This window comes from Dreissena polymorpha, chromosome 6 (genome assembly GCF_020536995.1).
Source record: "Dreissena polymorpha isolate Duluth1 chromosome 6, UMN_Dpol_1.0, whole genome shotgun sequence".
Lineage (NCBI taxonomy): Eukaryota > Metazoa > Mollusca > Bivalvia > Myida > Dreissenidae > Dreissena > Dreissena polymorpha.
In genome coordinates this window covers 39,072,849-39,144,937 of record NC_068360.1, presented here as the reverse complement: position 1 = coordinate 39,144,937, position 72,089 = coordinate 39,072,849, and the positions used below count along the sequence as shown (strand labels likewise).

General features: G+C 34.9%; 2 protein-coding genes and 1 non-coding gene across 7 annotated transcripts in view; 1 reads left to right on the top strand and 2 right to left on the bottom strand.

Moving 5' to 3' along the window:
- Positions 1-25,970, bottom strand: part of LOC127833353 (dehydrogenase/reductase SDR family member 12-like) — a 28,899-nt gene extending 2,929 nt beyond the window's left edge. Inside the window, exons 1-9 of one of the 5 annotated variants that reach the window (XR_008027379.1) lie at positions 25,913-25,970; positions 25,206-25,339; positions 23,793-23,875; positions 22,422-22,517; positions 21,958-22,039; positions 17,303-17,364; positions 15,587-15,785; positions 11,591-11,728; positions 10,781-10,986 (exon numbers count right to left, since the gene is read on the bottom strand). Coding sequence is in view for 4 of the 5 variants with exons in the window: in XM_052358549.1 (XP_052214509.1) it covers positions 10,874-10,986; positions 11,591-11,728; positions 15,587-15,785; positions 17,303-17,364; positions 21,958-22,039; positions 22,422-22,517; positions 23,793-23,875; positions 25,206-25,339; positions 25,913-25,968 (963 nt within the window). In the remaining variant the exon portion in view is untranslated. Of the gene's footprint in view, positions 1-10,756; positions 10,987-11,590; positions 11,729-15,586; positions 15,786-17,302; positions 17,365-21,957; positions 22,040-22,421; positions 22,518-23,792; positions 23,876-25,205; positions 25,340-25,912 lie in introns of those variants that run through there. The other 4 variants (XM_052358549.1, XM_052358551.1, XM_052358548.1 and 1 more) reach the window with 4 other exon arrangements.
- Positions 25,971-48,786: 22,816 nt separating this feature from the next.
- On the bottom strand, positions 48,787-48,860 carry Trnat-ugu (transfer RNA threonine (anticodon UGU)). The gene has a single exon. It is a non-coding gene; the product is annotated as a tRNA-Thr (tRNA).
- A 6,001-nt stretch (positions 48,861-54,861) lies between these two features.
- LOC127833351 (heat shock 70 kDa protein 12A-like) lies at positions 54,862-71,210 on the top strand. Its single transcript, XM_052358544.1, has 10 exons — positions 54,862-55,003; positions 56,099-56,247; positions 57,221-57,300; positions 57,692-57,830; positions 58,021-58,171; positions 58,318-58,452; positions 65,167-65,378; positions 66,106-66,402; positions 70,343-70,551; positions 70,651-71,210. Exons 2-10 carry the CDS (start codon positions 56,233-56,235, stop codon positions 71,078-71,080), a joined length of 1,668 nt encoding a protein of 555 aa, XP_052214504.1. The 5' UTR covers positions 54,862-55,003; positions 56,099-56,232; the 3' UTR covers positions 71,081-71,210.
- The last annotated feature ends 879 nt before the right edge of the window (positions 71,211-72,089 follow it).

The window sequence follows — 72,089 nt, the reverse complement described above, 5'->3', positions numbered from 1 at the left end:
AAGCATTTTGCGATGTCGCGTCTGTTTTAAAGGGACTTGTGTACAGATTCAAGAAATAAAAGAACAGTGTAGCGAAATAACACAGATTGCGTAGACTCATTTCATTTATGAGCAATCATTATATTGAATAATTAACTTTACTAAGCGTTACACATGCAAACCAATTTATCGATTCGAAGTGTTTCTGTTGAATACGTATAATTTTGTGGCTATGGGTGCGTTGCTGATTCAAAGTATAAAATAACAGCTGTATTATAATAGCTACAATGTTGGATGTCCGGTTGTTACCAGTGGTTGGTACACGCGCCTCTTACATTTGCGATTTGAGTATAATCCTCTAACCGGCAGCATGGGATTTTGTTCGGTGTCACAATACCGAATTGGCTGGGTTCTTCGGGTCACTCTGGTCACTCTGGTTCAGCGTGAATAAACAGGATCATTACATTTCAGCCTTGCTCTGTGAAAATGGGGTTTAATGCATGTGCGTAAAGTGTCATCCCAGATTAGCCTGTGCTACCCGCATAGGCTAATTAGGGAAGACACTTTCCGCTAGAACTAGATTTTTTGCTAAGAAGAGCCTTTTTTAAAACGAAAAAATATAATAAAAGCGGAAAATGTCGTAAAATGTCGTTGCTGATTAGCCTGTGCAGACTACACAGACTAATCGGGGACAACTCTTTACGCACATGCATCAAATCCCCTTTTCACAGAGCACGAGCTTTATTTTTTTTGGTAAAAAAACAACAACACAATACTAGTAATAAGTGAAAAAAGTGCGTTTAGCCTAAAATCTGACCCTTTTTAAATCTGACGCTTTTAAGGGTAAGATCTATAAACAAATATATATTTTTATATATCGTAAAACTAGCATGTGCAATGTACACGAGCGGGCTCACCGGTGTATATAAGATGACATCGAACAATGTTTAAGTTTTGTTTAAAATACCGTAATTTGAGCTATTTATTATTATGTAGAGTGTATACATTACATCAATTAAATAAAAATGTAACCTCGAGATTGTCAGTTGCACATTTGTATCTTCTTGATTGTGAAGTATGACAGTTTTTTATTGACCGAATTGTTATGTTATATAAGTAGCTACATTATAACATTCCATAAGCTATTTTTCACATTCCAATGAAAGATGAAACCATAGCAATGAGTCGTTATTAACTGTAGATGGTGCTGTATTTTGAGACGAGTCTTAATATCATAATTTGGTAATCGAAACTTCACTATAAAAGAAAGAAGAATACATTAGAGTTCTAATTTATGGCGATTTATGTTCAGCATTTGCGATGTTGCGTGTGACATGAACGTTCAATCCGCATAGTGTAAAGTCATTTATATTGGTCGTCATGCAATTTCGTAGCTTAAATGAGTCGCGTTCTGAGAAAACTGGGCTTAATGCATTCCGTACAGGCTAATCAGGGACGATACTTTCCACTTTTATGACATTTTTTCGTTTAAACGAAGTCTCTTGTTAGCAAAAAATCCAATTAAAACGGAAAGTGTCGTCCCTGATTAGCCTTTGCGGACTGCACAGGCTAATCTGGAACGACACCTTACACACATGCATTATGCCCAGTTTTCTCAGAACGAGACTTTAATAGGCTTTATCGTGGACACGCAAACTCGCGGATTTCTAATTTTGAAAAAAGAGGTATTTTTTTCTGTGTTTCTGTTAAATTCTGTAAAACCACAATGTCTTACGAAAAACGATGATTTTACAAAATCTCGTAGTTCTCTGATTGCTCCACTTGTATGTGGCCTGTATGTGGATTCCAAACCATCGCAGCAACAGCGTTGACCGTGATAGATTTCCAAGTGGAGGACCAGTGACTACACCTGCCTCTCAATGGTGACACTTCATCGCTCTAAGTGAGTGCCGGAAACGCCTCTTACAGCTAATGATCTCTAAATGGGTCTCCGCATTGTTTGTCTGTGAGAGGGAACGAATGAATAATAAAGACGTAATAAAAACGTAAATCTGATGTAAGTGTCAGATATAAACAAATATCTTCTAATCGCCAGGCCACTCATGCTCGTTTAAATATGATTAGCGCTGAGAAAACCGGTCTTAAAGCACGTGCGTAGTAGCCTGTGAAGTTAGCTCTTTCCGCTTTTATGGTATTTTTCGTTTAAAGGAATTAGCGGAAATCCAGTTTAGACGGAAAGTTTCCTCTCTGATAAGCGTGTGGGGACTGCACATGTTAATCTCGGATGTCACTTTACGCACATGCATGAAGCCACGTTTTCGCAGAGCGCGGTTCATACTATTATAGATATGACTGGTTCCATGCTTATCACTTCCCTTCAAAGGCCTGGTACCATTTTGAACCACGTGATGATAATCGATTCACATATTTTGTTTTCATATGCGGTTTCAATAGGTTATTTTCATTTCACATTTTCAGCTTTATTTTCAACTCTTAATTTTTATAAAACGTCCAATTCTGTTAAACATTTCACTGATAAGCATTTCATAAGAAACAACATGTCAACTAGCAAAACTTCCAAATATGTGAGAATTGTATTGCTGAATATAGTCAGAGGGGGTAATCACGTGATAGTCAAGATGGCGATGTCCATACCGAGACAGTTATTTTACGCCGTTTATACCCTTTATTACTTCTATTTATTTTTTAAGATTTATCAGTAAAAATGTGATTAGCGTTTATTTCGTATTTAAATTCGTTTTATATCTCGACGTTACTCCCCTCTTTATGGAGCCCTAATTAGGTCATCCCGCTAAGAAATTTCGCACCGAGTAAAATCGAGATATAGAGCGAATATTACTATGAAATAAAAGCCAGTAACTTTCTTACTAATATAGCTGAAAAGTGAGCGGCAAAGAAAAAATATTGGGCTCCATGACTGCGGCGTGACTCTCGCAAGGCCCGAGATCGCGTGCAGGCCGTCCGTCAATCAAGAAATGGCATTTGTAGGAAATTGTCCGAGACTGGCTTAGAGTAGACATTGACTGGCCCATCTTGAGGTCGCCCTTTCAGTGAATCAATCCATCATGAAGAGTATCCAAGAATATATTATCTGTGTCTGCAATCTTTTCTCTCAGCTGAATTTTCAGTTTCGTTTAATGGTTCATCGCGCCGTTGCATCTGCATCTCTGTATTGATCACCACTGCAGGGCTCAACATTAACGGTTGTCCTATTGCCCCTGGCAAGTAAAAGTTGGGTCCGGGTATTTTATAATGTAGTTGTCCGCCCGGGCAAGTGCACAGAAAGAACAAAGAGCATTTCATTTAGACTTTAATGAGACTTTAATTGCTAAAATCATGTTGTTAAATGTGCAAAAATAAAAAAGGTTTTGTAGTGTATCATTTTGATCTTTATTTAAAAATATGAGGTTGACAGTTAATGTGATATTTCATGTTTGGGCAAGTGGCTTTACGTTCAGGGCAAGTAGATGTTCTAGGTACTTTTAGGTTAATGTTGAGCCCTGCACTGATATGTAAAGAGCGACTTCAGTCAGACACCAGCATGGTATCATTTGAGTCGTTTTCTGAGAAAACTGGGCTTAATGCAAGTGCGTAAAGTGTCGTACCAGATTAGCCTGTGCAGTCCGCTAATCTGGCCGACACTTTAAGCATTAAAGCCCCTTTTCACAGAGCACGGATCATTTAATGCACGGGATTGATAATCATGCCTCTCAGTGTTGCTAGAACACGTACAAACAGTCGTGATGCCCTGTATACCCCCCTTCCTCTGTGTGCGATTTGAGTTCGATGCCTGTGTCGCCTGCTACTCGTGTTAAATATTGTCTCTTGCATGTTCATTACATGTTGTTTACAAGAGCCGTGAAAAGTCATGTCGAGGTCGTGACGATCATTTCTATGTTACGTGCTTTGTCGTGTTAACCCCTTCAAGCCGTAGCATCAATTTAACATTAATTTTGTTGACGATCAGTTCTATGTTACGTGCTTTGTCGTGTGAACCCTTTGAAGCCTAAGCACCCATTTACTTTTTTTGTTTAGCCCACGTTCGGAATGCGTGCCTTCTGAATTCGACGAACTTTTGGGTTATTTTTAACAGCGTAAAGTATAGATTTATCAACATATTTGAACGAACGTGTGGATGGTTTATACTCTCACAAACAACTATATGCATGCGTTAAAAAGTTCGGTAAAGGAAAAACGTGCGAACGAAATGGTGGGGAAAATTGCGTTTTATCATGACACTTTCATGAGAAAACTAAATTTGCCAACTATTAACACAAGTAATATTTATACTCAATGTTATGCTGATGCTATTTTACATGTTAAAAAAATGTTGGGAATACAAAATCAACGGATTCTGACATTACGCAAACATTCCATGCCGCAATTGGTACTTTCAAGTGGACACTTTCGTACTCTAGTATTCGACGCAAGTTTGTGATACTTTCTGACAATTTCTGAAAACAGTCTCAGGCACAAGTCTACAGGAGTTGCCGTCCTTGCCCATGCACGTGTTAAGGCACATGTTTCTCTTATCGGGATGCTAGGTTTCATGAAGTGCGCTTATCTTCTAAAAAAATTCTCACCGATTATAGCGTCGCCATGTGGGTTTCGTTAATATTGCAAACAGACTGCTCGGAGTTACACTGGGGAGTCTAAGCGAAATATGCAAATGCATTCAGCGATATATGATTTAATGTTTGTTGAGTGTCTTTATTCTTGAGAACTGAAATAGCACCCACACATTTTCGATAAATTAAGCTTTATAACATGTGAACGCGGTTTACCATATGGTCTTACTTTACCTGCTGCACTGATTGGCTTCCAGGTGTAACAACCATTAAGTCTGCAAGAAAATGATTCAGCATAGAAAAACAAAAATTCCCATGGAATGTTGCAAGTTTATATTAGAAAATATAATAATACATATTACTTATATAGGCCTGTATGTTAAACATTATGCAACACTTCTGAAATAAATGTAATCATTACACTGTGTAATAATTGGCGTTCCAGCATGCGATATATGTGCATGACTTCATAGCGGATAGGTTAGCAATGACCGGACTGCATGAATGGGCGGACTGGTCTGGAGCTACGCTGGTTGCATATGCCATAAGAGCTATTTTCGTATGACGCGGTCCATTATGAAACCGGCGGAAGTCATTGAATTGATATTATACGTTTAAGATACATGTTTATTTGTTCGCTAAAACACTTGTTTTCCGTTTGTAAACAAGTTCGCAAAATGCTTTTGAATGGTGATGAAAGTATGAAACGAATATATCCTGTATAATAAAAGAAGGAGAAGCCAAATATTGCATTGTCATGTCGATATTACACATAACTTTGCGTGTGATCTTAATATGAATATATGTATTTACGATGTACATAAATTAATCATGTATTGATATTAGCGCATTTATATGAGATACAATTTGATAGATGTTTTGCTGTTATAATTTCAGTATTGATAGACATTTTCTATCTGTTTATTTGTAATATGACTTATGAAAAAAGTTTATCTTATTCATTTTATTACACTTTTTAAAGCGAGGTTAAGTACGCGCTTATGCTACTTTGTTTAATTATAAAACTAAATAGTAGATGTTTAATTCCAACATTTACAAAACATACTCGTTTTTCAAACTGTTTTCAAAATATCTATATATGATCAAATACATGTTCTAGATTTAAGTATTAATAATGTAAATAGCATGTTCTTCAGTTCATCGATGTATGATGACGTATATGCTTCAATAAGACGTAGTTTTTCAGTCAGTTCATATACCGACGAAAATAAAAAATAACAAAGCAACTAAATATTTGCCAAACTTTAACAACCTCAAGGAAATACTATTTATATACGCGTTTGTATGTATCTAGTTTTAGTTTCCGTTTTGGCTATACGATTTTATTGATGATTTCAGCTTGTGAGGTTTTATGTATTGGAACCTTATCGCGATGACATAATGGTTATAATCGTTCAATGAAAAAAAGTATTTATACTATTAATATAAACTCACATTCGTAAATGCTGAGTCGTATAAAATAACAAGCTGCTTTAAAAGGCTGCTAAAGAGCTTCTACGTAAACATTTAACTGCCTAATGGCTTGTGTCTGATTGGAATGTTGATGACGTTAAGAGGTTGTATAATTTGACTTAATTAATCACACGTGTTTTAACGACTAAGAACCACTTAGGAACGACGTTTACCATGCGTATATCTCGATAATGGATTTGGTCAAGCAATTGAACGTATTAGTTTCCAGGTACAATAACCGGAATCTAGTCCACAAGAAAATAAATGTGTAAAGAGCAAGCACGTTAATTAGTAAACTGCATAGCAGATTTGTAATAAGTGATTTGCTTTTAAGATTAGAGCAGATTAAAATATGTACAAAGTGTGTTGCATTATAGGTACATGTCAGTGAAACCAAAGTTATTGATTTTGCGAATCTGAAAACATTATAAAAACAGATCAGTGAAATCAAAGTAACTGATTCCGTGAAAATGAAAACATTATAAAAACAGATCAGTGATGTCAAAGTTACTGATTCCGTGAAAATGAAAACATTATACAAACAGATCAGTGATATCAAAGGTACTGATTCCGCGAATGTGAAAACATTATAAAAACAGATCGCTTTTTTCATTCTCCGATAACTGTACCAACAGCAATATAACTTGGATATGAACTTAAAGAATACCGCAAAGAAATCATTTATCGCAGTGGCCTTGTATATTATGTATACATATAAATATGAACGGCCATTTGTATGAGCCATTCGCTTGTTGCACCTGATATCGACGCAGTCGGGCTAAAAGAAAAAAAACTATCGTAAATCTGGAACCTACCGGATCTAAAATGAAGAAAGAAATGAAAGTAGTTCTTTGTGTACTGATTTTTTCCGGGATAGCATTGGCAGCGGAGCCCGCATGTCCTATGTGCTCGAAATATCATTTCGAAGAAATGTTGTTGGAGCGAGTCCTCCGCAATGAGCTGGCCTTGGAACAAACACTAAAAGACATCAAGGAAACTAATACAAAAGTTGTGGATGCATTGAAAAAGCTTCAAGATGAACACGATAAAGTAAACTCTTCTACTGAATCAATGGAACGCAAGCAGATTTTAATGGAAGCAACATTAAACGATGTCATTAAAACAGCGCTGACGAACGTGTCTAAATCTCTATCACACATGCTGACTGAATCGGGGCGTTCGATCAAAGAAATGGAGGGCAGAGTGGAGAGTTTTAAAGGTAACATTGAAAGGCATACTTGCAACATTTTAAAGCAGCATTAGTTTTTTTTTTTCAAGTTATCTAATATACTATTTTCGGACCATGTATGTTTTACTTTAAAAATTAGTTTTGTAAGGTTTGCTGTTGTATAAGTGATGTTGTATATAAGAATCCTTCGTATGATTTCAATCCTTATATACTTGAACAGTGGCTTTTGTTCTTTAACACAAAATTCGCAAACGATTGCTTCAATATTTGTTAAACATGTATCGCATATGTTTGTATGATTACAATCCCATTTCTCAATTTGAAATATATTGCCATTGATGCCACTTTGTAACAGACACATTTGAAACTGTTTGTCAGGCATTATATGCATAATAACAATTAATCGAATGTAAAAGTACTGTATGTTTTCACCGAACAATATGCATTAATTTAAACATAAAATGCAATATCTAACGTAAAAACTCTCAGCGGAATCACTGTGGATTGCAAACACATGTCAATAAAGCTTCATAATTGGCATCTGCTAATTAGACAAATAAAAACTAATGATAATAAAAATAAATAATAAAAGCGCCACTTGACGCTTTGATATAAAACGATTCCTCAAAAATAAAAAGTGTACCGTGTAAGCGTTGTTATTTCAGGAGATTTGAAGACCCCCAAAATACAGTTTCGTGCCCAGCTCGCCTCATCTGTAACTGTCAACACGGGGCAAGATGTAGTGTTTTCACGAGTTGAGGTCAACGAAGGTCAAGGCTACGACAAAGGAACTGGAAAGTTCACCGCCTCTATTGCCGGTCTATACAGCTTTGCCGTACACTATTGCCCCCAGGCTTCGCAATTTGTTTATCTGGAGATTGTACACAATGGCAAGTCTCTTCAGAGGTCAGCTCACTACGGGGCTGATGGGTATAGCGATAGTTGCTCCTCACTGCAGGCCTATGTCATGATGGACATGGGTGACATGGTCTGGGTGAGAACAACCGCTACAAGTACCCTTTATGAGGATAACGCTCATAGGTCTAATAAATTTGCAGGAGTACTGATTCGTGCGTGATATTCGAATGACGTGTGTATATAAAAAAAATAGATTTTGTGTTAGAAACTGTCAATACTTTTATTGTTATTTCGCAATATTTTTCAAACATAGTATTCTTTTATTTTGCTAGTTTAATATGAAAGGAAGTGTGCTTTAAACTAGTTGATGTATTTATCATGATTTCTTTTCAATCGCATGCCTGCTCAATACTTTTAAGTATAAAATAACAACAAAACCGAATTTCCAGACGTTTATTATGCTTCTAACTAGCGAAGGCATTGTTCGATGTAACATTTATTGACGTAAATATTAAATCAACCCATACATGTATTTTATTATAGTTTAGATTGTGTCAATTAAGTTTATAACATCTATCAAACAAGAGCACCGCCTTGCAGGTGCAGACATCTTATCTATTTTTCTTTTTAAAGGTGAAGGGACCTATCTCAATACTTCAATAAAAAAAAGATGGAGGGGAAGGGGGGAGATGGGTGTATAGTGTAGGGGTGTGGTCATTTATTACATTATCTTCCAAAAATAAGAAAAAAAAATGAAATAAAAAAAATTGGGGGGGGGGGGGGAGGGGATTCTTGGGTGGGATAGTTAGACAGTCTTTCAAAAATAAATTAAAAATAAAATATTTTTGTTTTTTAACCATGTTTCAAAAAATATTTATATATATTCATATATATTTTTTCGGGGGGTCAGGGGGTATAGTTTGAGGGTGTGGTCATTTATAAGATGATCTTTCAACAATAAAATAAATTAAAAATAAAAATTACTTTTTTTTTGGGGGGGGGGGATTCTGGGGGGGGGGGGGGGGAGAGCATGGGGGATGGTTTGGGTGGAGTCCATTTTTGTATGTAAGGTTAGAGTTGTTTTGTCAGAGTATCAATAAAATCTGATCATAAATAAAGAAGTAATGGCAATTTTAGCAAAAATTAATTATTTGACCTTGAGAGTCAAGGTCATTCTTCAAAGGTCAAGGTAAAATTCAACTTGCCAGGTACAGTACCCTCATGATAGTATGAAAGTATTTGAAGTTTGAAAGCAATAGCCTTGACACTTTAGAAGTAAAGTGGATGTAAACACAAAATTTAACCATATATTCAAAGTAACTAAGTCAAAAAGGGTCATAATTCTAGAGTTATGAAACTTGTCATGCACAGTCCCCTTATGATAGTTTGCAAGCATTCCAAGTCTGAAGCAATAGCTATGATACTTTAGGAGAAAAGTAGACCAAAACACAAAATTTAAGGAAATTTTCAATTTTCTAAGTATAAAGGGGCCATAACTCTGTCCAAATGCCAGTCAGAGTTACATCACTTTGCCTGCACAGTCCCCTTATTATAGTCAGTAAGTGTCGCAAGTTTGAAAGCAATAGCTTTGATACTTTAGGAATAAAGTGGACCTCAACACAAACCTTAACCAAATTTTCAATTTTCTAAGTATAAAAATGGCACATAATTCTGTCAAAATGCACAGCAGAGTTATCTCACTTTGCCTGCCCAGTCCCCTCATAATAGTAAGTAAGTGTACCAAGTTTGAATGCAATAGCTTTGATACTTTATGAGAAAAGTGGACCTTAACACAAAAATTAACCGGACGCCGACGCCTACGCAGATCCCAAGGTAATGACAATAACTCATTTTTTTTTCACAAAAAAGATGAGCTAATAATATATAAATTCTGATCGGAAACATGTTTACATTGTATCACTTATTTTAATTTCAATACAAAAGGTAAAGCTGCCTTCAAAAGCATGGCGAAAACATTCGTTCACATATATATTTTATTACAAAGCATTGGTTCCAACATTTTTTTGTATAACTATACATAAGTTCAACTAGATATTTACTTAAAACACATAAGCCGAAACTTGTATTTTATTATAACATGTAAATGTTGGTCAATATTAATTTAAACAGTTATAAATACATATGTTTGTCTACTATAGACGCCGTAAAATATAAGGTAGATTATTTATGTTAATATATTGCACCACATCGCATATAACACACTAATAACTAGCAATACTATGATCGCTTTTTCACAACGATATTTAAGCGGAAAACTAAACGCCCCTCACAAAGCCCTAGATTGTGAAACCTTCACGTCGACTATGAACTTCACTTAGCGCAAGACCGCAAACCAACCACGTCAACTTTTTAAAGGAACAGTAATGGACTTCACTTAACCCAGGATCATAAATCTATCACATCAAACTATTTAAAGATAGAGTAATGAACTTCACTTAGTCAAAGATTGTTCACGCATCACAAAAATAATTTGAAAGAACACTTATTAACTTAACGTCGCCAAATATCATAAACCAATCACATTAAACTATTTACAGGTACTTGAACTTACTTCACTTAGCCCAAGAATGTAAACCAATCACATCAGCTATTTAAAGGAACAATAATGAACTTCACTTAGCCCGAGATCTCAAACCTATCACGTCAAACTATATTTCAGTTACACTTCTGAACTGACACATACATAAGCATAAACATATATTGGTTTGAGGTAAATTATACAAACTTAATTATTGTCTCACATGACATAAATTATAAATAAAGTACGACTACGGCTGTCATGAAACAATTATATTATGAATATTCATTGTCGAAACCTGGCAGCCATTTCGTCTAACTTGTCCATCAACTGTTGGTCTTGTTCTGGTCGGGATTTAGTGAAACTCAGCGGCAAATGTGTGGAGGTAGGGTGTCGGTCTGAATGAGGATACACAATACACAATGTGAGAAGATTGGTATAAAGCATAACATACAAAGTCTACTTTGATTATTTTTTTTAATTTAAGACTTGTCCGATATAGAACCGAATACTGCGGTTTTAAATTATGGTTTTAAAAGTCAGCGGATACAATTGCGTGAATTTTCCAAGAATTTGATACTGAATGAAATTTTAACCGTTGGGATACATGTTTTGCTTTTAAAAGGGCGCGCACAAAAACTGTATCTAGTGTTCATAAAGCATAAATTATTTATTATGTAAATATACTGACTTTCATTGGTTGTGGCATTGGTCGGAAAACGACAAAATCTTTAATAATTTATAATATTAACATTCTATGATTTTCCAGAGTAATATATTTATATAAACAAAACTCCGTTGAGATGCCTATTTGGACGCCAGAAATAAATTGTGAGCAACACAGCTAGAACACAACGCTTGACGTCATTAACAAATAACAATGTTAAACACACATTTTAAATTCGCCTACACCGCTGGTATACGATGACCGTCATAATAATATTCGATGCAATATTTTTACAATATTACAATATTGTCATGTGTCGGGTATTAGTGAAGTACCTTGAAAGAACAGCCCACTCTTGTGTGTCTTGCCAGCTGGTGACGCGGCCAGCCAGACGATGGTGTCGGCACCTTCCTCCACTGTACGTAGCCTCGTTTTCATCTTCTCATAGAAACCAGGCATCGAGGTTTGCACGGCTAAAATGAAGGGCATTGATTTACTTCTAAGAACAATAAAGACTGATAAACAATGCTGTGTAGAAGAAATGTTAATTTACAAGAAACAAAAGAAATATAGGGAAATAATGATACTGAAAGATAAGGGTCGTCGTTTTATCAGGTGATGACACATATTACAAGAGGGCCTGCAAGGCCCAAGGTATCCCCCGCAACATATGCTTTGTTTGAGGATGGGTGCAAATTGGACGGATGAACATAATGATAGATGGACTGACGGAGGACAATAACACAAAGCTAAGACAAAGGAAGGTTCTTAAGCCTTTACAATTTATTTCATACCAAGTTTCAAAGAAATCCGCCAAAGCGCTTCCAAGATATGGCTCCGGACACAAAAGTGCCTATAGTAAAAAGCATTTTTTCAAGATACAAAGGGCCATAAGTCTGTTTTTAACAGATGGTGTAGAATGCCATTTGGCGTGCATCATCCTCTTATGCATATATATACTCATACCAAGTTTCAATGAAATCCGCCAAAGAACTTCCAAGATATGGCTCTGGACACTAAAAAGCATTTTTTCAAGATACAAAGGGCCATAAGTCTGTTTTTAACAGATGGTGTACAATGCCATTTAGCGTGCATCATCCTCTTATGCATATATATACTCATACCAAGTTTAAATGAATTCCACCAAAGAACTTCCAAGATATGGCTCCGGACACAAAAGTGCCGGACGGACGGACAGCCGGACGGACGGACGGACAACGCCAAAACAATATCCCTCCGCCTCTGGCGGGGGATAATAATGTACATGTAGAATGAAAACCATTTTACAATCTCAAGAGTGTGTGTAAAAGCAAAAATATCTTCCTTTATAAAAGGTTGATGATTAGGGTTAGTATGTCCGAAGTGTTTCAACTATAATGTTCAGAAACCAGTTGAACAATGACGTTATCAGTGCCATATACGATAACTTTAATAAAATATGATTCTTACTTTTGTAAACAAGAGGGCCTCAAAGGCCCAATGTCTCTCACATGAGATTTAAAGGAACTGACCTGTTCTGTGCAGCCCAATATGTCATTAGAACAAATGTTCTAACCAACTTTCATCAATAATGAAAACCCTGTAAACCACGTTTTTCAACAGACCAAAACCATTTTCATACGCATCAAAGATATAATTTAAACAAATATTCTGACAAAGTTTCATGAAGGTTCATGAAGCCATATATGGAAAAATTCCCGGTCCCCTGGTGGCCATGTTATTTCAAGCACCTGGAACCATATTCCTACTTTTCCAAGATACCATTGGGACAAATCTTTTGACCCATTTTCCTGATGATTGGACAATAAATGTTGCTTCTAGAGTGTTTTACTATAGCCATATATAGCGATATGAGGATAAATTCCCCGTCCCTTGGCAGCAATGTTTTTCAAGCAAACGTTACAATTTTCATTGAGACCAATCTTTTGACAAAATTTGATGAAGACTGGACAATAAATGTGGCCTTTAGAGTGTTAACAAGCTAAATGTTGATGCCGTACAACGCACGACGCAGGACGGACGATGGACAATAGGCGATCACAAAAGGTGAGCTAATAAAACACATAATTGCTAACAAATTACACTTAATTATACCAAACCATAATAAATGCTTTGGCTACTTCTATGCTCATAGATTATTAAAATGATAACAAGGGCTGTTTGTAAAACATGCATGCCCCCCATATGGGCTGTCAGTTGTAGTGGCAGCCATTGTGTGAATTCGTGTTTTGTCACTGTGACCTTGACCTTTAACCTAGTGAACTGAAAATTAATAGGGGTCATCTGCCCGTCATGATCAATGTACCTATGAAGTTTCGTGGTCCTAGGCGTAAGCATTCTTGAGTTATCATCCTGGAACCATTTTACTATTTCGATTCACTGTGACCTTGACCTTTGACCTGATAATCAATAGAGGTCATCTGACAGTCATGATCAATGTACCTATGAAGTTTCATGATTCTAGGCCTAAGCATTCTTGAGTTATCCGCCAACCATCTAGTGGACGGACCGACAGACGGACCGACCGACATGTGCCAAACAATATACCCCCTCTTCTTAGGGGGGGGGGGGGGGGGGGGGCGGGGGGCATACATATAGAAATAATCTAAATTACTAAACAACTAACTAATTCAGAGTACTGAACTCATTAAAATGGACACACATGTTTCAGTTTCGGAACTTATTTCTTGCGGATTTAGTTACTTAAGTGATATTAGTTTCAAGATATTTTTATTAACTCGATTGCACCAAAAGTCTTGGATTGAAACACTATATAGTCCGCTTGCTCAGTAGAACCAGTACTTGGTGTCTTTCCGGGGTATCATAAGAACACTTCCGCAATCAGACCTTGACCTTTGACCTAGTGACCTGATAATCAATAGAGGTCATCTGACAGTCATGATCAATGTACCTATGAAGTTTCATGATTCTAGGCCTAAGCATTCTTGAGTTATCCGCCAACCATTTTACTGTTTCGAGTCACTGTGACCTTGACCTTTGACCTAGTGACCAGAAAATCAATAGGGATCATCTGCCAGTCATGATCAATGTTCCTATGTAGTTTCATGATCCTGGGCGTAAGCATTCTTGAGTTATCATCCGGAAACAATTTTACTGTTTTGAGTCACTGTGACCTTGACCTTTGACCTAGTGACCTGAAAATCAATAGGGGTCATTTGCCAATCATGATCAATGGACCTATGAAGTTTCATGATCCTAGGTGTAAGCATTCTTGAGTTATCATCCGGAAACCATTTTACTTTTTCGAGCCACTGTGACCTTGACCTTTGACCTAGTGATCTGAAAATTAAAGGAGCCATCTGTAAGTCATGATCAATGTACCTATTAAGTTTCATGATCCTAGGCCTAAGCATTCTTGAGTTATCATCCGGAAACCATTTTACTATTTCGAGTAACTGTGACCTTGTCCTTTGGCCTAGTGACCTGAAAATCAATAGGGGTCATTTGCCTGTCATGATCAATGTAGCTATGAAGTTTTATGATCCTATGCCTAACCGTTCTGGAGTTATCATCCGGAAACCATCTAGTGGACGGACCGACAGACGGACCGACCTACATGTGCCAAACAATATACCCCCTCTTCTTAGGGGGGGGGGGGGGGGGGGGGGGCGGGGGGCATACATATAGAAATAATCTTAATTACTAAACAACTAACTAATTCAGTGTACTAAACTCATTAAAATGGACACACATGTTTCAGTTTCGGGAACTTATTTCTTGCGGATTTAGTTACTTAAGTGATATTAGTTTCAAGATATTTTTATTAACTCGATTGCATCAAAAGTCTTGGATTGAAACACTCTATAGTCCGCTTGCTCAGTAGAACCAGTACTTGGTGTCTTTCCGGGGTATCATAAGAACACTTCCGCAATCAGAATCCAACCCACAGGGCCCTCAATCCATTTAAGGGGAAGCAGGTCAAACCCTCAAGAGGGGGAATTTTCGCGGCGTTTCGCTTTTGGGGGGATTTTTTTACTTACTCTCTCATTATAACCTTTGTACATGTTTGCACTTTATTTATTTCTTTTTTCATAATTTAGTATGTTTGACAAAATTAAATTGAAACAGAATTGAGATATAATAATCATGAGACTAATCTTATTAAACATTTTGTTTTTATTTCAGGGGAAATTTTTCCCCTTAAAAAGGGGAAAAAGTATACTTTTCAGGTGGGGGACTGCGGTCGAAATTCGGCCGCAGATTGTATAGATTGAGGGCCCTGACCAATGACATCATGGTCGCAAGGTGGACACCATTAACAATACACCACGGCGACCTGTTCATATAGTGATAATGATGCCATTACCTACCAGGCGTATCAGCCCAGCCCGGGTGCATGGATGAGAAATGAATGTCTGGGAACTTCTTGGCATATTGCTCCGTCATCACAATCTGCTGACGTTTGTTCTGCGCATAAGCTGACGTGCCATCAAATGGCTGCATGCGTTCAAACTGCAAGTCTTCCACGTCTAAAGACTTCGTCAACATCCCACCCGATGATACTATAATCTGCAAATTTTATACTCCTGAGATACCAAACAAACATTGCCTAATGACCATACAAACAAGAGGGCCATGATGGCCCTGTATCGCTCTACTGCTGAAAAAAAGGCTGAAACAAATATTCTCGGCATGTGCAAATACTTAAATATAGGCCCTTTTTAAGCACGTGTACACTTTTGTGCCCCCTGGGCTGGGTCAAATTTAACCACAGGGGCATAATTTGAGCAAACTTTGTAGAGGACTACTATATCTCACTACATACAAAATGTGGTAGCCCTTGGTCCTAGAGTTAAGGACAAGAAAATTTTAAAAGTTTTCACAAAATAAGCAAGATATTAGCGTATATAATGTTCAATTTTGTGACCCGCCGGTCAGAGTCAAATTTGACCCAAAGGGCATTATTTGAACAAACTTGGTAGAGGACTATAAGATGTTACTGCATACCAAAGTTGGTAGCCATAGTCTGAATGGTTTTCGACAAGAAGATTTTTAAAGATTTCACAAAATAGGCGCTTTATAAGCGTTTATTCAATTGTGTGACCCCCGGGGCAGGGTCAAATTGACCCCAGAGGCATTATTTAAACAAATTTGGTAGAGGTTTATTAGATGTCACTACATACCAAATTTGGTAGTCCTAGGCCTAATGGTTATGGACAAGAGATTTTTAAAGTTTTCACAAAAAGGCCCCATATAAGCGTATGTTCAGTTTTGTGACCCTGCGGGCAGGGTCAAATTTGACCCAAGGGGCATAATTTGAACAAACTTGGTAGAGAACTATTAGATGCCACTATATACCAAATGTGGTAGCCCTATGCCTTATGGTTAAGGACAAGAAGATTTTTAAAGTTTTCACATAATAAGCCTTATATAAGCATTGGTCGATTTTGTGGCCCCCAGGGCTGGGTCAAATTTTACCCCTGGGGCATAATTTGAACAAACTAAGTAGAGGACTGTACACTTCACATGTGGACACGCATGAAACGTTACAAATGTTTATAAAGTTTTATTTTTTTTCATTTCATTTGCTTACATAAGCAAATTTTCAATTTTGTGCCCCCTGGGGCAGGGTCAAATTTGACCCCAGGGTGTAATTTGAACAAATTTGAAAGAGGTTCACCCCAGGAACATTCCTGAGATATTTCATCAGAATTGGACCAGTAGTTTAGGAGAGGAATGTTTAAAGGAAATATTAACGCACTGACGCACGACGGCCACAGGACCATGACACAAGCCCCGCTGGCCTTTTGCCAGTGGAGCTAAAAAACTGTAATGAACTACTACAAATGTGTCACTATAAGCAGATATTAAACACATTTGGTCTTGCTTTGCATTTTAAAGATACAAAAAAATGAGTTTCTTGAGGCTGCTTCAGTATTTTTGTTTTCGAAATGTAAACAAATATTTGCAATATCTTAACTATGGACAGTTGAACGCGTGCCCACATCCCTGTAAGTTTAACATGTTTGATAATTTGTATAAGAAATAATTATAGCTCAAAATAACAAACTGGAAAACCACTGTACCACACGTGGGTCTGTGGCCTTTGACAGTAATGGAATTAGTGCTGTCGTCAAAACATGGGTACCTAAAATTAAAAACATAATTAAAAATATACATTTGCAATACAGAAGAGTCAAATTAAGAACAAAAGGACATAAACAAGGCTAAACAAACAGATTAATAAGCAAATAATTGACAATAGGAATGTTTATATACATGTATATGAAACATTTACCATTGATCACTTTAAAGTTTAAAGGTTTAAAAGTATCAAAAATCATATTTATATTTTATCTCATGTAAATATCCACTTCATGTTTATTAAACCCTTTCCCACTCAGAAGCAAAGTGAAAATGGCTATGTGCAAACAGCATAAAACCAGAACAGGTTCAGGTTTTCTGCTGTTTGCTGCTCATCAGTATCTATGGGTTAGAAATGAAGCCTAAAAAACTTGAATCTATTAACAAAGTTCTTTAATTAAATTTAACTTTCTATGGGGCTACACATGTGTCCAAATACGTATTTCAGTATTAAAGTGGTTAATGCAAAACTGCAAATAAGGGACCAAGAAAATGATTAGCTTAAATCAATCATGCCCTGTTTAATGTTGATCTTATGATGTCAATAATGAGCAAGTCAATGTTTCCCTGCTGTCAATCAAGGTCTATGTTCATGGTAATCCAATGGCAATCATCTAACATGTTGACATTATCTAATGTCAATTATAAAAAATGTTTTTATCATATGTCAATAATGGACCGTATGAGTGTAGTTTAAGTCAATTATGAGCAATGTTAGTGTTGATCTTCAATCAATTGTGGTCCACATTGATGTTCACCTTAAATAAATCATGGACCATAGTGATGTTAATATTCAGTATATCATAGACAATGTTAGAGTATATCTTAAGTAAATACTAAACCAGTGAATGTTCATCTTATGTTAATCATTGTTCATGTAAGTGTTTATCTTAAGTAAATCATGGTTCATATTAATATTTATCTTAAGTTAATCATGGTCCATTTAAGTGTTTATCTTAAGCAAATCGTGGACCATATAAATATTTATCTAAAGCAAATCATGGACCATATTAATATTTATCCTACGCACATCATAGACCATATTTATGTTTATTTTAAGTCAACCGCAGACATGTTAGTGTTAATCTTAAGTCAAGCATGGACCATGTTTATGTTTATCTTACTTCAATCATGAACCATGTTAGTCTTTATCCTTTGTCAATCAGGAACCTTGTTAATGTTTATCTTATGTAAATCATGGACTATGTTTATCGTAAGTCAAATATATAAAATGTTAGTGTTATGTTAATCAAGGACCATTGGTTGTTTACTTTAAGTAAATCATGGGCCATGTTAGTGTTTCGCTTAAGTAAATCATGGATCATTTTAGTGTTTATCTAAAATGGACCATGTAAGTGCTTATCTTAAGTCAATCAATAAACATATTATTATTAACTAGAAGTCAAACATGGACCATGATAATGTTTATCTTAAGTCTATCATACACTCGATTAGTTTTTACCTTTAGTAAATCAAGGACCATTGAATGTTTATGTTAAGTTAATCATGATCCATATTATGTTGATCTTAACTAAATCATGGACCATATTAGTGTTTATCTTAAGTAAATCATGGACCACATTAGTATTTATCTTCAATAATTCATGGATCATGTGTTTTAAGTCAATCATACATTATATTACTGTATATCTTAAGTAAATTAAGGGCCAATAAATTTTTATCTTAAGTAAATCATGGACCATGTAAGTGTTAAAGCGGGTATATACGAATTTGTCAAATATTTATGAATTTATATAAACTGTGTAAAAAACTTTTATATATTTGAATATAAATTAAAATAAAAGTTAAGAAGAACATGTGTCGAAAAATGCGAAATAAGCCAGATATTTAATTCTGAAATTGAAAACGGCTGTACAGCCGAATTTGCCAGCATGTATACCATACATGTACGATGTGCATCTAAACTTACGAGGGGTGTTCCAGAAGTTCGTGGATTTTTGCTATAACTTTCATGTGGTAACATAAATGGACAAACAAATAGCATGTTAAGAATATTTCGTCCTTTCCAAATATACTCCCCAAATATCATGGAAATACATAAAACAATAAATATATATCAGAGATTTAAACATGTGCACAATGCGCACACCGACGCACGTGTAACGTTTCTGTTCAACGTCAATGACGTTATGAAGTTAACAACTGTCAAATCTTTTCCACATAATCACCTCCAACGCGAATGCACTTTATGTGTCGGGAAATCCACTTGTCAAAAGAGTCTCTATTCCAGTCAGCGTCAAAAGACGACACGATTCGCTTTGCTGCAACTGTAAGTTCCTGTTTACTTGCAAAGCGAATACCGCGCAACTGTGATTTAACTTCCGGGAAGACGCGGAAGTCCATAGTGGCCAAATCCGGGTTGTAAGGAGGACTTAGTCGCTGTAACGTGAAATTTGCCGTAAATTCTGTTTATCAACGACATTTAAACCAAATTTAAATTCCCGTAACGCTCATACTTATAATAAAATACACGCGTACGCCGCATGTCGTTACTGAGGTCTCTATGGCAACGCTTTTTAAACGGGCTTTATGGAATTCATGCATTTTTAGCTTATATATAAAGTCCGTGATAATTGGTTTGTATAATATGTAAATTTCATTGACTTTTACCAGCAAACAACTAAGGTATAGCGAAAATCCACAAACTTTTGGAACACCCCTCGTGGTTTAACGGTTTATAATACAAAGACGAATGCTTCGGTTATTGTAGGAAAATATGTACGTCACTATCGGCTCGGGGCGCTAATTGGTCTTTGCTGCATTTAATGAAATTCGGCTTTAATGTATAATTTTTCTTGCCTATTTTGTGTTATTGTAACATCTTTTATCAATATAAAACTTAGGTCACAATCTAGCATTGATATAACTTGTAATGGTACACCCATTGCTTCTACATCATCCGTTAAGTATCTTGGAATTACCCTTGACCAAAACCTTTCTTTCTGCTCAATGGCTGAGTCTCTTTTGAAAAAGGCCAATTCTAGGTTAAAATTCCTTTATCGTAAGAAAGATTTCCTTACTTTGCATACGAAGAAACTTCTTGTAATGTCTCTGATTCAGTGTCATTATGATTATGCTTGTTCTGTTTGGTATAATAGTATAACTCAGTCTTTAAAAAATAAGTTACAAACCGGTCAAAATAAGTTAATTAGGTTTGTTCTTGACCTTGATTCTAGAGTTCATATTGACCAATCTCACTTTAAGTCCCTCAACTGGTTACCAGTTCACATGAGAGTAAATCAAATAATGTTATGTCATGTCTTCAAAATAAGAAATGGCCTTTTTCCAGATTATTTGAGTGAACACTTTGTTTCCCAAGATTCTATGCATAATTACAGCACTAGGCTTAGTAAAAAGGGTGGGTATTGTTTACCCAAGGTCAAATGTCATGGTTCCAAATCCTTTTCTTTTAACAGCATTAAACTCTGGAACTCTTTACCTGAGTCACTCACTGAGGTCCACAGGTTAGAAGGCTTTAAAGTTGCCATTAAAAGTCATTTAATGAATAATATTTAACTTTTTATATATGTGTATCTTTTCACTTTTAATAAGCAGATATTAACTTCGTCTTAGGTTTTTATTTTTAATAATTATTAGTTCATACTTCATAACATACATTTTAGCAATATATTTAATTTAGATAATTCATGATACCTCATATCATCAAATTACAACTGTCAAAATATCTATGTGTTGCAATAATTGATAACATTATCAATTGATCTTAAATTCCAGCTCCTGTCATATTTTCTGAGCACTACTGTGATAATTAGTTTGATCTCTTTTGAACGGTGATATATATTTTTTATTTCATTAAATAATTATTATACTGTGAACATAGTTATGTTTAAGGTCAACATAGTTATGTTTAAGGTCTGCCTCTTTTTGTCATGCCACCAATAATAAGGACCACAATGGAAATAAGGGCTTGCTCTTTTTTGTGTTATCCTTGGTTTGGTGAGCATGTCATAGTTTATTTTACATGATATAGTTTTTAATAATTGCTTATTATTTTATTCTATGTTATGTTGTGAACTGTGTATATGCTTCCTATGCCGAAATAAATCTATCTATCTATCTATATATTACAATTTAACAGATATAAAAAATCGTATATACCCGCTTTAATATTCAGCAAAGCATGGACCATAATGGTGTTTATCTTAAGTCAATGGACCATGTCAGTGTTTATCTTTAGTTGATGGACCATGTATGTGTTCATCGTAAGTCACTCAAAAACCATATTAATGTTCATCTTAAGTCGATCATGGACTATTGAATGTCCATGTTTAGTCAGTAAAGGGCTATGTATGTTTTCATCTGATGTCAATAATGGTCAATGTTAATTGCCATCTAATATTCATTGTGGTTGTTGTTCACAGGTTTCCTATGGGACTTATGGAAAATACTTATCTGTATCATATCATGAAGCATTGCATTGATTATGTTATTAAGATAATTCAATAGGTCAATCATTTACGGTTTTGATTTGTGTTAAGTAAAATATGGACCAAGTTACTGGTAATTTGATGTAGATATATTAATGACATGTCAATTTAGGATCATAACAGCTTACCGAGAGTGTTAGTAGCAAAGTTCTTCTCCAATCCATCATCGGTTACTGAGCGTGTGTTGATCATGCAGCCTGCATTGTTGATCTGGGAAAAAGTTACATTTCACTTAATACAACATGCTTGTATTGTTCTAAAAACTGTTTGCCCTTAAATATCTTAACATGGCAATACCAGATGTAATTATAAAGTATGCAATTTGAGACATACTTACTTTTAAGGACATGTTCATTGATGCTCTACGACACAGACTTGTCTGGTACTTGAACATACTCTTCCAAATAAAATTTATGATAAAGAATAAATTCATATAGTAAGAAAAATACAAATATAAAATTTGAGTAGATAGACTTTGGATTACCAATTATTATCATACTCAAATAATTATTTTTGTTTTTTTAATTTGAAACACTATTTAACAGTAACTACTCCCATGCTTTTAATTATTGCAAATACATCAACAACTTACCAACACATGCAGTGCGTTGCCCGAGGCTTCAAAAGTTTTAACGAACGCATAAATATCTGCTGGTTTTGAAGTGTCCAATTCATGTAAGAACACATTCTGAAAAGAATGAATATATTTTATTGTACATAAAAAGGGTGTAATTGAGTTGAAGACCAACGGGAGGAAAATGATGTTGACTGATTTTGCAGAACCAGATTTATTAGCTCGGATAAAATAAACTTGCAAATGTTTACTTCAACTACACAAACATCAATTAAAACATGTTTAATATTACAACGATAATATATATTATTTTCAATACAAAGTACAATATTAAGTTGAAATATTAAATTTATTATATCATTGTACATTTTGTTGTAATAATAATCATTGTTGTAATAATAATCAGGGCTTTTCTTCAGGAAATTGGGAAGAGGTCCTAGCCTTTCAAAAAGGGAATTTCATGAGCAATAACTTCTAATTTTGGGAAGACCGTGTTTTTTAAAGTTTTTGTAACTGACTTTTCATTGTGCGGAAGTATTAAAAAGACACATTGTGGTGCATTCTTAATCATATTAGAGCTGATTGCTTTCAGTTTGGGAGATGCCTAATATGTCTAAGTAAAACAAAAAACATTTTTTTTTTACAATTTGGGAAATTCCTCTATCAATTTTGGGAAAAAAATATCTTATTTTCGATTGAGAAGGGGCCGAATTTCGGCCCCTGTTATATAAGGGTAAAAAGCCCTGAATAATAATATAATGACTAAATGAACTATGTTAATTTTTGCTTAAAATGCAACTTATGAGGAGACAAAAGACCCATATTTCTATAACAAATATAACTTTATTATTCAGTTATCTACATTAAAAGGGCAAGGCATAACACACATCTATCAGTGTTATTTTTCTATATCAAATTTTAATTTAATACCTTTTGGTAACATGTCGAGCCTATTGTCAATAATGCATGTACATGTAATTACATAACAAGCTCCAATCTGCATATGTTCGACCTTTAGGAAATTCTTACTTGCTTAATCTCCATCATGAAGGCATTGAAAATCGGCAACATCATTCATCCTTTGTTGTACATAAAAGTTTTGTGCTTATTTATCGATGACAAGTATTTCAAAATCTTCATAATGTTTTCGATTTCAATTGATGATCAGCGTGGATAGGCTGTTTTATGGCCCAATGAGACCATTCACATTTTGACCTTTTAGGTAGACAGATGTTCTCTCTGATGTTAACATTTGTTAAAGCTTATTTTAAAATTTGGCATAAAATGACAAAATTGCATTCCTAACTTACATACATAGGGATGCACATACACTCGAGCATTGTGACTGCTTTGTTGAGCTCTTGACAAAAATGGCACACACATATGTACCTGATTGCCAGTAGTCTCTGTGATCTCCGTTCTAGCCTCCTCCCCCCTTTCCTTGTTTCTACACACGATGTGTACTGTGCCCCCTGTTGTGCACAAAACAAATCATATAAATATAAGTATATGACCAATGTTTGGCAAAAAGAATTCCCTCAATGAATCATTAATCCACTGTATTGCTGTTAGTATGGTACAAGGACATTCATTGCATAACTGTGTTTGCCCTCTGTATGGCAAAAAACAATGGATCAAATAACATGATTACTGAATGTATGGCAAAAGACAATGGATCACATAACATGAATGCTGAATGTATGGCATAATAAATTCCATCACATAACATGAATGTTGAAAGTATGGCATAAGAAATCCGATCACATAACATGAATTCTGCATGTATGGCATAAGAAATTACATCACATAACATGAGTGCTCAATGTATGGCCCAAGAAATTCCATCACATAACATGAATACTCAATGCAAGGCATAATAAATTCCATCATATAACCTGGATGCTCAATGTATGGCATAACAAATTCCATCACATAACATGAATGCTCAATGCACAGCATAATAAATTCCATCACATAACATGAATGCTCAATGTATGGCATAAGAAATTTCATCACATAACATGAATGCTCAATGTATGGCATACGAAATTTCATCACATAACATGAATGCTCAATGTATGACATAAAAAATTCCATCACATAACATGAATGATGAATGTATGGCATAAGAAATCCCATCACATAACATGAATGTTAAATGTATGGCATTAGAAATTCCATCACATAACATGGATGCTCAATGTATGACAAAAGAAATTCCATCACACAACATGAATGCTCAATGTATGGCATTAGAAATTCCATCACATAACATGGATGTTCTATGTATGGCATAAGAAATTTCATCACATAGCATGAATGCTCAATGTTTGGTATAAGAAATTCCATCACAATACATGAATGCTCAATGTTTTGCATAAGAAATTCCATCACATAACATGAATGTTGAATGTATGGCATAAGGAATTCCATAACATAACATAAATGCTCAATGTATAGCATAAGAAATTCCATCAGTATTTTCATAACATGAATGCTCAATGTATGGCACAAGAAACTACATTCCATAAACATGCATGCTCAATGTATAGTGGCACAAGGAATTTCCTCACATTCGGACATAAAGGTTGGTACTGTATAAGTAAAGCAATAACTATAGTTTTTGCACAGAGCCGTTCAAACAACTGTGGCTAGTAATAACCTCTCTATACCAAAGCAATTGCAGCAGATAACCCTTTATATGTACAAACATCTCAGAGTCAAAGTACTCCTGTTACTTCATTAGACACTAACATCTTTGTGCCAAGGCAGTCAATTTTGCCTCCCCAGATTCACACTAACCTCTTTGTGCCAAAGCCATCGCTGTTGCCTTGCCCAGTCCACTGTTGGCCCCTGTTATCATGAAACTCCGCCCTGTAACATCCACCGCCAGATCCCCTGCCCTGAAGTTCTTTGAAGCTGAAGCATAGCCACCCCTGAAGAAGGATGAACATGTTCATACAACGTAGTACTGCTTCATGCCGTATGTATGCAACAAATATATATTTTACACATGAAATACTTTTATATATTTTTTAATTGGTATTGTTTGAAAAATAAGAATATTTGTATTTTGCCATTGCATTATACATAATATATTTACAATATATTTCATTATTTATAATTAATATTAAAACTTGAACCTTAACCATGATTGACTTTTCTCCAAAATGTCATGTACCCATGCACAAACTTAATAGCGGATTGTACACTCAATTGTGGAAACACATAAAGAGTAAAGTCCTTAAGATATGCATGATGCTTTTACAAATCAATGTCTGTAAAAACATGAACATATTAATTTGATGACATTTACAACTGCAATCACAGTTCTGTTTTATCTAAATGATACTAATTTATTATGTGTATTCATTAAACATTAGTTGGACAAATTTCCTCCATTTTATATTTGCTATAATAATATAACAATCCCATGTATGAATGTTTTAAACTGGTAAATGATAATCTAATTATATTTTAGGACATCTTGTAAAGTGATAAACACTTACTTTGTGTACTCCTTCATGCCCTTCACAAACCAGATGGTATTGCGAAAAAATGACATGATATCTGCAAAAAATATTTGTATGAAGTAAATTAATGATCATGATGACAGATCTGCACGAATGTTCAAGCAAAACTACAAAATGCCCTGGCCTGTCCATTTTGGGTAAAATAAGTATGTTAACCCTCTACCACATAAATATGTTTTCTGACGCATTTGTAGCCCCTTAGAAAGTTACATTTAATTAAATACCTTTCTTACTTGATTCAAGTTTTAAAGGCTTCATTTCCAACCTTTAGACGCAGATGAGCAGCAAACAGCATAAAACCTGGATGTTCTGGTTTTATGCTGTTTTCACATAGCCATTTTCACTTTGCTTATAAGTGGGAAAGGGTTAAACGATAAAATAGTGAAAAACCATAGCATGCAATTAACATGTATATCTTCTATTAAAGAATATCATTTCATAAAAATGATTTTTGTTTCAATATGTTCACTCTTTTGATGTGGGAAGATTTAACAGCCAAAATAATTTACAACACATGAGCAAAAACTATTCACAGTATATTCTTGTCTAAAAAAAAAAAACTGAAAAATTAAACTTAATTCCTATTTTATAACAAGTCTTTCTGTTCAAAATACAGTGGTTCCTTCATTCAAACTTAGTAACATGTAGGTATTAATATTCCCTTTCGCTTAGTTGTGAATTATTTTGCCACCCAATCTTTTCCATTTTTTAAAAACAAATTACTATTTTAAAGCCATTCTTTAATTTTAATCATACATGCATATACAATGCATTTCTAAAGTGTGTAGCTGTTAAACAATAAAAACAGTTCAAACAGAAGGAAAATTATTTCATTCCTATTCAATTATTCTTTCCCTAAACACATTACTTTAATCAGCTCAGATGTTTGTAAGGCGCGCCATTAAACTGCTAGATTGACACCATATGTGTTAATCACAAATATACTTTTCCAAATTTGCTTAGGATCACTTTTTATAGTATGTGTAATTTGAAGTTCACCCGTAGCTAGATTCAGCCAGCACCATGCATTAATGATTAATCAATACATAAAAACAAGGGCTGTTTGTAAAACATGCATGCCCCCCACATGGGCTGTCAGTTGTAGTGGCAGCCATTGTGTGAATATTTTATTTGTCACAGTGACTTTGACCTTTGACCTAATGATCTGAAAATCAATAGGGGTCATCTGCCAGTCATGATCAATGTACCTATGAAGTTTCATGATCCTAGGCCTAATTATCCTTGAGTTATCATCAGGAAAGCATTTTACTGTTTCAAGTCACTGTGACCTTGACATTTGACCTAGTGACCTGAAAATTAACAGGGGTCATCTGCCAGTCATGATCAATGTACCTATTAAGTTTCATGATCCTAGGCGTAAGCATTCTTACATGTAAGTTATCTTCTGGAAACCATTTTACTATATTGAGTCACTGTGACCTTGACCTAGTGACCTGAAAATCAATAGGGGTCATATGCCCGTCATGATCAATGTATGTATGAAGTTTCATGATCCTAGACATAAGCGTTTTTGAGTTATCATCTGGAAACCATTTTACTATTTCGAGTCACTGTAACCTTGACCTTTGACCTAATGACCAGAAAATCAATAGGGGTCATCTGCCAGTCATGATCAATGTACCTATGTAGTTTTATGATCATAGGCCTAAGCGTCATTGAGTTATCATCCGGAAACCATCTGGTGCACGGACCGACAGACGAACAGACTGACCAACATGTGCACAACAATATACCACCTGTTCTTCAAAGGGGGGCATAATAAAATCAAAAACACACATTATAATAATAAAACCTGCAAATTAACAATTTAAAATGAAAGAAATCTAAAATTGAAGATAATGTGAAAATAAAAAGTTGTCCTTAGCAAATTTTGAGAAGTGTATATTAACAATAATGACATATGTGTTGACACGATACTCACATATGGAACATGATGCTGCTGCTATTTTTTGTGGGATATTTTAAGATTAGATTTTACATGTGTAACTGACAACCAGATTGTGACTGGGTTATTTGCAATTAAAATGATGCAAGTCCTCATTTGGCATTGTTCAAATACAATGAATGTATTAATGATAGCAAAATCACATAAATAACAGAAAGTGCCCATAACCCTTTCCAGTACATGTACAGTCAAATTCAAACTTATAAAATTTTTACAAGACAGTAGGTCCTGTAAACTGCAGGGGTTTTTCTGCCTATTTTGGGAAAAGGAGTCTGACCAAATTGGGAATTTTTTATCGACAAAATTGGCCATTTTGGGAATTTTGATGAAACGGCTCATTTGGGAAAAAATTGTGAATTTATCATGCTTATATAGTTCAGTGGTTTAACAAATAAATTTGTTTTGATTTTTTATTTTGTCTTCTTTATATAAACAGGTGCAATATTGGGCATGTTCAACGTTTATTCAAGTACTGCAGTTATGTTTTTGGAAGTGGCTACAGGTACGGATCCGTACCTCTAGAATCTGGTTCTAGAGGTACGGATCCGTATCTATAGCCAAACCACAGAGGTTTTGCTACTGGTACGGACCTCCCGTTTTCACATATTGTGTGCACTTTTTGATACTTAAATTGTTCCACACTTATCTTAGATCAATAACAACAAAGTATGTACCTTTATTTTAAATCAAATGCAATTTATCCACTTGGCGGGACTCGTTTGTTAACATAGTTCAGGTCAGCGATATTAACCGAGGAACACCGGTTATGGTATAAAGTATAATCTATTACTGCTACTGTAGTGAAAGCGTTGTCGTCTCACGGATGGGAAAGCTTTCATATAATAACTTTAATTATTTGTATAAATTGCAGATTTTTTAGAATTTCAAGATATTAAAATAAACAAAGGCAAACTTTACACACCTTACAACATCGGTCGTTTGCAGGTGCATGCACTTACATGTAGCGTGTCAAACTGTGAAACATCTACCGAACTGAAATAATGCCTGTTTACCACGTGTTAGTAATTGCCTTTATGAAAGTTACTTTTTACAAACAATATAAGATAAGTGTGAACATTGTAATTGTCTTCAATAGGACCGACAATGTCTTGAAGGTGATTTCTAAAGTGCATTAGCTCTTTTGGAAATGTTAATTACCTTTAATTACAAATTGAGTGCAAGATGAGTACATACCACCATACAGTATTTAACTCCCAGACAATGCGTACAGGTTGTCATTTGAGTGTTTTAAAATTCAATTATGGCTTCCGTCTCGTTTAGTCGGGGAAAAATTAATGGCTCTATACGTCCATCGATTATACAACTCTGTATAATATATCAAAACAACATAAATATTTATTATCAGTTTATGTAATGAGTAGTGCTCTGGGAAACCGGGGCTTAACGCAAGTGCGTAAAACTGTTATCAATTTGATAGCTTGTTATCAGAAAATAAATTGCACAATTCCTTACATAAATTAAAAATAAGCGTTTCTAAAATAATACAATAACGATTTTAAATTTTGTTAATTAAAATTAATTAAAACTATGTTAATTAGGATTAATTAAAATTATTCAGGTGGTGCGCAATTAGATGTTCCATTTTATTCAATTATAATTTCACCTTGTTATGTTATATTGAATTAATAATTAATAGTTCTATCCGAAAATTCAAGTTGTGAATCTACAACCTTCAAATGTGTACATTTCTTCTTTTATTCATTTACTAATCTCTTAAATAACTCCCATTTTCATTTAAAAATCTCTTCTTTTTTTATTCATTAAAGAGTGTATTTATCTATATTTTACCTTACACTCAGACAGATTTTATATTTTCTTTACTTTCGGACTTTTTTTTCAAAATAACGGGCCATGGACAAGAGGGCCTCAACGTGGTGTGGCCTGGATGTAGTCTGAAATAAGTGCAATTATTCATTTAAACAATATACTTGTAATAATTATTATGTTGCACCTCATATGGTCACTATGTAAGGATATAACTGAACCCCGGGGAACTGAAAGCTCTCCCATCCATGAGACGACTACGCTTTCACTACAGTAGCAGTAATAGATTATACTATATACCATAACCGGTGTTCCACAGTTAATATCGCGACCTGAACAATGTAAACAAACGAGTCTGGCCGAGCTGATTAAGTGCATCTGATTTAAAATAAAGGTCCATACTTTGTTGTTATTGATCATACATAAGTGTGGAACAATTTAAATATAAAAAAGGGCTCACAATATGTGAAAACGGGAGGTCCGTACCTGTAGCAAAAGCCCAGTGGATCCGTACCTTTAGAACCAGATTCTAGAGGTACGCAGGGCTCGAAATTAACATTTTTTTTTTTACTTGCAAAGCATAGCAATACATGTAGCTTTAATACCAACTCGCAAAATCAAAAACAGTCTCGGAAATTTTGCAGGAAACATAAACAAGTTTGGACATTAATTTAGTACTATTAAAACAAAATAAAAAGTACTTAGCATACACATTTTATTTCTGCAATCATACAAAGATATCAGTTCCTTGGACCATAAGGGTATTGTTTTCAAATATAAGTGTGTCGTGTTCACCCAGAAAACAAAGTTTAAATGTCATTTTGGGATATTTTTAATGGGTTTTCAAATATTAAAAAAATCAGCTATGATATCGTGTGTTGAGTGCGACGTCACCAAAATACAAATCAAAGGTTAACTTTGCTTTATCTTTCGTATTTTTATTTCCGTCTGTAGGCAAAAAGAAACTAATTATGTTTGGCTTTGACGCTATGTCTTTTCAAGTTCAATGAACAAATGTGAATAGTCGACTGTTTCACGTTCTTTGTACCAATACTATCCACGTATCTGTACTATAAGTATACCGGTCTACATACAAGGTGCGCGCTTCCGCATACAGGTATTCAGACGTTCTATAAATTGACCTACGGTTTAGCGTTCATGACGTCAAGTGCATTTATATTACTATTTTTTTTCTCCACTATTTCTTAACTTGCAAATAAATACTAGTGGCTTAAAACTTAACTAGCAATCAGTATTTTTCACTCGCATTTTGTGAGTGTGCGAGTGTTAATTTCGAGCCCTGGTACGGATCCGTACCTCTAGCCACTTCCTTTGTTTTTCAGTTACAGCTACTCTCTCAGATAAGAACTGTACAACCAAAACCTTATAGCAGATATTTTTTACCAAAACAAACACTGGTTAGTCACACATGTTATAAGCAGTGCCTTCCCCAGGAATTTGTTCAGGCGCCCCGGGGGTGGGTGTGGGAGGGGTGTCCCCTCCCGACGTTGATTTTTTTTTTAATTTAACGTGTCAATTCACGTTCTGTGGTGCGTTATAACTCAAAGAAAAACAGCGTCAAAAGACGTCATTTGGTGCGCTATGACTCTTAAAAAAATTCCCCCATTCATTTAAACAATTTTTTTTATATTGTTTAATTGTTTTAAAACTTTTCCGCTCAGATAGTAAAATCCCGACTCGAACGATTCCCCAATACATCCGTTTCAACCCGACTCTATTACTGTATACTTACTATTTTTCAAGTTTCTATTTATTACCCGATATTCCCGTTTATTCCGTTTTTGTCAATCTCTTTCTGTTAAATATTTACGATAAAAGCTTTCAGTTATTTCTTTAACACAAACCTTGCCATTTTGAAGTGACTATTTATAGATTTGATGAAATATTGTCTCTGAATATGCGTCAATTCCCTGACCTGTTGTGTGCTTGTTAAAACGCTAAATACACGCCATTTGTATGCAATAGACGCGACGTTGTACATGCTGCATAATTTTCGCGCTCTTTTTAATTGAGAAAAAGATTCGACACAAAATAAATTTGCACTGCTAATTTGAAGCAACAATATTTAACGTTGCGGTAACATTTACATTCGGAAGTGTGTTTCGGATTAAAAACGCGTTAACATCTACTTACGGTAATGGGTTTCGGATTACAAATTTAATTATTCCCATTTGAGATTCCAACAAATATTAACCGTTGCGTTATAAATTCAACAATAATTTGTTTACACACTTTACGAGTCGAATAAATGTTTTGACGGAATTATGCATGAAATTCACGTTGTCCACGAGGATCACGGCCGGTTGCCATCATCAGTCTTCTAACTATCGATTATCGGACGAAACATTTACAAGTATGCGTAATTAATTCAACGAAAATTTGTTAAAGCGCATTACGTGTCGAATAAATGTCAGAAAAACGAGGTGAATCAGTTCTATAAATGGACATGTTGAAATATACATGTACTGGAATTAAATAAATTATCACATAATTGTAACCGCTATAATAATTAATTGTTTACCACTTGCAATTAATTTCTCGTATTAATTATGAGTCAAAGGTAACACTTGTTTACAGTAAAAAGGTGTGATGATGATGCCCGAAACCATCTTTAATGTTCTGTACTGTACAAATTACCGGTTTTATTTTACTCAAATGGTACAACTACTTGCTAATCAAGCTGCGATAAACTCTTTCTTCATGCCCGACGTCAATCAAAAATAATGGTCGATAGTTAACCCCGCCCTCATAAGCATTCGCGTAACCGATTGGACGATGAACTTCACAGTTTGACAACTGGAAAGTTACCAGATACATCCTTGTCAGCATTTAAATGACCGTGTAATGTGGCTAGAATAATGGCAGGTCGGACCTCAAAGACCTCGTGAAGAGGCCGGTAGGACCTGTAAATAAACTCTGATTAAAAAAAAGGCTAGAATAATCGATACGCGCGTCATGCTATTCTCTTATCAGTGGATTATCCATTACCCCATGAGGTGTTTATGGCGATTACTTGTGAAAGTAGGTACCGAGTGCTCTTTTAAAACAGGGAATATTGATACACTGATAGGGAAACCTTGATTTTTTTGGACAATCTCCACTTTGTTTTACTGAAGAATACACTGATCGGAAAATTTCAAGCGCCCCGGGGACTCTGATTTCGAAATTCAAGCGCCCCGGGAAGGGGCGCTTAAATGGCCTGGGGAAGACCCTGGTTATAAGACACTTCATTCTTAAAATTTTTTTTTTTTTTTTTTTTTTTTAATTGGGATTTTTTTTATATAATTCACGGTTTGGGATCGGGTCCATTTGCTTTGGGAGTGCCTCCGTTTTCAGGTGGCGCAGACAGTGCTGAAAAACCCCTGAACTGGGGACATGCGATGATCAAGGCAATAATGGTGCGTTTGACGATGATCATTTTTATAAATTATAATTGCGTTAACAACCACACAAATTGATATTTGTATCATTTAATAAAAATAATTCTTATTATCTTGTTAAGCCACTAGACCATTGGGATTCAATATAGCCTCTTATAAAATGTTTCTACATTATTTTACGTGCTTTATCATCATAATTTATTATACTCAGTAGTCACAACTGTAACAGGAATATACAATTACTGTGTCGAAAGTAAATCATAAACAGAACTCGTGAGTACTGTTCTGCTTTCTGGTACGAAAGTGCCCTGAAAATCGACATTTATAAACACGAAAACAGGTTAGGTGTAAACAATTTTGTAAAATCACAATATGGAAATATATTTACGTTTAAAAATGGAATATCAACAAGTTTACTTTGGGTTGACAGCAGTAGGAACCTATTCCGCGCTGTACAAGAAAATTGCAAACTTCTTGAATTACATAACTGCGAGTGACAAGTAAGCACAGCAGTAGAAAAATACCACACCGCACCAGAAAGGTTATACACCACTGAATGTAAGTCAACAATTTGCAAACTAAAAAAATATTGCCTTTTTTTTTTAAATATTTAAACAAGTCCTCTGTATGCCTAAAGTTTAACTTTTTGTGAGAAGCAATAGATGCTACACTCATTAATAATGCAATTCAAGATTTTCTTTTGCATTTTACGCTACTGTATGCAGTAAAAGCTGAAAAGATATTGCAGTTGATACTATATCAATAATACCCGTAAGGGGAGTTAGAAAGTATAGATAGATAGATGTCATAGTACCGTACTTTATGGAGACTTATGGGTTAACACACACAAACTAAGATATGTTTTTTTGGAATATCGAAACCATTTTAAGGTACATTCCAAATTTTTACTTTGATGGAATTATGATATAAATGTTCAACTAGTAATCTTATTTTGGACATATATGTTCATATTATGGTAGATTCGGCAGAACACAACACATCTTGTTGATCAGGCAAAAGGAGTAAACAACCAAGAATAAAAAACAATTAGAAAATTGATTTGCCTTAAGATGTGCTATTCATTTATTTGATTCTACGTTTTACTCAATTCTAATGAATGTTATGTTATGTCGGATAGTGCCAATGGTGATAGTAGTGATAGTAGTGATCGTTTTCAGCTTAAAATTATCAAATTCATATTTTGATTAAACTCCGAAAACAGCGAATATCCTATGTATAATTAGTTATTAAGTTGTTTTGGATACAACAAACGCATAAGCTGATTCATTTCATGATACTTTTTATTTTATCTGAATATTGACAAAACAACACACTATATACACAATAGACGCGGAACACGCACGATAATATCACAGTCAATACGATATTATTTGTCACGTATTTAAGATTAGGCTTCAAGCACGTTTGGTTCAACTGAATACGTTTTCAGATCATAAAATGAAAATTGATTTTATTAATTGCGGATTCAAACAATAAACTTACCAGAATCATACCAGACATCCACAATAATTGTATCATAATATGTAACGATCACGCGAGACACTCTAGAGTATACTGGCTTAGCCTAAAGCACTTGGAATTCATTCATTAAGCCTGGATTTCCTGGAGTTCTGCTCATACACAACATGTTATTAGTAATAGAAACTTTGACTTTAATTTTGGTAGCAATCTTACCACAACGAGTTTGCGGGTTCTGAGTTCCCGTCAGGCGCTGGCGGACACTGCCGAATTCATTGGGTACCTCAAGAGGTGGTATATGTATCATCTACAGGACAACAAGGTTATCGTCTTTGGTGGCGAATATACAGGTAGAACATTAAAAATGTGTTTATTATATACCTGCTTTATGTTTCCAAAAAATACAAGTTGTATCAATCCGTAAAATACACAGAAAATGCACAGAAATAATTCCCGTATTACGCTACTCGCTAGTTTTTCAATTCCGTACTACCATACTAGTTGGCCTACTTTTAATGACGTCACTTTGAATGCAGACAATTATAAGAGCATTCTTGGTTAATTATGAACGCTTGAGCTCATGAATGAATGGAAATTGTATATATTATATGGAATATTACGCAAGCCAATTGTTACACGTGTTTGTATCAGTCTCGTGACTTGCACTATTTCGTATCACACTCGAGACTCCGCCTCTCGTGAGAAACGTCATCACACAAGCCACTCGACTGATACACACACATGGAGCGATTGACTAGCGTAATATTCCGCATTTATTGAAACTAATATTATTACGTTACAATTCGTTTGTACTCATTAATATTATTTTCCATAAGAAAGTGGAACTATGTTTATAAGACGGAAAACTCCTTGTACAAGTGAGAGAAACTAGCCATATTCTTCATTTGCGTCTAATTCTGGGAAAACTGGGCTTAATAAAAGTGTATAGATTATAGATTAGCCTATGTAGTCCGAGCAGGCTAATCAGGGACGAAACGTTTCGCCTTTACTGAATTTTCGCTATGAAGTGACTTCCTTCAAACAAAAATACCATTAAAGCGGACTTTATAGGCTTAACTAACACGACTCTTCAAGCACTAAGCCCAGTTATTCCAGAACAATGCATTAATGAGGTCTGACCTGCTATAATGTGAGCACATAAATTACATTATAACTGACATGAAATAAATAAACGAAACACATATTTAATTTGTATATTAGGAGTAACATTTTTTAAATAACATAGTTATAGCAATTAACACATCCAAGAAAGTGTTTACTTAGAAACACTATCACAAATTAGTTTTATTGATCATGATTGGTGTAGACAAGTACATTGACCTTGTTGTCGAACGGCAAACGTCGTACGTACTATACACAAGCCACACACAGACCCGTGCCTTAGAATATGCAAAGCGTGACATGTCATCCGCACCAGCAAATCGGCCTCTTAAGATTGACTCGAGGTACTTTATACATGACCATTGAAAACATGTTCAATCGAACACGACACAACACAGAAGTGCAATACAGCTACATACGTTCAGTGGCAAAAGTGTGGTCACCACAATTCACCGGAATCGCACATTGTATTCATTGTAGTTCGTTTCAGGCCTCGTTCTGGAAAAACTGGGCTTAATGCTGATGAGTGTGGCATAGTTCATGTATGCAACTATTCATTGTGTTTATTTGTGTATGTGTTATTTCGTTACATGGGTATCGTCCCAGAGTAGCCTGTGAAATTCTCACAGGCTTACCAGAATCGAAGCTTTCCGCTGTAACATTAATTTCAATAAGAGGGAAGTTCATTTAAATGAAAAATCTCTTTTAAGTAGAAAGTGTCCTCCATGAATAGCCTGTGCAAAATACACTGGCTTATATAGGATGACACGTTACGCTCATTTTTTAGCTCAGTTTTCCAAGAACGCGGCCTTTTGATAAAAGTGTGGGCAGAAATTTGAACGGAATCGCACCTAAGTCTCTACAAAACAAAAATCCATATTATGCGGAAAGTGTCTTCCTTTATTAGCCTGTTAGTACTGCGCACGCGTATCTGGGGTGGCACGTTACGCACAATGGTATGCCTCCTCTCATTTACAAGTTGGATATCATAGGTAAGGTTTTCTAAACTCACATCTTCGGAAATGAGCCGCATTCCGGTAAAACTGCTAGGTTTTATGATTGTGCGTAAAGTATCGTCCCAGATAAAAATATTCAGTCAGCAAATCTGTCCGCCTAACCTGAATTTTTGTTAAGAAGAGACGTAAAATTTCATAAAAGCGAAAAGCGTAATCTCAGATTAGCCTGTGTGGATGGCACAGACGTATATTGGATGGCACTTGCAAGCCCAGTTCTCCAAGAGCCTGGCTGAAATGTCTTAACACTATGTTATAGTCATGTTTCCATCCTCAAGTCCTTGTAGATTTCAGTAATGTTTAGGTACGCATTGTTGTGGGAGTATAAAAAACAAACACATTTACATCTGAGTCTCGCTCTGAGAAAACAGGGAATAATACATGTGCGTTAAGTGTCGTCAGATATTATACTGAGTAGCCGCACTTGCTTATCAGGGACACCACTTTCCACCTAAACTTGGTTTTTGCTAAGTGAAGACTTCATGTAAGCGAAAAATCCTATAAAAGCGGAAAGCTTCGCCCATAAATTGAATGTGGGCCATGAACAGGTTTCTTTATACACACGCGTTAAGCCCAGTTTTGCCAGAACGTGGCTCAAATGTCTCATATTGTTGTAATAGTCTAGTTTCCTGTCCCGCGGAAGTGTGGGTTGGAGTAAAAATTCACACATTGACAGCCACATTAATGTTTATATTATCTTTTATTATTTTATTTTATTTTATTTTATTTATTTTACGTGTGTCATGCGTTACCTATAGTAAATAGTAAAATTAGCCTGGTTATGGCATAAAGTGTCGCCCAAGATTAAGATATATATATGACATTGCTTTCTATACTTGAAGTTGATCTAATATTGTAATCTTTATATGTCAATCAGACCTTGTTCTCTAGAAATTATTTGGATATATTGGACGCTTTTCTAAAAATATTGAACATTGTTCTGTATACAAAATATACACTTTCCGCATGTTTATGTTTATAAAATAGGAGTTTATTGGCCTTAACCTTGATATTTTTATTATTTTACGTGTTCAATAAGTTACGTCTATGTAACAATACCCTGGAAGAGGTAATACGTAGGTAAGTTAACACTTGGAAGACATAATCGTTAGGTAAGGTAACACTTTAAATACCTATTAGCTAAGTAAAGTTTTTGGAGGGCTATAAGCAAGGAACATTAAACACTTTGAAAGCTATTGGCTATGTAAAGTAAAGACTTGGGATAACTATAAGCCAGGTAAAGTAGACACTCGGACGAGCTGTTAACAAGGTCAAGTAAGAACTTGAAAGAGACATTAGCTTGTTAAAATAAACACTTTGAGGAGCTAAAAGCTGGGCAAAGTAAACATTTGGAAGACTTAATTTACGTAAATACTTGGATGAGCTATTGGGAAGGTAAAGTAAACATTTGAAAGAGTTATTTGCTAGGTAAAGTAATCAATTGAAAGAGCTATCTGCTAGGTAAAAGTAATAATTTGAATAGCTATAAGGTACGTAAAGCCGATCAACCATTTGCGATATGTACAACTATCAAATTAATATTAGTGAGTTCATATTTTTATTTTGCAAAATTGAAATAAATAACACATATGTAATGTAAACATTTGATACAGTTTAATATTTTGGTCGCGATGACAGAATTTTGTATTTGTTGTACTACAGGGCATACAGAATAAGAATATGACAATCGACCAGGTATGTAGGATTATGAAAGATGAGAGCCTTGGTGACAGCGTCCATAGATACGCGGCGGTCAACTCATTGGTCCTTGACAACGTAGGGCGTGTGTACACCAATATCAAATACCCAAAGCTTATTTCATCACTTAATTAGACTAATTGGGGCAGTGGATCGGCAAAGGGTGGTAAGTCTTTGACTGTGCGGAGTAGCAAAGTTGCTCCACAAAAAGTAAAGTCATTATTTACAAATATTTTATAAAAAGGTTACAATGTCACATACGATCAATATAAGATGCTTAAACATAGTTTTATTTAAGCATTTGCGTTTCGCAATGTCATTGCTTACATAAATGGTCAATTGGCTATAGCAACGGTATCCAAACAGAAAGCATTTGTCAACTACAGGACATTCCCGTCAAAGTATGATGCATCTACATGTTCGGCATCTATTTGACATTTTTGTCATTGCTTTAATCTTAAAATTCTAAAATTGGTGCACACTCCTTGCCTTTTCAGATCGCCAACATCTTTTCCAGTCTTGCTCAGAATTCGGATAGGAGCGTAGTTCGGATTCTGATAAACAGTCCTTCGGAGACCTTTTGGAAGTATGCTGTTAATTTTAAGTCAACAGTACCGAGTATTTTGATTTGAAGACACAACTTTGTTTATAAAGCGGATTCATATTTCCGAATTAACGCTGGGGCATTAATTACTAATGAGTCTTACGCATATGTGATGCGTTTAATTCGTTTACTTTAGAATTTTATCTAAGGGAGTAAAGGAATACGTGTAGAGTTCAATATTAAACCTGTACTAGCCTACATATATCTATATGTAATCCGGTTAATTTAGTTGCAGCTGAAAATCAAACAATGTCTTACTTTTAAAATGGATTTTTCTCGCAATTGGATGATGTTGCTTTTATATCGATACATTATGTTCACCATTATATTTATATATCGTTGTTTTAAGAACTGTTCTACAATTTGTTCGCGTTGTAATATAACTAGATTACATTTCAAGATAGCAAACACACAAGTAATCACATATAACCTAATTAACTGCGTTTACCACCGTAAGTAGTGTTTCAATTGAAACATCAGATTTGTTATGTAAATCATGGCAACGAACCATCATTACAACAAACCAATCAACATGAAATGCTATGAAAATTATACAATACAGCCAACACCAAAATTATCCAGGCTACACAAGACTATAAATTAAGCATATTTTCAAACAGTGAACATACCTAACTAACAGACGTGCATGATATTTTTAATACAAAATGAGCAAAGCGTATCAATCGTATAAACAATTATCACGGTTTCATTACAGCTTTACAACGGATCAGTGCATAGACGTGTTTCATGCCATATACGGGGGCTCACAGGTAAACCACACAGCCAGTATAAGCCTTGTGCATCTCAACACTTTGAAATGAGCCTCGCTCGAAGACATCGGAGTTTAATTTCGATTCATGCGCGTTCAGTGTCGTATCAGATAAGCATCTGCAGTCCTCGCATACGTATCAGACACGACAATTTCACGGTTTATACTTCATTTCCGTTTATAAGAAACTTCATTGTTAAAACGAAAAAAAAACAACAACATTAAACCGGAAAGTATCGTCCCTGATAAGCCTATGCGGACTGCTCGGGTTACTCTGGGACTACTTTTCGCACATGCATTAAACCCCGTCTTATCAAATTGAGTCTCAAATGTCCGTTAACTTGAGTAGAAGTAGAAAGTAGATCTTGCCCGTATAATTTTGCATTTACACCTTCTGATAAGAAAATGTGTTGTAAGAGTCTAAAATTAAATATTGAAAACGTGTTTTGTGTATTAACTTAAACAAAAGTTGATATAACATCAATATTGAAATATTTGATAACGCAAGTTGACACGTACTGTTTATTAATTGAATAATATATCGATAGCGCATCACTTGTTATATAATACGTTAGTTCCCCAATACTCATAGTAATATGCAAACACAATTTTAACCTGTTAAATTGACTACACAATTTTATAGAAAACAACTTTGTCGTTAAGTCGATGTTGTTATTCTATTTGTGATTTATTTATTTGTGTTTGCGCTTCACATCCAGGCTTGATTGCTCGAATATTAGTTAAACACTTATCATTAAGTCAATCCGCGTCATGCGAACAGGTGTCTTGAGCAATGTGCGACCAGGGTAGTTCTAGACCTGCCTGCCTTGTTACGCTGCCTGGTCAGGAGATACCGCGTCTGCTAATGAACCACGGTAGCTCCAGACAAGACTACGGGGATGCGCACACAGGTCTGGAGCTACGATGGCAACATATTGGATAAAATCCATGTTGGAATGATGTTAAACAAATCAAGCTTTATTGTAAACCGCAAACACGACAGAATGATTGAAAATTACAAAAGCAACATCGACCAAGCGACAACAAAGGATGCATAGTTTTCACAGCTTATTAAACATGTACTTAAATATTGTTTCGGCATGTCTATTACTATACATGTCAAGACTTGAATATCATCCAGGTAGACCATAACTGTGACGAGACCAACCGTTTATATGGCAGTCTTGACCTTCCGATCTCCTACGATGTCTTTTGTAAACGGCGTCCTTGACCCCTAGCGAAAGGTCATTTCCAATGGCACACTGGCAAACGCATACAGCGACCATGAGAGCATTCTCATTGACGGTTGGTAGACAATTAATTTCAATTCAATTTATTGAATATTTATGCCGTAATATGTGACTTAATTGACAGATAATAGCAATCAGTGGTGACGTGGCATTGTCAATTTCAATGGAACAATCGGCGCTAAGGCTTGAGATACTTTCCGTAACTCCTTTTTCATACTCTGTGAACATTTTATTTATTCACAAAATATTTAACACGTAAAGGATAAATAAATAACATTGTTAATATAATCCAATCTACACTGACGCGAGGCAGGGAACTAGACTATTACACATTGTTGAAACATTTGAGTCGCGTTCTTTGAATACTGGGCTTAATGAATGCGCGTTAAATATCATCCCAGATAAGCCTGTGCAGTACGCTCACGCTGTTCCGAAACGACGCTCTGCTCTTTTAAGAAATGTATCTTTAAAAGGAGTTCTCTTCTTATCAATACTCAATTATAGGCAGAAAGTGTTACCCCTGCGGACTGAAGAGGCTTATCTGTGATACGGATAATGCCAAAGTTTCCAGGAACGCAGCTCAAAAACTGTTTTCGATACTCTAAACCATTATTCGAAACAGGCAACTTTGATAATACATGGTTTTAATGATAACTAAATATTTAAAACGCTTTGATATTAAGAAAAGTTTTTTCCCAGACTATCGATGGAGGCTATATTATTTTACCGTATTCGACTTAAAAAAACACACACGATCTTTTAATAATGTTTAGTCTTTGGTATTATGGTTTTATGTTGCCGATAGTAATGTATGCCATATTTGCTGACTATATCATGATTTATTATGCAAATATGCAATTTAAGTCCATTTGACATTATATTTATGATAAAATCAACATTCCGTTAAATTTAAAGGTAATTTATATAAGCCGGTCACTTAGAAAGCCGGGCTTAATGCTGGTTCGTAAAGTATCGTCCTATATTAGCCTGTGTAAAGCGCACAGGCTATCGTAGACGACATTTTCGACGACTGGATGTGTTTCGAAGAAACTATATCTAAACGCAAAATTCCATAAAAGCGGAAGTGTATGTAATGTTTTGTAGTTCTTAATGTTTAGTATGTATTTGTTGCCTAGACCCGTAAAAGGATATGATTATCCAAGACCCAAGAGTAATAGGTTTTAAACACGTTTATTCGCAACCGCCATCAAAGCGCAACTAACTGAATGGAAACAAGCATATAACATACCGCCAGCTTCTATTGGCTGAGGCGGGGCTAATCATGCATGCATCGCTGACCATTACATCCCTCGATCGCTGACCATTACATCCCTCGATCGCTGACCATTACATCCCTCCATCGCTGACCATTACATTCCTCCATCGCTGACCATTACATACCTCTATCGCTGGCCATTACATCCCTCCATCGCTGACCATTACATCCCTCCATCGCTGACCATTACATCCCTCCATCGCTGACCGTTACATCCCTCCATCGCTGACCATTACATCCCTCCAACGCTGACCATTACATCCCTCCAACGCTGACCATTACATCCCTCCATCGCTGACCATTACATCCCTCAATCGCTGACCATTACATCCCTCCATCGCTGACCATTATATCACTCCATCGCTGACCATTACATCCCTCTATCGCTGGCCATTACATCCCTCCATCGCTGACCATAACATCCCTCCATCGCTGACCATTACAGTGTCATCCCTGATGAGCATGTGCGCACTGCGTTGAGCGGCTCATAGCCAAACTAAAATGTTTCCCAATGCCGTTGTCTATTGCATACCATAAGTCCAAGAATAACATAGCGGACCAAGTAACGGATATTCAGTTTTAGAGGCAATTCTAATGCCAAGTTGTTTTGTTCAGTCCATTGCGCGGATATGCTGCCTGCTAAGCCGGGCGACACACCAGGGCTGGTGGATGCAAGAAAAAGGATATCTGAACATATCGGACTATGGATCAAATAATAATAACCGTCGTGCGTTGTCATTATCTACCATGTGAACACTCTAAAGGCAACATATATTTCCCATAGCACTTATACCTCTCTTATCTGAAACTCTGGTTAATCGATTAAATCGTTAAGTTGGAATGAAGTGTAAATGAATATCAATGTTTCATATGAACGTATTTTTCCAGCAAATACCAATCAGTGTCTATGTACTATGAGCCACTTAATAACATATACAACTACTACTACTATATTTAATGTTGGGGTGCATTTAACAGGGTATTTTCACATAGCTTTGTATAATGATACAAATATATACAACTACGTAGATCAGTTACACGTATCATTGTGATTATAAGCTTTCCGTTATTTTAGCAAGTGGTCTTATTTGGTCGTATTGATTTTCCAATAGAGTTGTTATGATATAATATTTCTGCAAACGTTGTCGGTAGATTTTTATATAAAATTGTTGGTGATTAAAATGTAATTATCGTATGAAGCCCACCAGGAATATTCATGTTTCTGGTTCATTCCAAATACAATAAGAAACGTAGATCGCACAACTTGTTCGTATAAAAATAAATTCCTCAGACAAGAAAGGTTCGCAACACAAACAAATGTAGGTCAACAGTCAAAAAACAACTACACTTCAACACCGTTATTTCGAACACCGATAATCCGAAGTCACCGTTATTTCGAAGTATATTTCAGGTCCCGATTTTGGTTCTCCCTTGTTTAATGTAAAATTTCATTGTTAATCCGAACTTCGTTAAACCGAAGAAATCGTTAATTCGAAGTGATTCAGTCGGTCCCAACACTATAATTCGCACCTAATTATCAATCTTTAATCCAAAGGCAAAACTGCAGAATACGGTGCGTAATTTCACACCTTTGTCGTGGCGCGTCAAAAGCCGATCATTACATCTTTGTCGTCTGCGCGAACGCCGTTGTTCAGAGATACATCGCGTATTAGTTAAAAAAAAGGTTTCATTTCCGAAAATGTATATATATGTATGCATGTCTGATAATGTGTGCTATTCTTTATATTTTATATGTTCTGTAATTAGACAAATATAAAAACAAAAACAAAATCGCTTTATTCCTCCATTTGTTACAAGTGGAAATCTATTTGCTATCTGACTAGTTTACGCTTTAAGTAAGCGTGTAACAAAACCATGCGAATTCCACAATGTTTTATTTATTACAGAATCAAAGAAGTCTTCTGTATAATGTTTATTTCGAATTATCGTTAGTCCGAAGTTTTTTTAACGGTCCCGACGACTTCGAAATAACGGTGTTGAAGTGTAGGTATAATCTGTAATTATTAGTTTTGATGAAGTTTGTTTTATAAATTAAATATTCGTAATTACTTAAAATTTATGTCCATGTTATTAACATGTTTATAATTGTCCATTATATGCCATATTAAATACTAAATGCTGCCTTAGTCCGTCTTCATAGAAATGATATTGTTGAATGCCAGGATACAAAGACAATTGTGATTTTTATATCAATACATCGTTTTTATCTTTGTGAGGTGTGTATTCACTATTATTTCTCAATTTCTGATAATTATAAACCAACCAAATAGTTATAATGTAAGGCTATTGTGAACGACTTATTATTGTGCGGTTTTCATTCAAATGCTCATGGGTTTACATAATTTTATTTTTTGAAGAAACGCCGTCGGTTAAAAATCTTTTAAAATGTGACTGTATTCAGTTGATATTGTTATTTTATGTATGTCAAATACAATATTGCTCTAGGATTAGCTTTCCGAAAATTGACTTATATGATGGAAACCTGTAATATTGTGTTGCAATTATTGGATTTTTCAACTAAGCCGTCGCTTTAAAATGTAGTTTTTACAAGAATACACTAACCTATTAAAAAGCTGAGCGTATAGACCTTTGTTCTGAGGCATTCTTGAGTTGCATGTTTTTATATTTGTCGAAGCTTATGGGTGCGCGTCCGAACACCTACTGAAATCGGTCTTACACTGGGCTGATTATCCCAACAAACCAGATACACTATATTTGCTACACGAATTAAGTAATGGGTTTTTGCTTCACTACAAAAGCCTTCGCGGCCTTAAAATCGACGCGCGTATTCAGTTTAGTCTAATTCCAAAGTAAACGATTTGCGTGCATCCAATAGAAGATTCTATGATGCGCTGTCGCATGCGAAAATACATACCATTATTTTCTTATTTCCAAATCTTAAAAGGATGGCGCTCTTTTATGTTTGGAAACGGCTGTTTTGCGAGTTTGATGTTTTGTGTGTATTTAATGTGTCTGATTGGCTTTTAAGTGACGTACTGGAAGTCTTCATGTGCGCGTGTAGAAATAAAGACTTATAGGATGGCTGTTCAGGGCGAATTGGAATTTTACCGTCTTCACTACTTACACGCAACATGTTTGGAATTATAACCAAGAATTATATGTAAACATGTATTTGATGTGAAGCTATGAAAGCACAATATTCAATTGAGGTCGGATAACAAGGGTCTTATGAAGATAATACACAAAAATCAATCGTCAAACAATAATAGTGTTGTTTAATTGACAGAGTCCATCATTCTCGCGGTTCATCTTTCTATATGCTATATCGTCAAACCTAAATTAGATTTCGCAACCCGAGACCCTAACTACTGGTACGTAACCTGACAGTATGCTTAAACCACAGGTAAACCATGTTCGGTACGTAATACTTGGAAGCTCATTTACTTCCGCCTAGTTACTATTTAGTGTAGTTGCACTGGCGTACATACGAATTGTATTTTGATTACCGTACTGTAGTGTTGAAAACAGTCAAAAAATATATCGGATTATTTTATAGTTATGTTTTATTAAAACAACAAACTAGTACAAATCCGGGTAATAGGAGCAGCGTTGCGTTCGATAAACTTTCGAACATAAGTGCACTGCCAAGTACGGATTTATAAAGGCTGATTAATACCATGGTAAGAACATTTTCATGCTTTGTATTTTGAACGATATTGTACATATTTTATAATGTTCTAACCGGAACGATACCAGCACTTACTATTTGTTTCATATACTGAGTTAATTTGACACATTACGAATTAAAATTTAATGTAGGGATAACAAACGAAACCCTGTTTCATAGTCGTTCAAATCGTTCAGGTCAGCTCAATGTGTAGGTCAACAGTGCTAAACTTAGATTTCAACAATTATAACTTTAAAAAAGATTATTCTCTGAAAAAACAAGGGTTATAATTTTATTACTTGGCTTGTAATTTCGTACAGTGACCATCTACTCAGCGAATCAATTCCCTAAGAACAAAACTGGCCCGCCCCAATTGTCGCATGATTTATATTGACTTATATTCGAAATTACTTTACAAATCTTATTTGAACTCACAAAGAATTGCGGTTACATCTTTGGTGTTAATTATAGTTATGTGGACCTATATTAATTATCATGTTCGAATCATAACCTCGGGTCCAAATTGGCCATGCTCCAAAGCAGTTCAGTTTTTTTGGAGCACGCCGCTTCTCTCTTCATTAGCCTATGTTATGTTGCATTGCATTCCAAAAATGTACTCATTTTAAGTCGAGGAACAATTGAAACATACGAATTTCATTTCTAGTAACGATGTTCTCTAAATCACCGAATGTTAAAATACATACAACAATAAATACTGTAGTGTATGGGAACAGATTTGTCCAGTTGATATATTGCCTTCTTTGTACGAATTTAAAAACAAATATTTGTATGGTAATTGATCTTCAACTACATGTACATACCGATGCATAAATTTGACCCTTATTATTGTTTGATATAAACTTTAAAGTACTTTCAAGTAACTTAAAGTGTCTAATAAACACAGCCACAGTCGTACATGCTTGCGATGTTAAATATGCTGTAGGTATGAGTATGCTATTCGTTAACTTACTTCGTTTGTAAATCATTCTTAAAATAATTGAAAATGAATTAGATCATACTTAATTATTTATATTGTGAATTAATATATGCTCGATTGGTTTTCGTATTACGTGTATCATTACAATTGTTTTCATTTAAACTCGGTGAAATATAAGATTTGTTTTATTATGTTTTAAAAACTATATCATCATCGGTACACTGCGCGTCAAGTGGATCGAAGTGATTAAAGTCTGAATAAAGCCTGTTTAAATCCCACACAGATCATTGGTTTGACAATGGCCCGATTAACATTAACATTTATGTTGCCCTGTTCTGTACTCCTGTGTCTAAATGAGCGACTATCTACTTGCCTTAAAAAAGGACTTCGTAGCGATGATTATACTTATCAAACTGGATCTTTGGCTTCGAGCCACTATATCATTGTTTGGTGAATTGTAAGGCATAAAACGGCCAATATGAAATTAACGATAAGCTTTTTAATTATTGCTTAACGTATTGTTCGACCTCAAAGCCCAGTACAATAAGCTGTATTTGTGTTATATTGAAAACTATATCGGTTTACTTCAATCGGCATTCTCAACTATTATTTTGTTGATTTTGGATGTCCTGTTTGTGATATTTTCTTTAAACTGAAATAATATGCATCTATTATTCTTTGAAAATTAACGTGATTGGTAGTTTCAAAATTTTTGTATGTGTTCATGCATGCGTGCGTGTGTGTTTGTGTGTGAGAGAGAAAACTGACCTTTGCACCTTTGATATTGTTATCAATATGCGCATACTAATATCATATCTTTGTAATATATGTATGTTTATATAGAAAATGACCCGAAACATAAGTTAAATATGTTTGAATAAGTTTGTGTAAACGTGAAAAAAGCTGAACTTGTAAACCGTGATTGAAGCTGGTTGAACGACTGGAAAATCCAATGGTTTGGTTAATACAGGATCTAAAGGATCGAAAAAAATTACATAATAATGAACACATATATGTATTCATTTCAGGTATCTGACCGAATTCCACGTGAACAGCAGTGATGAGTTCATATTAACCAACATTAACACAATCTAGCCTCTCAGTTTCTTAAAGCAAATATTTAAATATAGTGTTCGTTTCCATATACCATCCATATACGTATTGATACGTATTGTTGAATATGATGGTTGATTCATATAAGTTAGTAAAACATTGAAATGAAAATTCACCAATGGAATTTACCTAGCAAGAAGACATCCTAGAGATGAATTTGCATAGTGTGCATTTACCGTGGTATCCATACGTTTGTATAACACAAGACACAAGACCCCAAACCTTATACTGTATGCCTACTAAAAATAAATACGGCCATGATTAGACGCTCATTAAATTTCGATTATCTGGTGTTTCCGACTGTAAAAAAATATCAGCAAACAGAGAAAAAGATACAGTCTTCTCAATGGTAATGCTTTTTCCAAGAGCATTAGACTGAAGTGCAAAATTATTGCTGAAAAGATTTATTAAAATTGGGAAGAGAATGTAGCCAAGATTAGCAACAAACAGTATTAAATCCCAACTACAGAATTGAATTTCATTGCTTTTTATGAAGTTTTCATGTCACAGGGTGAGCAAATTGTGCGGCAGTCTGGGACTCGAACCCGGGACAACTCGCTTACAGGGCGAGTTCTCTCCCGACTGAGCTAAACGGGTCGCCACACAACATCTCCCCTTACGTGACCAAGTTCAGACAGTGACATACACCGCACTTGAATATGTATTCGTCCTCGAATACAGGGATTCGGGGTGATATAAAATTAACCATGGGCCTCCGTAGGAGTATACCGATGTTACGTCACGGGCCCCACGTTGGACGCCAAATGTCACAGGGTGGGTAAATTGAGCGGCCAGTCCGGGACTCGAACCCGAGACAACTTGCTTACAGGGCGAGTGCTCTCCCGACTGAGCTAACCGGACCACCACACAACTCCTTCCCCTTACGTGACCAAGTTCAGACCGTGACATTCTCATGTAAATTTACCAATTCGCACACTTTGCGCAAGTGTTTACAAATACAAGACGTTGACAGTTTACATTAACGTGTGAATTAATTGTGTGAGTATAGACATTGTGTCGTATACATTACATTTACAATTATCTGTCGGATAGTGTTAATTAAGATATTTCCCCAAGAATTTTATTTTTTGCCGTATGTGAAACACACATTAAATAGAGAGTGCAAAGAAAACACAATTCTTGTTATTTATAAAGACACTGTTAGATAGCTAATTCAGGTCCTATGCCCCTACATTTCCTACATAAAAACAGCTTTTCTAAATGTAGTTACAGAGCAAAGTTCACAATAAACAACATTACATAATTATCTTTATCACAGAAAGCAGCTCAGTACCCTATTTGTTAACCACGATTCGATTCATTCATCCGGTTCGAATTATTGGGATTACAAAGTGTAACAGTCTTTTAGCGTTTGTCTATGTCATGAACGTTAGGTTACAGCAGCCTGATCCCTTATCGTTTGGCGACATCCACTTGTTCTACGCGTATTGATTAAATACAGCCAGAAATGCTCAATCATTACTACACAACTACACAAGCCAACTTTGTCATTTACATATTTATAATAATTTGTCATTTACATATTTATAATTATTTTTTTGTTAATGTATTAAATTAAGTAAACACATTTTAATATTCTATATTTGAACAATATAAAACATATAAAAAGAAAAATACAAAAAGATAAATGGAATTGAATTGCCATATGACGACAAAATGCTAAGTTTACCTCCCCTGGACGTATGTATATCATTATATAGTTACAAATTTTTACTTTTAATGCTTCCCATCACCTCCAAGACATACAATTTCCGCTAAAAAATAAATTTATGTATTTTCCCCTTATTCAATGACATGTTTCAAAGTATTTTTTATAAAACATCGCGCACTGAATCTAAAAACATGTCGAGTCCGATAAATGAACGCCATCATTTCTGAAAACAAACCTGGTGTTTCCATGTCAATATCTGACTGTATAACACACGTTTTAAGTACTGCTGAAAATTGATAACACGTGACTGGTCTATAGTTATTGTGCACACAAAGCTGACCCGATATAACGGGCCGAATGACAAAGGATACTTTGAGGTTGCAACATGGGCATATTAATTTATTTGTTTTACAATGATTTCTAAAGTTAACAGGATTTCATAACTGATTAGTTTTTGACTGTCTTAAACATATCAAAACCTGCTGATGACCGGCGGCCAGCCGCACGTCTTCAAACAAAAGTGACCAATTGTCATTATGTGTAAAAACGTATTCGCTGATTCTGAATAAACCAACACAAACCAACGTGATGATAGCCTTGAACAATACAGATTCAAATTTATCATGAGCGACCATTTGAAGAATTGAACATATTTTGTACCAACATAGAAATCGTTTTATGGGCTCTTTATCCACGACAGGCCTTTGCCTGCGACAACCCTGAAGTATTTTGCTTACAACAAATACGTCCGAAATGCAAAACCAACCGTTAATCCTTTGATAAAATGACAACCCCGATACGACTTCCCTAAGGCTGCAAAAAACACACGAGTAGTGCCTGGCATCATCAATCTTAAAAGGATGCTATCAAGTTTCTTAGCAACACGAACAATCCTAAACGTCGTGTTGACAGTTTATCGGAAAGTGCCTTCCATGAAAATGTTTCAAGGAACCGTGAACAATTTATTCATTTTTTGTCGAGAATTATCTTCTGTGGTATCCATGGTATTGCACTAAGGTAAATATTTCAAATACTGCAATTTGAACGATTTGTTATCGTTTCGAATAAAATCTGAATATGATGTATTAAAGACAAATAAGGTGAACGCATGTAACAATGCCAAATATGCCTCTGTTTGAATCTAAAATTAACCGATAAGTCTATGTGAAGAGACAGTGAGGGATGATACTGTTACTGCAACAATCAATTCGACTGGATTCTAAATCTTTGCGGATGAGACTGCTGATGTCTTGGAAACGGAGCAGCTTTCTATTGAACTGAGATTTGTCGATGAAGAGAAACTCGTCAAAAGAGAAGGATTGATAAAATGGACGAAGTGACTATTGCAGGGACTATCATAAAACAGCACAAGAATTAAAACAAATGCGCAAAAAAGAATTAATTTAACAAATTTCGAGTCAGACTTTGTTGATTTGGAAAACAAAAACGGATTTGTTTCCAGTCATGTGTGAGGCGATGATCATAAAACTTATCATGAACGCCCATATTATATTGTGGGACGATCATTCAGCAAGCTAAGAAGTGTAAAGACATGGTTTAGATACACCACGTCCGACCACATGTTCTCAAGATTATGCATGAGTATTGTTCATATGGATCGGATCAACACCGACATGAATTTTCATAAAAACAAACGTCGAAAATATCAGCAGACTCACGTCGCAGTCACTTAGTATTTAGGGACTGAGTAAATATTAATTGACTGGTACTCGCATCAATGATTTGTTTGGATGTTAATGGGATTGATGTTCGTGTGAAAATCACTAAAGGTCGTTCTGGCCAAAATTAATTAATGAGGAATGACATTATTACAATATATATTTTACTTACTTTTCCGCTCATCGATAGTCCATGGGGGGTCAGCTCTGTGTCCCAAAGTGCGGATTCACATGAGACTTACATATGTTTTCTAATTTACCATCTTCTGAAAATGTTATTATAGAAGGACTCTGGAATGAAATCAGTGTTAAAACGAGTAACATTTGAATTTCGTATAAGTATTTAAGCACAAAACTAAAAATAAGAGGGATTTGATATGGCAGCATCCTCGAATCATAATATTGAAAACGTAATACAAATAGTCATGTAAACTTGTAAAGGTCAAATTTATTAATTACCTCATACGATACAATACCGCAGACAATTATAGCAGATAAGCCTTTTGTAGATAGATACAATCGATAGGTGCTCAGTCTTTTGGAGATAATTAAAATGATTGTTAATGGTTGTACATAAAAACACAATGATAATGACTTACTAAAAAATCACATTAAAGATGTTCATGAACATCTTTGAACAGTCAATACACTTCCTCACATGCATATTACTGTATATTATTAGCATGTCTGTTAATCCAGTACTGAATTGGTCTCTTATTGTACATGTCTTGTTTTTAAAAAAACAACAAACACATCCGAACAAGTTATGGTACCTTTATGTACTCTTACACGTTACACTTTTCTAACGCATCCCTTGTTAAACATGAATATTTTTGTTATGAGTTAAGATTTTTATTAAAAAATGAAGATTTTTGTTTAAAATTTTACATGTGATCATTTTACTACATTTTGAGCTAACTTTAAAACCATTCATCAGTGACAAGATGACCTTTTGGTACGTGTGTTATGCGTGGTTTTAACTTTTTGCGCGTGGAAATGGTGAAATGCGATATAATCTAATTGTAGTTCAAGTTCATCAATTAAGGATGGTTCTTTCACCAGAAAAAACATAAAAATAATTGTTAAAACTGTATGACTCATATGGATATTTAGGAGCGCATCCGCGCATTTTGGCAAATTGCAGACTACCTACACGTGTTTTAGAGCCTTTTCTAACGCAAACTTTTCAAATTTGAATAATTTAAATGCAACCTAACGATAAAATAATTCATCCGTGACGATCGGACGCTTTAGCCTGTGAGGTAGGTAGCCTGCAATTTGGAAATGTTTGCGGATGCGCTCCTGAATATTTATGAGTCATATATTTTATGCCCCCGTAGTCGGGCATATAGTGATCGGACCGTCCGTTCGTCTGTCTGTCCGTCTGTCTGTCCGTCTGTCCTTCCGTCACACTTTGCGTTTAGGTTTCGCGTTAAGGTTTCGAAAAATGCTCAAAACTTCTATGTCTCTTCAGATAGCAACTTGATATTTGGCATGCATGTGTATTTTATGTAGCTGCACATTTTGAGTGGTGAAAGGTCAAGGTAATCCTTTAAGGTCAACGGTCAAATATATGGCATTAAAGCGGAGTAAAAGGGGGCATGGTGTTTCTAACAAACACATCTCTTGTTTTATTTAAAAATTGTATGTTTTCCTGGTGAAAACCCCACATTCAATGATACAATTGAAATAAAATTGGTAAACTATCGCGTTTCGCCATTTCCAAGTGCAAAAAGATGAAACTTTACACACCCCACGTGCTAAAGCGTCCGATCTTTACGGATGAATTACTTGATCGTGCGCTTGCTCAACGTGTAGTGAAATGATCAAATGTAAAATTTTAAACCAAAATCTTAACTCATACCTGATATATTTATGTTTGAAAAGTATTGCCTAATGACAATCTCTAAGTGTATATTCTTTGAACAGTTTCCGAAAAAGCACAAACAAATACTAATTAATGCAAATGTAGTCGTGCATCTCCTCTTATATTTGTTTAAGTTGTGCATAGGCTGTCAATTTTTATATCACAGGGTTTTCTTAAAATATGATTATCCGAATTAAAATTCTTTACCATAAATGAACATTCCCAAATCCCAACTTTACCTGTACGGTATAAGAATTGTGTCTGCCTCTGTTGAGATGTGCTATTTATTGGAAGTTATCTTCATCCAATGGCCATGTTGTACAAATCATTACTCAATGTTTATTTATTATACTTTCCCTCGCCTATCACTAAGTTTGTTTTCTTTTGGATAATCATACCCGCCCTCTGCGCTGCTATGTCTATACGCCTCTAAAATGTAACGACTTTCCGTAGTGTATCCGCCATCCCACCTATCTCTCATACAGTTACATTTGTTTAATTGTAAACATATAGGTTCAATATTCGTTCCCCTCGTAATCTGGCCTGCATTTCTCATCCTTTCTCCATCGGTACTTATCCGACCACATTCCCGAGCTGATGGTCCAGTTACTGGTGTCGGTTATTCTTTCCGGGACCTTATTTTGTGATGAGTAGGTGTTATCTCGAGCTCTGATATAGGTGCTGCCATTGTTCCTTTCAACACGCTCATCAAGAACAGCAAGTGTGTCACCTCTGTACATGTTCTAAATTTCGAGTCTTTAATTGCAGTCAAGGAGTGGGGCTCCCCAGCTTGTAGCAGCTATTCAATTCGGAACAACGTATTTTGGATGTGCTCATTCATTCACACACGAATTCGAAAGTGATCCGTGTAAGATATCCGTAAACACATGGCATGGAGGAGGTCTAACGCTACCTTCAACAGGTAAGTTAATTGTAAAGCACAAACAAATACTAATTAATGCAAATGTAGTCGTGCATCTCCTCTTATATTTGTTTAAGTTGTGCATAGGCTGTCAATTTTTATATCACAGGGTTTTCTTAAAATATGATTATCCGAATTAAAATTCTTTACCATAAATGAACATTCCCAAATCCCAACTTTACCTGTACGGTATAAGAATTGTGTCTGCCTCTGTTGAGATGTGCTATTTATTGGAAGTTATCTTCATCCAATGGCCATGTTGTACAAATCATTACTCAATGTTTATTTATTATACTTTCCCTCGCCTATCACTAAGTTTGTTTTCTTTTGGATAATCATACCCGCCCTCTGCGCTGCTATGTCTATACGCCTCTAAAATGTAACGACTTTCCGTAGTGTATCCGCCATCCCACCTATCTCTCATACAGTTACATTTGTTTAATTGTAAACATATAGGTTCAATATTCGTTCCCCTCGTAATCTGGCCTGCATTTCTCATCCTTTCTCCATCGGTACTTATCCGACCACATTCCCGAGCTGATGGTCCAGTTACTGGTGTCGGTTATTCTTTCCGGGACCTTATTTTGTGATGAGTAGGTGTTATCTCGAGCTCTGATATAGGTGCTGCCATTGTTCCTTTCAACACGCTCATCAAGAACAGCAAGTGTGTCACCTCTGTACATGTTCTAAATTTCGAGTCTTTAATTGCAGTCAAGGAGTGGGGCTCCCCAGCTTGTAGCAGCTATTCAATTCGGAACAACGTATTTTGGATGTGCTCATTCATTCACACACGAATTCGAAAGTGATCCGTGTAAGATATCCGTAAACACATGGCATGGAGGAGGTCTAACGCTACCTTCAACAGGTAAGTTAATTGGCAAATAAATACGTAGGCGTGCAAGAACGGCCATAAGAGAGTATGTTATATAGGATATGTCATACACTTATATTAATACCAAATTCGAAGTTTCTCGCTTACGAAAATGTCTTACAACTTTTATCGTTAAGTGTATATAGAAACCTCTTAGTGTTTTTTGTTTTATTTTTACTTTAATCAGCTCTGTGCATGTATTTTTTTTAATTAAGTACAAGTTGCTAACGCAATGTATGTGTACTTTTGAGCTTTATTTTTGAGTAACTATAATTTTAAGTTTGGTAACAGCGACGTTACCTTTGACCTCTTGAGAAGAAATTGGTCATACATTATCCTTAAACTGTCGTTTATAAGTATCAGTAAAACAAGCTCCATTCAAGTATCTATTGTACCTTTTGAGAATTTGCATGACTCAATATATTCATATTAATGGTGTTTTTTTTGCCAAGTTGCATATGAAGGCCGGACCTGGTTTTCGTATTTAATTTAAGCCACTGACTGTATTGGCATTGGTCATGCAATTGCGTTTACGACCATTCGTAAGTCGGAAAAGGTTGGCTTCACCGGAAGAAGTGTGAATTTGCTGGAGCTTCTATCCACCGAAAACAGTTAAATGCGTTTTGAAATATCACTAATTGTATGTAGACATACAACTTATATTTCAGAGAAGACGATTTTGTTTGCAAGATATATGCTAGCATTCTCAAGCGTTTGAATAAAAAAAAATATACTTTATGACCAATAGCGTACCCGATTTGATCGAGAGAATTCACATTCTATAGTGTTTGTATAATGTATTTAATGTTTTCCAACTCCACAGTAGTCGAATCAGTTCAATGTATTTTATTGTGGTTACATGTTGATCGGAGTCAGGTTATGCGAAGGTGTTGTGTCCCAGTGTAATTCTGTGGCCATAACTGACCATCTTCAAATGAATAATAAAGAAGGCACATATTATAAAATGAATACATGAACAAGTATTTAAAGAAAATTGTTTAAATTAACGCACCTGCCCTGCAATGCTTCTTTTTGAATAAAAACAATATTATTTTTTCTATTTAACGTTCGTTTGTTTTGTTATTTTAGCTCCTACGTGTGTTTTAATAAAACCCGACGGTAAAACCCTCGAAGCTTTTGGATTCGATGCAGAGTATAAATACAGTGAACTGAGTGAAGACGATAGCCACAAACAATGGTACTTCTTTCAAAGACCTAAGCTGATGCTATTGAACAAGGTACTGATTGCAAAAATATTCATTTTACAAACAAGTGAGCAAAATATCATGGATATACATATATTAATGTGTATTAAATAGTATTCCGAATAGCTAGTAAACTGACCAATTTATTCAGCACAACAGAGGTGTTAAAATGCTTACAGCTAAAGTTACCGTCTTCAAACTGTCTAATTGGGCATTTACGAAATAATGAAACTATCAAGAAACATGCAGGGACAGAAGTCATGTTAAAAAAGAGCTGTGTATTTATTGAAGCTAAGTAACCTAATACCAAAATATTTCAAGAAAATTAAATAAAACACGACATCAAACATATAGTTATTGATAAGATGGGGTCACCGACTTCGAAAGGTCAATAAGAGAGCCGTAAAAGTTTAAACGCGTTTATTGACGAAATGTCGAACAAGGATTAATAATAATTAATATACGCGTTTTAATAAATAAAAAAATAATCTAAACCTATGTTTTTTTAATCATGAAGCAATAAATAGATACTTAATTGAATTTATTTGAAACTTGATTGGTAAATGTTTAACTGCAAGAACAACATGATAACAATTGTATAAGGCACGCTGAAAGAAAGTGGGTTCAAACACTTCGAAATGCACACCGAACCTCACACTTTCATTTAGCCGAGAATTACTTACAAAACACTATATGCTAATTAACAATATTTCCATAAATCAATAAATAAATAAATAAATCAATCAATACATTTATTTGCACGAGATATTTGTAGATTTCGCAGGCCAAAATAATGACTTGGTTTTTCACTGTTGTCTTCCTATTTCAATGCGAATTTAGTTGGGTGCTCCTGTAAGGATGTATATGTTCTAAACTGCCCATAGTCAACCATCATGTATATTTTACTTAATAGTTAACATCATGCATTTTGTCATAAAGTGCTAAAAGGGTTGTTTGACATACTTTTATCTGGTTTAAAGTCGCACATTCTTTTTTATTATACTAGCCGATACACAAAGACACAATAATTGATGACGAATGTGGCAAACCACTTCCTGCACTCAGAGTGTTCTCATTGGCGATCAGGTACGTGGGCATCGCGTGTTTTTTTCCATTGCTAAAGCTTAATTGTTTGCATTCCATTTTATACCATTCTAATTCTCATATATCTATTAACTGCAATTATATTATAATACTAATTAGACATCACCAATTTAAATCAGCCAGCGATGATATGAGTATTTCTTAATTCAACAGTAAATTAATAATATTGACGGAAAAGAAAATACTATGCTCATACATATCATAGTGGGTATGTATTATATCGTTGGATGATTTGTGTTATTATAAATAGAACACATCAAAAGTAGCAATTTAATGAGTGTTGTAATTTATAACATGTATCGGCTGGTGTTCTTGAAAATAATATAAAATTATCTCCTAAGTGAATGTTTACATATACCAAACGTAATTTTAGATACATTGTAGACGACGCACATAAAAAAGTTAATGCACGGTTTAGAGATTTCAATCTGCAAGGCATCCATTGGGTTCTGACTGTTCCTGCGATATGGAATGATGCAGAGAAAGATTTCATGAGGCTTGCTGCTCAAGAGGTATGCAAAGGCACATTTTGAATGCTTACCGTAAACAGAATTTTGTATTGTTCATATTACTTTGTAAACACATGAGAAGTTTGTCAAATTTTGTTTGAGCGAATTCATGTAAAATTGACACACCCATGAAAGCGTGGTGATGCGTATTTTTATGAATTTCGTTATTTCTTACCTATGACATATTTTGAAGGCAGGGCTATCAATGACGCAGATCACTATAGTGGTAGAGCCAGTGGCAGCATCATTTTTCTGTAAAGAGGATTGGGGACAAGAAAAGGATCGGGGACAAGATGAAAGATTCTTATTTCTACCAGGATACAAATTCCTGGTCCTCGATGCAGGTGACTTGTTATTGTCAATGTGATTTTATATATTTTAAACCAAGGGTATTCGATGATTATGATAATAAAGCCCGATATTTTCAATTTGACTGCTTTTAAAATAGTATTATATTAGTGGTCATTCTATGTGATCATTATTTTCGCAGATCATACAGTTGATATCGCGGTATATAAGGTTTGTTTTGGTGGAAAATTAAAAGAAGTCTTCAAAGCTACTGGTGGATCCTGTGGATGGGCAATGGTGGATAAAGCTTTCGAAGATTTCCTTGCAGAGTTTACAGGTTCACTACATATATTAGTTTGAAAAGTATCCTATTATTTTAAAGACCTTAAATTTATTTTGTAAAATATTCTTAAGTGAATATAAACTTATAATCGTGATGTTTTTTTTCTCAAGTTTAACCATGAATTATGTAAAGGTCTAATGACTGTCACACCCATCATTTAGCGATGATCTCAAGCGAATACGTCAGATTGATCGTAAAACGTTGTTAATAAACTACAATAAACATATCGATCAAATGCTAATATTATTTTTATTTGTTTCATAATAATATTATCAATAAGGAATCTTTATTTAACATTGTTCATACTGACGATATGCATTTCTGAACACTTTTACATGTTAATCGGATAATACGTTAAGCAGTTTTACCATGCATGCTACTATTTAGTAAAATCATGTTATCATTCTTTTAAAGTAATGTTTAATTACATTTATAACGTTGAATGTCAACACGGTTTTTGTAAAAAGGGTTAAGGAAGTCTTTTCCAGAGTTTTAGACTAATTCGTGCGTGTAGAGATCTCTTTTCGCTACAACGCTTGTACAGTTCTTGAGACTCATCGGAGTAATCGGAATGTTTACTTTAAACGTGCAGTTCTCATTCTTCAGTGGCATACGTAAATTGCAATATGTTTCTCTGACTATGGACTACTACGTGATTTTATAATCCCTGACTTTGGACTAAAACGGAATTGTAGAAAACACACAAACAGTTAAACCGTTGATACACCCGCACTCCGTCTAATAGCGAAAATCCATAAACAAGTATTTTCCTAGGATATTAGTAGCCTGTAGAGCACACAAGCAGAAACCACGTAGATAAGGTGCCTTTTAAATTCGTCACCTGCACATGGCCATTTATCCAATACAAAAGTGTAAGTCATTTTTTAATCGTTAAGTTTCCATGTTTCAGTGGCAGAAATTCACAAGCAAGAGTTCCTTAAGTATTGACTATAATGGGTAGGAGACACAAGGCTACCACGCTGATCTACACATATAGTCGAGCTATGTTTTAATTCGCCGTGTGCCGATTACCATTCACACAGTGGTTTTCAATATTTGTTTGACGTAGTGTGTCCGTGGTAACGTATATTAAAATCCATCTCTAAACAAGCTTTTATTACCAGATTGGTGACCTTAATGATCTTTGCTGATATTAGCGTTACAGATGCGCCTCTCTATTAAGACCGTGTGTCATTATTTCGGAAATCGTTGCCGTCAGTGCGACGTAACTGACGAAATAATACAGGCGAAACTGCACCGGAAGCAGCGGCCCATGTGCCTTTAGTAGAAGGGAAAGTTTTATCGATGAATGTCTTTGTTTGTTTCAATTATATGCCAATGTTTACACTTCCTGTAATTGAGTGTTTAAACAGAATACTATATGTTATCCTCCTCTTGAATGCCAACGGTACGTCCTGCAACTTTCAACTTTTGCGCACGATCAAAGAACTTAACTTTAAATACGTTTTGCCTGTTTTATTTTACAGTTTGTATTAGTATCATTGAAAAAATTCCTTATGTTATATCTGAATGTAACCTATTGCAAAGGGTGTCCAATAGCTGATTATTAGACATGATTTTGATATCTCATTCCGTTATCGTACGCAAACAGTAATGAAGAGATACGATTAAGGATGCATAACTATTTTAATACATCACTATAAAAGCCGAAAGCAGCGGTCTAGGTGCCTATAGCAGATTCGAAAGTGTCACCGCGATGCCTCAACATTTTATATTATTTTTCAAAGATATGCGCGCATACGAGCTGTAAAAGCGTGTTTTCACCATAGATTAAGCGCCAATACGCTTTAATCCGGAAACCTTCATTATTCGCACATGCTAATTGATAGTGGGATCTACAATACAGCGATGGTCCGAACAGTCCTTCGCCGATCTTAGCGTAACCGTTGCGCTCTGTTTTTGACCCAATGCTAATACGTCGCACAGCGTTGTCCCTTATTAAGCCGCGAAAAAAGAACTTGGTTACCATCAACAATTTGTATGAATATACTGCAATACATTAATGTGATACTCTAAATTCTAAATTAAAAATGATTTTAATTGACATATCGTTAATTTACTTCTTTAGTTAAAGAATGCCAGCTCCTTATCGGCATTAGGACTAAGGAACAAGTTCATTATTCCACATTCAAACCTGATACGAAAGTAGGTTATCATTTAATATAACTAAGAAGATATATAGTACACTTACTTTTTAGTTTACAATTACGTTCATTTATTTATTAGTGTCTTTGCGTCATTTTGATATTTTGTTTCAATGAAAAATAGTTCAGTACCTTATTTAATCTGAATATGGAATACGTTCCTTTACATTTTTTCTATCCGAATAAGAAACTGGGTTATAATTTAACAACGAAGTAGATATGTATTGCACTAAATATTAAATATATCTTATAAACTATTTTGTTGTGCTTTTTGGTTAATTATAATTTGTTTTAAAGTTAACAATGCCAGTTCGTTATTCGGCTTCATTAAGGATAAGGAAATGGTTCCGATTTATTATGAAAACGCTAAAACAACTGGATTTTTAGCAACAAAACTCAATAGAACTGTATTGAAATTACAACTGTTTATATCTAATCTTCATATATATTGATTTCCATTGATATGTGGTTCTCTCTGGTTCAGTTAAATTAATGTGTGCAGTCAAAAAAAGCAACTCCTTATTTGCTTTAATGTGAAATTGAGACGACATGTATTGCAAGAAATAATAGTCGATCTACATATACAATAAATTGTTTTTATAAGTGGTGCACATTGGTTCATGTGAAGTTATCTTTTAACGAAGAACATGCTTGTTCCTAATTTTGCTCGGGTTAGAAATAAGGAACTGTTTCATTTTTCATTATTTAACAGCAAAAACGTAACTGGAGTACAAATCAGAACATGTCTGTTCGATTCAAACGAGAATACAAGCACGAAGAAGAAACGAAAGAAACATGAATACGTATCATAATACATAAAGTTAATGTATGCGAGCATTTTATTTACGTAATGAATGCAGTCATTATTTTTTGTCAAAACCTATATACAATAGGTTAAGCATAAATAACGAATATGAAAATGTTGCATATACCCAGTGATTTATTTTGCCCAAAATTACCGCCGATATTCGGCTGCTTCCCAATTGCAAAAAATGACTTTTTTTCCCAAAAATCTGACCAAAATGTCCCCAAAAATGACCAAATTTTCCCAATTAAGCCAATAAGATTACAATGTCATTTAGCGTTAATTTCGTAGAACGAGTGCCGATCGAGCTTGTCGAGTCTTCGCCTTACGAATGTTCGCGAATGTGGCCGAATACGATTTTACGTTGCTATCCACGCATCTCTCCCTATATTGCAGAGGATACCGACGATAGTCGATGTATCCCGATTGTTAACGCCTGTTTTTACACATGTCCAAGATGGCGGCAAGCAGACGAGAAGTTTTCGATGAGCAGCGAAAATGATATAATACTAAAATTATCAGCGGATATCACATGGTTATTAGGAGATAATTTAATGTGTGTGTCAATTAACGCAAAATACTATGTTTGAGATGAACAACAACAAATATTTATTAGAAATGTTCACAGTGAATGTGCGTCACGGATGTCTGTGTTGGGAAATTGGAGTTCACAAAGTTAAAGCATTTAAAACGAGAACCGTTCGAAAATTCGAAAATGGAAAGAGACAAACATAATTTGATTTATATGTTAGTGGATCTGTGTATATTCAGATGCATATGCATATTCTGCTTTATTATGTTTGTCACGCTGTATAGTTTTGTTAAATAGCATTGAACTGGGGATGTCAATTGTGCAAGATATTAAAAGGTAAACAAATGAAATGTATTATTTTAGCTCCATTTAATACAACATTAACACAGCTAGAACACAAAAGCGTGTTTGTTAATATTTGTTAATGTTTTCACCAAATCATATTTTACTTTAAAAACATCCTGAATTAAATTCATACTCTTAAAGAGATTATGATTAAATCATAATGGTACATGTATATTGAAGAATCTATAGATTATTGCAAGTTTAATATGTATGTGGAAGGATATTAACTAAACGTTGTAAGAAGACATGAAAGCAACACTTTATAATATAAAAATGCTGTCAAACATGAACTTAGCAATTTTTATTCTATTCTTATAATAATATTTATAATGTTTCCCAATTTCATGGTTTATCGCGCTGTTTTTCCCAATTTTATGGTTTATCGCGCTAATTTTCCCAATCCAAATGCCACAGGTTGTAACAAAAAAAAGCAAAAAAATCCACTGATATACCTTATTCGAATAAGGAATAAGGCACTAGGAAAGGGAGCCGACTTACTGCCCATGTTCGCATGGCATATTTTAACATACTGAACGTGGAATTGCAACGGCATGTTAGTGTATCAGCTATTAGTGTTTCGGTGTTACTATACTTCACTTTTTAGCTTTACAGCAGGAACAACAGTTGTTAACGAATTGTTCAACAGGTTTTCATTCTACAATCAAACTGTTCAATAACGTTAAAACCACGATATAGTATCATTTGATAGCCATGTGCATGTGACGCATTAAGAAATTGTTTTCTACATATCATTTGGTGAGAAATTAATCCAATCTACATTAAATGCATATTGTAGTGCATATTTCATGACATGAGCATACTTACTGCCGTGGTGATATGGTCGTGACGCATTTAATTAGCCTGTGACTGTATAAGCTTGTTTGCCTGTTTATCCGTCAAGAACTTATTACTTTAATTTCAGTGAAAACTTTGCAGACCTTTGGTCATTGCACATGTTAACAAAAGACGCTTAAGGTAGAAACGGCGTAATGAACTCGGAAATTTCCGTACAATTTCGTAAGATTTCGTGCGATTCATTGTAACTCGAAAATGGCCGGTTAATGTCGGGAATTTGAATATTTTGTTATCAAACACAATTATTTTCTCTCATTTTGACCTTCATTATATCGGGTTTTGATACATCAAATGAATTTACCACAAAAGAAAAGAAAGTTTTCCATTTTTCGTAATTATTATTGGAATTTCATGGGAAACCCTCCAAGGGAGATTACTCTACTCTCAAAACCAAAGCAATGACAAACAAAAAAAGACGTTTTAAATCCAAATCTTAGAGAAAAGTTTCTGTTCATTACAGGAATGCATTAAATGAGCATAATTACAGTCACGTCTTGAATATATGAAAGTGCACAGACGGTAATTGTCCCATTTTTGGCCATAGAAAACAAAACGACAACTGGCATGGATGTCAGATTGTGGAATTGGATATTTTATTGAAGAGCCTTCAGTCCTGTCAGTCATGTTAACTAGGACCCGTGCCACTAACATTTGACAATGTTGTGGATGAACTACAGAAATTGTGTGGGGGTTACTTGTATATTGTTTGTTTAAATGTTGAATGTGGTGCTGAAAACAGAGTGCCATATGGAACAACCCACCATATCAAATCCAGAGGGATTCCCTGTTTTGAAGTCGATACAAAGCTTGGGATAGGTCAGAAGTTTGTATGAACTTTGCATTTACGGAGATTGCTTTTGATAACATCTGTTTGGAGTACGAGTGTACTTTTGCAAGTAAATGTAGCTGTGCAAGTTGAGAAAATGACTTTTACTATGAACATTAAACATAACTATTATAGCAACTGCCAAGTGGTTTTAAACAATATATTTATAACTGTTTCATACCGCGCAATCCCGCAAAACTAGATGAAAGGTCATATGCACATGTGACATGATCGGCGCGGTAGTTGTTTGTATGCACTGGAACACTCTACAAGTCCATAGTCTTGGACAGCTCTATTGTTGACTTCTGGCCACTGAAACATGGGTACTTCATGTTGAAAGTGAATGTAAATGACTCATAGAGTGACAGTTGACATGCGTTCACCGAAGTAATAAGGCGGTGACTAAATCAGCGATGTTCCTGTTTATGTACTATACCCGCAGTAGCTCAACGTCGAGAACAACTATTTTCGTTGACTAAAACATGGCCTCTGTACATCATTAGTTAAATAAAAAATTACACAACTGCAAAACCGGAATAATGGGAAAGAGAGAGTTATGCATTCAGACGTCGCATTACTATATAATAGCTTTTGTTGTACTCTTTACGCACGTTATAGGTAATGATTCCCAAAAACTTACGTTTTGCACAATTGAAACATCTCAACCTACATTAAGTAATACAAACGCTACATGGGATGAATGGTAACGTGGACGTGACAAACGCCAGTTTGTGACCTTATACACGCGTTCACTGCTTGTGTAATCTTCGAACCCGTATTAGTCTATAGTTCGCGGATAATCTGTGTTAAGACTCCAGGCCACTGAAATCTTGACAATTTTGAAAGTCATAACAACGGTTAATTGGATAAATATGTATAATTTCAATGAATGATCACGTGCAATTACGTATCGACGAAATATAGATTTACTTGAATCAATAAATGCGTTATAATGATAAATGTTACAGTTAATTTGTTTTTAACAACGAATCATTTAGTCAATACACAAATTAATAGTGAAGTCTTTATTTTAATAACAATTATATCCTCATAATTTGCCGGTGTATGTTGACAATTATTTATTTGCTTCTCATTTATTTTGCAAAAAAAGCAATCTTCACTTTCTTGGTACTGTTTTTGAAATTTCAGTATTCCAGATTTTGACTCTTTTTCTGTTAAGGAAAGGAACTATTCAAACGTTTTAAGAAGGAGTACATGGACGATTATAAATATATGATAATGGCACATTTCGAGCGCAGTAGACGATCGTTCGGTATATATTCAACGACAAAATACAGTATAAAAATGCCGCCGTCTCTAATGGACCTTGTCAACGCTACCACTAGGAAGACCTTTCAAGAACTCATCGAGGGTTCTAGATACACGGATCATGTATGTTTATTATTTTTCTAAAATAAGGTAAGATCGACATTTGGATCGCATATTGCAATATGATATTGTGCAAATACTATAGACTACCCAACTCAAATAGATTGCATAGTCATTTGATGTGTTATTCGTATCTGAAGTCTTTTTGTTTGTTATTTTAATGGGATACACGCTTTATACTCTTTATATTTAGCATTTTGTGCATTACCGAGTATAATTTGAATAGTCGATAGTATCGGCTTTTAAAAAACGGTAATACGGACAGATTTTCACATATTAAATGTGTTGACTGTGTATACATTGTCATCGCCAATGTATTGAACACAATGGATGGAGTACTATTTAATAATTGACGATTTTGACATCTATAACTTCAATATTTAGTGATTGCATAACCCGGACAAGTGATATATTAACTTTATTAAAAACGGTGTATTTAGTTTGGTTGCAAAATTTAATATAGTAATATTGAATAAAGTAAATGTTCCAATAAATTGTGCACGTAAAACTGGTTCGGTAGTGTATAAGTCCGTTATAGTTGGACAATAATCGCAGTACTTCTAACTACTTTTAGATTACATACTGAAATTCGTGTTAATGTTTGATATCATTTGGGCTTATCTGGCTATGTAATTATTTTTCAATCCTGCTGTTGCAGCTAGAGATTCATTTTGTTTGCATTAACATTTGTTTGTCATTCATAATTTAAACGATAGTATAATTTTTGTAGGTTAAACTATTTGGGGGCCGTCTTCGTGTGGACGCCAGCATCGTTCATTCATTCTTTAAACATTCAATAGACAGAATACATACTTTACTTGCCGCTGCATTGCGACAGTGTGAAACATCAGCACGTGTTGACACAATACTAATGGTAGGAAGCTACTCGGAGTCACCTATTCTCCAGGGACAAATCAAGGAGAAATTCACAGGAATGAAAGTCATCGTTCCATCTGACGCTTTTTGTGCTGTCCTGAAAGGTGCTGTCATATTCGGACACCGTCCGATTGATGTCTCTTATATTAAGGTTGGTTTGTAATGTATTACATATACAAACGATAAATTCTGTAACAATGCATAATATATATTTTCCTAACTCAGCAGGTATTAAAAGAGAGCTCTTCTAGGGCACGGATAATTAGTTTAAATACAACCCCAAAACTATCACTTAACTGAATATATTAACTGACTACCGCCATACGATTAATATTCCACTTAAATTCACGAAAACTCCAAATAAGCACATACTCGGATTTGAGAAGATAAAGCTGTGATTACAGACAACAAAATACATTTTGATCATTACATTTTTAACTTGACATTTATCATGGAGGTATTAGGGAACTTGTTGGCTTGCGTACATTAATTATTAAACGAAAAAAAAGAGAATTATTATAAATGTAAAAAGTGTTGTTGCTCAAAATTGTTGAGTATATATACCAATGCTGCCATTTTTATGTGGCTAACTGCGAAAAAGAAGTGAATTAGAACTAATCCAACTTATCCTGTATTTTCCGAACATAATTCGTGACAAAATGTCTATTTGAACATTTTACTACCGGGTCGATTTATTTCTTTTCAGCTGCTTTAATTTTTTTAACATTTATATAATTTCATATATGTTTTTATTCGCACTATATGCTTAAAAATAAGATAAGTATTGAAATGTGATGTGTATAGACCCAATTGTAATATGTTACTATAGGGATTATATATTTTTTTGAAAAGGAGGACACTTACATTGATATAAAATCAAAGTAACATATAAAGTGATGGTGTTTTGAAAGTATATGCCACATAGTTTAATACTTTAAAACAATTGATTCCCAAATATAAAGCAATACATAAATCTGATTACTTGAATACAAATGTTGATTTGCTAAATTTACCACACCTAAACTTTGCTTTCGACCAATGGACAATTATGTTTTGTATGACAAACGTGATGGCAATTATTATTTGATTTATTTGCCTGTTTGTATGACAAACGTGATGGCAATTATTATTATATTTATTTGCCTGTTTGGAGTATTAATATTTAAAACGAAACGAACATGCATTTTTCTCAGCGCGTTTGCAATTAGAGGTATTGTTGACGTATACATGATGCCAACGGTGACTTTTCCCTTTTACTAATAAAGTTAAGAATATTAATAAGCTGGATAAATCTGTATATACGTTTTTGTTTTCACGGTGGCTTCTTTAACGCATATCCCTCTTTATAATTAAGTTACAAGTGGAATGTAACTTTTTGCAAACCATGCGCAAAAACAGTGTAAATTTAGAAATAGAAATAGATTCATGTTTAAGCGTATTATCTTTTACAAAGTTTAACTCAAAAAACAAATCGTTAAGTCGGGACAATGTGTGTCTTTTGTATGTAAGCATAAGAATACTTGACAACCTGACAATTATTAAAGCGTTTTACTTTAATTATATGCCATTGTAATCGTTAGCATATATAACTATGGCATGTACCCATTTGAAACGGCTTCTTTCTGAGGTGAATATTGATTATTTGGAATTTTTACGATTCAATGATTAATTTCCTTTTCCTTGTCAACAAGAAAGAAAGTAGACAATACATGTAGGATTTCGTTTCGTAGTGCCTCGGAACAATGAACCTACGGGCTATATACATGTATATGAGATTCGATATGCCTTAAAAGTTTCTAACATTCATTGCTCTTCATTGACCGCTCTAATGTGATGACCTGTGCTTTTATTAGTGGGTATTATTAGTAATGTGTTGTGTTTTGTAACATGTGCATGTATTTTATTTGCAAGTTGTTGCTGTCTTTATTAAAGGACCAGTCGTGTCTTTCATTATATCGTTTCTTATTTATAGTATTCCGACATTTACTTATATTTAAAGTTTAATTTTTAAACTTATAAACAAATACTGAGGGTTGCAAACTTTCTCTTATAATTATCACATGTTTGTTCACTGTATTAGTTTTCCATTCTGTTTATTACAATGCTGCATTTGTTTTTGTGTTTTATTCATTGATGACCGTGAATTGCTTGGAATCGCGATATACTATGGTTTTGTCTAACTTAAATGTATCACTTAGCAGGATTAGCCGATGTCATTTTCTAATGATCTCAAGGCATCGCGGTCAAAAGCTTTATGTAGCGTACTGTTTCATTCTTACTGTAAATAGTATTTAAACACTGACATGCGTTAAGACGAACAGTATAGCTCAATCACGCTTAGGTAGGAATATACATCGTTACATTGTATCAACCAAATCTTATTGTATTACCATTTTAATTAATTAAATAAATATATCCTCCGCCGAAATATTTAAGGCAATCATAACGAGAGGCCACCACAAACCTAATGTATTTGAAGGGGCATTTGTGATAGTAACATTACATGTCGTTACCATTACTGTAAACTATTTCGTTCGTAATAAATGCAATCATTTATTTTTGATATCGAAATTTGGTACAAACGGAATATTCTTAACACATTGAATCCACATGCATTACTAGTAATCGCGTGTATATACACTTTACAATTTATAATTATCCTTTTTACCGCGTTCAATTCGTTGTGGCCAGATTTATCTCCGTCATTAAATTTATGTGCAGTTTATTTATTTTTTAACATTACGGCCTGGAACTATACATGTCCGGCCACAATATGTCAGAAAGATTAGTATAAAACGATCGATACAAATTGCCCGGCCTAATAGGTTTTTTAAACATAACCAAAGTACTGACAGTACTGGTGAGACGATGCTTTTAAAGAGGATGGATATAAAACATTAATTTACGTTTATCTACATCAACACAATTGTGTATGTGTGTAAGACATTTTTGGGTACGACAAAAAATTGCTACGACAACTTTGGGTACAAAACTTATGCCAACACAAATTTGTACGAAAAAAAAGATATTGTATGTTGAAATTTATTTTATGTGTTTTAACATTTTCTATTGATTTTTTTCCCGGCTTCCTTATAAAAAGCGGGCGTATATTGGTTTGCATTAATCCGTCGGGCAGTTGGTCATACGGTCGGTAGTTCGGATGCTTAGTCCGGAGTCCATTTTTCACAGCAGGATAAAAATATAACGCTTCAATCTATAGTCATTCGATATGGTATGGTGGTTACTTCTGATAACACGAGAAACCCTTCCGCGCATGATGTAAACACGTTAAAGGTCAAGGTAATAGGGGGTTTTGCAATGACACTTTATCATGCCTTTATTTTTCTTAAACTATATCTAGGGACATCTTCCTTTGCCCATAAATTAATCGATGTAGATGAGTGAAGGTCAAGTCATTAAAGTCTTATTTTTAAATTGTATTGTACAGAGTATGATTATGTTATCTAAGTCAAATCTCAGTGTGACTGAAGCAATCAAGCAGCCATACTGAGCTAAGCGTATTAATTATTGATCTTGAAACACGATTTTTAACTTCTACCAGGAGTTGTTTTCTAGTTTTTAAAAGTGTTATCCTACGCGAATTATTTGAATAATAATAGCAACTCAAGCAGAAACGCAGACATATATACGACAACAATTAATACCTGCTCCGATAATCAATGCATATTTGATATTTTAAACGTTGAAATCATCCAACCTTCTCCAGGCCCTAGCGAATGTGTTTTAGTCTAAGGACATCATTATTTCTTTTTCGCACATTTGATGTAATATATAAAGATATGTGCTATTAAATTTGAAATGTGTCCAAAGTCAGATGTGGGTAATCAATAAATTCAATAAATTATTTTTCATTGAATGTCCTTCTTTAATTGCTTTTAATTCATGTTGAACTACATTCGGATATTTTTTCCAGAGCAGAATGTTGCTGAGACATAGATACAAAATGAATACACAATTCACATGAAAATTACTAATTTTGCGTGCTTGCTATTAATATGTGAATGCATGGTATTTCAAAACCAAAAGTTTATGGTTTTCTTTATATTTAACGTAAACGTGGCGACCAACAGACAAGTGAACCTCAGCGACCCTCCTGGTCTGCAATGCCTTCAAATTGGGAACCGATGAAACCAGACGAGATTTTCAGACAAGTTCGCCTTCCAAACACTGCAGACGAGTTCCAAAGTGTTTTGAGTAATTTTATTGAAACACTCAACAACCGAGAAATATTTACCATACATAGAATCCAGAGTAAATTTCTATGGGAGCATTATTGCGTGTAAGTTTTGTAACGATGTGTTCATTTTTTAAAAAAATATAACATTTTGCAATTACAATCTTGTGCTGCTATAAGAAAAATGTTGTATGTGTCTTGCAGGAAAAAGAAGGAAATGGAACAAATGAACGGCATGGACGGTGCAGAAGAGAAGATCCTTTTTCATGGAACAAAGCAAGATATCATTGAAAGTATATGCGCTGAAAACCTCGATATGCACCTTGCAGGATCAAATCAGGGTGCAATATATGGTCACGGCACATATTTTGCAACTGCTGCTAAGATGTCGAATCATTATACAACGCCAGATCCCAAAAGTGGTCATAGGTACATGTTGCAATGTCGGGTTCTTGTCGGAAAGTGGACAAAGGGGCAGACGGATCTTAAACGTCCACCAGAAATTGCAGAGTCTGCGTCAGATGGTTATCGTAAGCGTTATAACAGTTGTGTGGACAATGTTCTGAAACCTAGCATATTCTGCATATTTGATCACGTCCAGTACTACCCAGAGTATGTTATAGAATACGAATAGATAATATGGAAGTGAACTGCACACTTGTTCAAATATTTCTTAATGAAAGAGGTAACTTCTTCATTTATAAGAAATGTTCCAAAAATAGAATATTCGATAATTTCGCTGATCAATATATAAGCAAGACAAATAAAACAGATTGTATCACTTAGCATTGAACTAAAGTGTTTTTTAAAGAATCGAGATACATATTGTATGTATTAATATTATTAATACAAATGTTTGTATTAGCTGTATATTTGGCATGCTTTTTAACAGTCGTTGGCATTAACTAAATGTCGTATAATGTAGTTTGTAAAATCTGTATTTGTTCATTGATGGTTATAATATATACATGTTTTAATTGTAATTGAGTCAAGAAACGAGGGCAACCGTTTTAACACGTCATTCGCAGGGAATTTCTTAAAGCCTTGTACTTTTACCATAACAATGAACCTTAGAAAGTAAAGTTTACATTAAATTGCTAAATACATAACCATATATTCATTAACTATACGCATATAAGCTCCAAAATCATTCCATACAGGTCAAATCATCCTTTGCCCTTTATTTTATACAAATAAAAGATAAAAACGTTGCATACCACACGATTCAAATATTAAATATTCGTAATATATTTATTTTCGATTATGCTGATGTAACGTTCGATAACTCAATATGTACCCATTATGAGTATGATGATTAAGATTCATTTCAAAATGAGGCCGCACGCATTGTATCTGGTTGCTCGAAATTAGTTTTGCTTTAAAACCTTTATAAAGAACTCGGCTGGGAAACGAGTCAACTGCGACGTAAACACACATTAATTCTGATGTACACAATGATGCGCGTCTAGTGTACTTCGTTAAGAAGTACTTCCAACCTTTTAACAACTTAAACGCGAAGTTTTTTAATTTTCGATCGCATTTATGTTTCCTAGTGAATACAAATCTTCCTCATGGAGGTAAACAAAAGAACAAACAACAACGAAAGGGCGCTAAGTTTATTTAAAACAAAATTTAAGTTTAAT

Excerpts from the sequence above, each read along its gene's own strand:
- LOC127833351 (XM_052358544.1), top strand. Across the intron at positions 57,831-58,020 it reads TGAGGCTTGCTGCTCAAGAG|GCAGGGCTATCAATGACGCA; the intron begins GTATGCAAAGGC and ends CATATTTTGAAG. Across the intron at positions 58,453-65,166 it reads TTTCCTTGCAGAGTTTACAG|GAAAGGAACTATTCAAACGT; the intron begins GTTCACTACATA and ends TTTTCTGTTAAG.